Here is a 72,089-nt window from a genome sequence, read left to right as displayed (position 1 = left end):
ATAGAAACTTATAAATAAAAAATAAACAAAAAACAATTCTGATATGTAGGATACGAACTCATGATCATTAACGAGTTTATCTAAGCAGCCGATCAACTCAGCTATCAGCACATTACTGTTACGGGGATAAAATATCGATCATATCATAATAACTGTTTAACAGCGCCATCTAGTTCATTTCTTGTGAACACCTAACAAAATCGCCAACTCTCATGTTCAAGCGATTATAGAACGTAAGGTGTCCATCCACTTATGCAGGCCATTGTACATACAACAGGTGGTCTTCATAAGTGTTTAACCTTTACACTTTTAATTATTAAATTCATATAACGATCCAGTTGTTTTTAACCTCCGACGAAAAAGAGGGGTGTTATAAGTTTGACCGCTATGTGTGTCTGTGTGTCTGTATGTCTGTGTGTCTGTGTGTCTGTGTGTCTGTGTGTCTGTGTGTCTGTCTGTGGCACCGTAGCTCTTAAACGGGTGGACCGATTTGAATGCGGTTTTTTTTATTTGAAAGCTGGTTTTCTAGCAATGGATCTTAGACATGATTTATCAAAATCAGTTCAGCCGTTTCAAGATCATCAGCTCTTTTGTTCGCTGCGGTAGGAATCTTAGACGCATAATGGATTACTTTACTTTCAAACATATTTGGGACCTAAAATTTGAAACACCCATGTATGCTATATAGCTATGCAAGATTATGGAATTCTCGGCCTGATGCTGCAGCCAGGATATCCAGAACACTAGTAGGTACACTCTTAATAAAACTATAGCAGATATATCGTGTTTGGGTTCGTTTTGATCAGTATTTGATTCTACAAACAATGCAATGGTGGCAACAGGATGAGCTGATGCTGCAGCCAGGATATCTAGCACAATAGTACACTCTATAAAAAATAATAGCACATATGTCGTGTTTGGATTCGTTTTGATCAGTAATTGATTCTACATACAATGCAGTGGTGGCAACACGACGAGCTGATACTGCAGCCAGGATATTCAGCACACCAATATACTCTTGAAAAAATAATAGCAGATATGTCGTGTTTAATTCCTTTTGATCAGTATTTGATTTTACATACAATGCAATGGTGGCAACACGATGAGCTGATGCTGCAGCCAGGATATCCAGCACACTAGTACACTCTATGAAGAATAATAGCACATATGTCGTGTTTGGAATCGGTTTGATCAGTAATTGATTCTACATACAATGCAGTGGTGGCAACACGACGAGCTGATGCTACAGCCAGGATATCCAGCACACCAGTATACTCTTGAAAAAATAAAAGCAGATATGTCGTGTTTGATTCCTTTTGATCAGTATTTGATTCTACATACAATGCAATGGTGGCAATAAGATGAGCTGATGCTGCAGCCAGGATATCCGACACACTAGTACAGTTTAAAAAAATATATATCAAAGTTTAAAAAACATGAAATAAAACTTAAATTTAAAATTTAAAAAACCCCGACTTAAAAAACGCCAGCAAAAATAAAAATAAAAACGCCCGAAAAAAACGCTGCTTGAAAAGACAATTAAAAAGTAAAAAATAATTATGCGCTACCTAGCTGTTGCCCGCGACTTCATCTGCGAAGAATTCGTTTATCTCTATCCCGCGGGGACTATGCTGATTTCCCGCAAAATTAGCCTAAGTTAATTTAGTATAAAGTATCTAGTAATATTTTTTTATCTAAGCGTTGTCGGTGTCGGGGGACCGCTAAGGTTAATACTTTAAAAAATACAACATATTTAGTTTCATGTTAACCTTAGCGGTCCCCCGACACCGACGACGCTTAGATAAAAAAAATATTACTAGATACTTTATACTCAATTAACTTAGGCTAATTTTGCGGGAAATCAGCATAGTCCCCGCGGGATAGAGATAAACGAATTTTTCGCAGATGAAGTCGCCGGCAACAGCTAGGTAGCGCATAATTATTTTTTACTCTTTAATTGTGTTTTCAAGCAGCGTTTTTTTCGGGCGTTTTTATTTTTATTTTTACTTTTTAATTTTTTCATAAATAGAGATTCCCTTCACCAAAAAGAAAATGACAAAATACCAACCTGCGAATAACACAACACAGCACAAAACAATAAAAAAAAAACCAGCACAGAACTCTTTGGTCCGACGTCGTCGAGTAAAGTGGCGGCAAAATGAGAAGTGCGCAAAAATTACACATTCGTATGCTGGGTGCGTTCTCCGCGCACCAACTTGCGTTTAAAGCCGGTTGGAACCACAGACTATAATAGCCCTAATACAAAATCTAATTTATTATAACCAATGTAAAAAATATTTAAGTATTTTATTTAAAAATAAATAATCTTTCATATGCCATTAATTTTTATCGTTTTGGCGGCTGCATCGGGAAGTTTGTGTTAACACTGCAGCGCGATGTCGGTCATTAGTACCGTGAATTATAACATTTTTACTTCCATCCATACTAGCTAGATAGATAGATATAAAACTTTATTTCCACAACACATACACGGCTTAGCCAAACTATACTACTAATATTATAATTAGATAGAACCTAGAACTAAACGGGATCATTACAATTAACCCACTCAAAGCATGCTTACAGACACATACACACACATACACACATATTTAAAATAGATTGCACAGTGTCTCTTTTAATTACTATTCTCTTTAATATCTTAGTATTAGTTACGGCCACCCCTGCCAAAGGGTCCGGGCTGAAAACCAGCGCTGGAAATGAAAGCCAGCATTTGCTGAGACCGGCACCCATTGCCAAGGTGTAGACCTATTTTGTACCTAAGTAATTATAATATGCGTATTTTGTGTCCACTTATTTATCTATGGCAATAAAGAGTTTTGTTATTATTATTAATGCGAAAGTGTGATTGTATGTTTGTGTGTATGTTTGTCCGTCTTTCCCGTCGAAACGGAGCAACGGATCGACGTGATTTTTGGCATAGAGATAGTTTATGGGCCAAAAAATGACATAGGCTACTTTTTATCCCGGAAAAATGCATAGTTCCCTAGGGAACAGCGCGCGATAACTGGATTCCAAGCGGGCGAAGCCGCGGGCAAAAGCTAGTACTACATAATATTAAGTTTATTATCTGTTCATACTAATACTATAAATGGAAAGTAGCTCTGTCTGTCTGACTGTTATTTAGATAGAATTTGGTATGAAAATAGTAAAAATTTGAAACACAACGAAATGTAAAAATATTAGGTAATTATTGTCCGCGACTGCATCTGCGAAGAATTCATTTTCGCTATCCCGTGGGAACTATGCAATTTTCCGGGATAAAAACTATCCTACATCCTTCCCGGGTCTCAAACTATGTATATACCGAATACCATCTAAATCGGTTCAGCGGTTTAAACGTGATGAGGTACCAACAAAAAACCGGCCAAGAGCGTGTCGGACACGCCCATAATAGGGTTCCGTAGCCATTACGAATTAAGTAATATTTTTCTAAGGATGTCGTATTTTGTACAGAATATTCCAAGTTTAGGTATATTTTATACCTTAGGCTGCTATTAACTCTTAAACTACTAATAATTCTCAACTTAACCGTTATAGTTTTCCTTGTAAGTGTGATATACTTACTACCATCCTGAATCGTTTTAGCAACCCCCTAATGGTTTTGTGGATGGATGAGAAAAAAAACACCCCCACTTTAAGTCTATGGGAGGTACTCTAAGAAAAATATTTTTGAATTTTTTTATTCCACCATTTTGTCGGCATAGTTTACATTTATATAAGTGCAAAATTACAGCTTTCTAGCATTGACAGTCCCTGAGCAAAGCCGCGGACGGACGGACAGACATACAGACAGACAGACATGGCGAAACTATAAGGGTTCCGTTTTTGCCATTTTGGCTACGGAACCCTAAAAAACAGACTAACAAAATTTCGCATTTTTAATATTATTATTATGGGATTTATTATTGTTATTACGTGTCAATAAAAATCTACAGTTTTAACAACAATGCGTTGTAAAATTTAAATTATACACAAAAAATAACTCGAACTAACTCACAGCTCGACATAACCCGACCGCTCTGAAGCGATAAGGCCGCATTGCTTACCTTGGAAAATCTCTGTGTTTTCTGTACTGCTTACTATGTATTGGCGTTCAATAAAGAGTCATTGTATTGTATAACCCTAAAAAGACAAAAAAGACACAAATAATACATACAACAGGTTTTGCAGGTGGTAGCTTAGGTCCGCCCGGATTGCTACCACCATCAGTGCTTGCACTGTCGTGTTTCGGCGTGGAGAGTAAGACAGCCGGTGAAATTACTGGCACTTGAGGTATCCCATCTTAGGCCTCTAAGTTGGTAACGCATCTGCAATCCCCCTGTAGTTGCAGGTGTCTATGGGCAGTGGTAGTCATCCAGTCGAACAAAAAAAAACAAAAAGGGATTATTAAAAGGGATCTGTAAAAGTAATATGTTATAAGAATATTATTTTATTAGTGGGATAATTCACTGGGTACTTTTTACCCGACGGCCCGAGGAGGGTCATGTTTTTCTAGCGCATGTATATTTATCATATTTATAGACAATTTATCATAATCGAGACTTAGCATGTTTTACAAGCATCTTTTTGTTGGGATGTATGAAGCTTTTTTGTACCCGACTGCCGTAAGGAGAGGGGGGGGGTTATGTTTTTTGAGCTTATATCTATGTAGGTATATATTTTTTTGGCCTTCTCTGTAGTGTAAACGGCTGGACGGTTTTCAACTTATGAATTATCATTAAATTTGGCGAAACTTTCGGAGTCACATGGGTACATTAATAAAGGTACCTGGGCGACCGAACTTTGCTCTGGCTAGAACTCGATTATAAGCGTTTCTCCAGAGATACGACCAAGCTAGATCGATTTGTCATCCCTGAAAACCCCCACGCACCAAATTTCACCGAAATCGTTGGAGCCGTTTCGGAATGGAATTGAAAAAAAAGAATTGCTCATTTAAAGGTAGGTATTAGATTTCAAAATGGCATCTGCGAAAAAAAAATATGGAAGTGCTTTTTTACTGCAATAATAATGGGTATCAAATGAAGGTTTATTTATATAAAACCTTCATTTGAGCCGCGGGTAAATTCTAGTTATAATCAACTAGAACTTACCCGCGGTTTCACACGCGTAAACTGGATACTACGAAACTCGAAACTCGAAGTTCGTATCGTACCGTCTCTCTCGCTCTCGTATTAAATAGTATAAGTGTCAGAGGGACCGCACGACGCGAACTTCGAGTTTCGAGTTTCGTAGTAGCCCTGCTGGTACAATTACGGACTATTCTGGGATAATGAATTCAGTTGAAAATGAAAATGATAAAGTTTATTCGGGACACAGTAATATAAATAATAGATACAACAAAAAAAAGAATAGAGTAAAATAAAATAAAATGAGAATACAAAATACAAAAAAAAAAAATACTTTATTTTTATTCAGGAATGAGCATCCTGATAAGTTGAATTTTGCCAAACATTTGTTGGAACTAAATCATTCTTTATCGGACTCAGATTCGTATGAAGTGTTACATTATTGTGGCAAGGGGTTTCGTCTCGATGTTTTAGAATGCATGGAGATAATTAGATACAACAGTATGGGGTCTATTATTAATGAGCAGGTAAATTTAGTTTCATCTCCCTTGCTACGGCTTGGATCTAATTTCAGCAAAGGTAGTTAATAAAACATGCCTTGACAGTAAATAAATAAAAATCAAGGTAGTTTTGAAGGACGGTTTAAAAAAAATATTAATAATTTGTGGGTAGTTTTGTTTTGTTTCATAAAACGTATGTGGGTACTTGGGGAGTTACAGTGACAAGTTAAAACGGTGGTTGTGGTTCGTTAGTCTAACAACTGGTAGCATGGTGTACGGTTGTATCACTCTGAAGATGAGCTCTGGTTGAGTTCGAAACGCGTCAGTGTAGTGTGGTGGTGGTGATAAATGAGTTTGTGTGATTGTGTGTGTTCTTACAGTGTGGAGGTGGAGGAACTGCATGAACACGCATATTTTGCATAAGCTTAGCTATCGTAAGGTCGCGGGTGAGCAAGGAAATTATTTTAGTTCATTGATATGGACCTCCGCAAAGTAACACCTGATTCAATAAATGACCATTGAACTTGGCACCCATTTAGATCTCACTTCTTTTGTCGTTAAAGTCAACAAGCAAGGCATATATCATAATATTAAACTTGGCTCTCATTTCATATTTATGTTTTGATGATATAATCTGTTACTAATATTTTAATTTGCCCTAATGTGCAAAAAATGTTTCTCAATATTTTCCCTGTAGCGGTGAGTAGAATAATGCTTCTTTTACTCTACTCGTCAATAGATGTCAGTAAAACTTTACTACTGCTATTTATCACTAGATGGCAATGTAAAACAAGTACTACTACTTACCACACGATGGCGCTTTTAATCGTGTTACAACTAGTCTTCAACAGATGGCGCTATTTAACTAGTTCTGCTATTGAGCACTAGATGGGGCGTACTACGGCGTGGTTCGGTTATGCCACTATAAAAATAAATTCGTCTCCTCCAAAGAAGAATATTTTTAACCCTTGACGCAAAAAGAGTGGTGTTATAAGTTTGACCGCTATGTGTGTCTGTGTATCTGTATGTCTGTGTGTCCGTGTTAGTGTATGTGTTTTTGACATTATCGAATAAGTAGTTACGAGCATAATGTAAATAAAATACTAGTGCAGGATGTAGATATGTTAGTATGTAGGTTATACGTCTTTATACGTTAGTGGGTACAAGTCAAAGGCCAAGTCACACATCATTAACTATAAGAATAAAGAAATCGCAGTAAGGAACCTTAGACTTGGCACGGCTTTGACTAGATTTCATTACTTTTTATTAGAGATAAACAAGCAGCTCCATCGAGACTTGGCTAGTTTTTTTTACAGAATTTTTAAATAAAAAGTAGCCTATTTGTTATTCCAGTGGTCCAGCTACCTACATACCAAATTTCATGGCTCTAAGCTCAGCGGTTGTTATTTCGAGATTTTATTTCTAGGTAAGTATCCCGTGGGAATATTGGGTCAAAAAGTAGCCTATGTGTTATTCCAGACGTCCAGCTACCTACATGCTAAATGTCATGACTCTTAAGTCCAGCGGTTATTATTTCGAAATTTTATCCCTATCCCGTAAGAATATCGGGATAAAAAGTAGCCTATGTCCGTCTCCTGGTTCTAAGATACCTTCCCACCAATTTTCAGCCGAATTGGTAAAGCCGTTCTTGAGTTATAAGTAGTGTAACTAACATAAGACTTTCTTTTATATATATAGATATAGCTATGTGGTGTAGTGCTTACTTGAAGTGTAGGTCCGCGCGGATAAATATACTACTCAAAACGCCAGCAAAAATATAAAAAGACCACTAAAAGGTAAATAATAATTATGCACTACCTAGCTGTTGCCCGCGACTTCATCTGCGAAGAATTCGTTTATCTCTATCCCGCAGGGACTATGCTGATTTCCCGCTAAATCAGCCTAAGTTAATTTAGTATAAGTACCTAGTAATATTTTTTGATCTAAGCGTCGTCGGTGTCGGGGGACCGCTAAGGTTAACAGGAAACTAAAGTACATATGTTGTTTTTTTTAAAGTAAGTACCTAGTAATATTTTTTTCATCTCTCCTGTTCGGAAAGTGTAATTTTCATGGGTAGAAAGCCGGGTGGAAAATTGCGTTTTCATCTCTAGGGTGGAGAGTTTTTAAAAAAAAAAATCGATTAGCCGCGGAGTCGAAGATAATTGAGTTACGTCAATGACACTTTTTTCACGTTTCGTCATGGCCATCTAGATGCACTCGTGGCCAAGGAGCTTATATACAACACCGGAGGTTGGACGCCGAACATCCGTTTGTTTGAAACAAGAAATTTGATCTTTATTACGTCACGAACATATTCCATCTCTTTCTTTACTTAGGTTAAGACAGAGATGGAAGTCATTCGTGAAATGTGAAAGAAAGAGATGGAATATATAAATAAGAAATAATGGTCAAACTTCTTCGTTCGGCGTTTAACCTCCAGTTTTGTATATAAGCCGACCAAGGGGTCGTGACCAACTTGATTTTTTTTATAGTCGGCCGTGGCAAGTGGCCAGTCGAAAAGGTTGGATATAAGATAATTCAATTTATTATTTTTCTTTTTTTTGTAGTATTTTACTTTCCTCACAGTCGAAATGAAAAGTAGAGTGTCTAACTCGGGTGAAATTACCCATTTCCCTCGAACCATTGGCGCTCGAACGAACTCGGGTGAAATGGGTCACTTTCCACCCTTGTTTATCAATCTACTATTTTATCTAAGCGTCGTCGGTGTCGGGGGAACGCTAAGGTTAACAGGAAACTAAAGTACATATGTTGTGTTTTTTAAAGTATTAACCTTAGCGGTCCCCCGACACCGACGACGCTTAGATAAAAAAACCGGCCAAGACCGTGTCGGACACGCCCAAAATAGGGTTTCGTAGCCATTACAAAAAAAATAAGTAATATTTTTCTAAGGATTTCGTATTTTATACCGAATCTTCCAAGTTTAGGTATATTTTATACCTTAGGCTGCTTTTTACTCTTAAACTACTAATAATTCTCATGCAAACTTCATCATCATCACAGCCTATGTATGTCCCACTGCTGGGCACAGGCCTCCTCTCAGAACAAGAGGGCAAACTTAACCGTTATAAATTTCCTTGAAAGTTTGATATACTTACTACCATTCTGATTTTTTTCAAATTTTTTCACCCACCTGTTTAGATTTCAGAGGGGGGGGGACGCTCGATTTTAATGAAAATTTGCAGTTTAAAGTTGAATATTTTGCAAACAAATCACTGAATCGAAAAATCGTTTTAGCAACCCCTTTATGATTTTAAAATACCTATCCAACGATACCCCACACTATAGGGTTGGATGAGAAAAAAAATCACCCCCACATTACGTGTATGCGAGGTACACTAAATAATTTTTTTTTTGAAATTTTATTGTACCATTTTGTCGGCATAGTTTACATATATATTCGTGCAAAATAACACCTTTCTAGCATTGATAGTCCCTGAGCAAAGCCGCGGATGGATAGACAGACAGACAAACAGACATGGCGATACTATAAGGGTTCCGTTTTTGCCATTTTGGCTCCGGAACCCTAAAAATATTACTAGGTACTTATACTAAATTAACTTAGGCTAATTTTGCGGGAAATCACCATAGTCCCCGCGGGATAGGCATAGACGAATAAAATTCTTCGCAGATGAAGTCGTGGGCCACAGCTAGGTAGTGCATAATTATTTTTTACTTTTTAACCCCCGACGCAAAAAGAGGGGTGTTATAAGTTTGACCGCTATGTGTGTCTGTGTGTCTGTCTGTGGCACTGTAGCTCCCTAAACGGGTAGACCGATTTGAATGCGGTTTTTTTATTTGAAAGCAGGTTTTCCAGCGATGGATCTTAGACATGTTTTATCAAAATCAATTCAGCCGTTTCAAGATCATCAGCTCTTTTGTTCGCGGCGGTAGGAATTTTAGACGCATAATGGGTATTTACTTTACTTTCAAACATATTTGGGACCTAAAATTTGAAACACCCATGTATGCTATATAACTGTGCAAGATTATGGAATTCTCGGCCTGATGCTGCAGCCAGGATATCCAGCAAACTAGTACACTTTATAAAAAAAATAATAGCACATATGTCGTGTTTGGATTCGTTTTGCTCAGTAATTGATTCTACATACAATGCAGTGGTGGCAACAAGACGAGCTGATGCTGCAGCCAGGATATCCAGCACACCAGTATACTCTTGAAAAAATAATAGCAGATAATATGTCGTGTTTGATTTCTTTTGATCAGTATTTGATTCTACATACAATGCAGTGGTATTTACATTCAGAAAGTATCATTTGGTAACCTGGACCTGATGAGGAAGACCGTAGATGACCAATGGAACTCATCAAAGATGAGTAATGCGCGCTCGTCTATATACGATCATGATTAATATACCTAGATAAGTGACTAAGAAGAAGCTTTAGGAGGGATTGAAACCCATAGTATGTAGGTGAGGTAGACGACTATTGTTCCACTCCTGCTGGCTCGTGCTGAGGCACCGACTTCGAGCTAGTACGTACCTAGAAAAATGTTTTCAAGGGTTTTGTAGTCGGTTCCATATTTTGTTATTTTTTTTTTATTCAACTGGATGGCAAACGAGCAAGTGGGTCTCCTGATGGTAAGAGTATACCACCGCCCATAAACATCTGCAACACCAGGCGTATTGCAGATGCGTTGCCAACCTAGAGGCCGAAGATGGGATACCTCATACTTTTTTAAATACGAAATCTTCCAAGTTTAGATATATATACCTTAGGCTGCTATTTACTCTTAAACTACTAATAATTCTCAAACAAACTTAGCCGTTATAATTTCCTTGCAAGTTTGATGTAGGTACTTACTATCATCCTGAATTTTTTCAAATTTTTTCACCCACCGGTTTAGATTTTAGAGGGGGCGAGACGCTCGATTTTAATTAAAATTTGCACTTTAAAGTTGAATATTTTGCAAACACATCACTGAATCGAAAAATCGTGTTAGCAAACCCCTAATGATTTTAAAATACCTATCCAACGATATCCCACACTATAGGGTTGGATGAGAAAAAAAACACCCCCACTTTACGTCTATGGGAGGTATCCTAAAAAATTTTTTTTAGAATTTTTTATTGTACCATTTTGTCGGCATAGTTTACATATAAATATATCCGTGCTAAATTACAGCTTTCTAGCATTGATAGCCCCTGAGCAAAGCCGGGTTCCGTTTTTGCCATTTTGGCTCCGGAACCCTAATTAAATAACCTAACCTAACCAACAAAAAACCAGCCAAGAGCGTGTCGGACACGTCCGAAATAGGGTTCTGTAGCCACTACGAAAAAAAAGTTATATGTTTTTCAGGATTTCGTATTTTATACGGAATTTTCCATAGTTTAGGTATATAATTAGGCTGCTATTTACTCGTAAACTACTATAAGCTTGCAAGGAAAACTATAACGGTTAAGTTTTTTTGAGAATTATTAGTAGTTTAAGAGTAAATAGCAGCCTAAGGTATAAAATATACCTAAACTTGGAATATTCCGTACAAAATACGAAATCCTTAGAGAAAATATTACTTAATTTTTTTCGTAATGGCTACAGAACCCTATTTCGGGCGTGTCCGACACGCTCTTGGCCGGTTTTTTAACTTGAAATAGGGTTTTTTACATAGTACCTATTGTAGTAAAGCGTACCCGGAACACCATGAACTTCGGGCAAGCCCCACAACACAATACTTATGTGCAATGCACCATAAATAAAACGTTTAATTTTGAGATTTAACAACAAACATTTATTAACATTTATTAAAAACAAATGTATACAGTGATGCTACGGAGTACGTTAAGTAATTATACAGTAAAAAAAAATAGGTAGGGTCGTCGTACGTACGTTAAGCCAAAGATTACCCAAATTATAAGGTGGCCTACTGTGGGCTTTTAGAATTTTGAAAATCAATAAATGGAACAGGTAATATTAGAAAATCAAAAAGATACAATAAATTTGTAAACTATTTAAACAGCGAAAATAAGAGTTCGCACGAGCTGCGTTATATTCATCATCAGCCCGAAGACGTCCACTGCTGGACAAAGGCCTCCCCCTTAGAACGCCACAATGAACGACAACTCGCCACTTGCATCCACCGGTTTCCCGCTACTCTCACGATGTCTGCATCCACCGGTTTCCCGCTACTTTCACGATGTCATCCGTGTATCCGTGGGGTGGCCGGACAAGAATAACTCCCCCCCCATCTCATTCCGTTGGGTGTCGTAGAAGGCGACTAAGGGAAAAACGCAGAAGACGGGCAGCAGCGTCTTCTGCGTAAACCATCAGCATAACACTGCGATCCCCAAGCCGCCTGCCAAGCGTGGGGATTATGGCAACCCCCCCCCAAATTTAAAAAATATGATGCAGGGTGGGATATAAAGTTAAGTTAGATGTTATGCGCATAAAATCCACTAAAACTAAAAATAAAGTTCTGCCCGCGTTTGCTTATGTTTAAGAGCCGAAATTGTAGCAACTGATTAGAAAACATAAAAAAAATATCGACAATTGTTAAATTTTATAAAACACGCCGCAGAATAGGAAGCAAGTTATAATCCTGTTGTGAGTTAATACGGATTTCGAGTTTTAGTAATGGTTAGCCTAAAAAATAAAGTTTTAAGTAAGCACGGAAATAAAATTTGAAACACCCATGTATGCTATATAACTATGCAAGATTATGGAATTCTCGGCCTGATGCTGCAGCCAGGATATCCAGAACACTAATAGGTACACTCTTGATAAAACTATAGCAGATATATCGTGTTTGGATTTTTATTATTGGTCAAAAGACGAGGGATAGGGTCACTTTGGTGTAGTAATATAGGAAATACGCGCACAGCAAGTAGAACACAAGCTTCGTCACCAAATCCAAGTAGTAGAGTCTGCAAATAGAAATATTTTTACTTCAATAGAATAATGGCAAATTATGTATATACAGTGATTATTCGTCTTCATTCAAGAATATAGTTTTATAATGTAACAATACCGAAACCTTGAATTTTAACCCTCCCCCCCTCCATGCAAAAAGAGGAGTGTTATAAGTTAGACGCCAAATGTCTGTCTGTCTGGGGCATTGTAGTTCTCAAAGGGATGGACCGATTTTGACTTAATTTTCACGTGAAAGCTAGTTTTTTTGCGGTGGTTCTTAGCTATGTTTCATTAAAATCGGTTCAGCCGTTGTCGAGATATTGAACTTTGAAATGAGTTTACGTCCCTAGTTAGAGTTCAAATTGTTACTAAGTTTTTATATATGTTACACATTCGCATGTTCATGTTAGTTTTCTGCCTATATAGGTAACCATAGTCTTTTAAAGTAATGTCACATTTTTAAATTATTACTTTACTTTATTAGTTATTACTTTATTCCTATGGTTAGTAATATGTAATAATAACCTGTGGTAACTTTACTGGTTGGTGTATTAGCTAAGTTTTCATTAGTAATCAGCCGTAATTGTACCGTTTGTACCCAAATAAACATTAAAACAATGTCGGAGGCTTTCCAAGATTTCTATATTGGTTAGGTTAAATAACCTTTTCACCTCAGCACCTCAAACAGGCAGGTTTTGCTATGAGAAATCAGAGAGCAAAATCGCATTTTGCTCACTCCGTGAGACAAAGTAACTTTTTAATTATTTTTTTTAAATGCTGAGTACAGTGTTGGGTCTACTCACTGAATTCCAAATATTTGAACTTTACTTAGATCTGTCATTTCACTTCAACTCGAAAAAAGCAAGAGATAGGATCAAATTTGTCGATTACAAACTTAAATTAAATTTTTGGTATTAAAAATATATCGAAATATTTCCAAAATGTAAATTTTCCCGATCTTTTAATAAAGTATGCAACCTCGTTGCACGAAAGCCGCTTCTCTTGTTTTTTTTTATAAAAGAATTCCGTATACTGCCTCTACAGTATAATTATTATTTGTTAAATTGAATGATTTTTTAACAAATCTATTTATGTTTATGTAATGTAATGAAATGTTTATGGAAAAATGCACAGTTCCCGAGGGAACAGCGCGCGATAACCGAATACCACGCGGGTGGAGCCGCGGGCAAAAGCTAGTATATACATATATAAACATATTTCGGGCATCTCGAAAACGGCTCCAACGATTTCGATGAAATTTGATATGTAGGGGTGAAACCCCCGAAAGGGAATGAAAAATCTATCTAACTTGGTCTTATCTCTGGGAAAACGATTGTTACCGAGTTTTAGCCCGAGCTAAGCTCGGTCGCCCAGGTTCTCATATTATGTCTGTCGTGGTGGCCTAGTGGTTTAACTTATGACCTCTCAAGCAGATTATCGTGGGTTCAAACCTGGGCTTGCACCTCTCACACACACACAAACATCACGCCTGGTTTCCCAAACGGGGAAGGCAGAGCACACGAAACGTTACCGCTCCTTAGCCACTTTTAGCAATTTTAGGTTTTAAGTTTGACAAAAACGGTACAATAGTGACAGGTTGCTAGCCTGTCGCCTACGGTATACCTTATCCTATATCCTCAGTCGCCTCTTACGACATCCACGGAAGAAATGGAGGGGTGTAATTCTAACCCGACACCACACGGGTTTACGGGTTGGAAATTCACTTGCGAAAATTACATTTGAAATTTACCACGAGCTTTAAGGTGAAGAAACACATCTGAGAAGCAATGCAATGGTGTGTGTGAAGTTCCCAATCCCAAAGCCCAAGCTCATCTAGGCCTGTGCCCAGCGGCTTGTAGATAGGCTGGGATGATCATGATGATGGTAGATGCGTGTAGTACTCACTGCGTCTGCTGGCGGCGCGCCCGCGGCAGCGTGGCCGGGTCCTCCTTGCAACAATACTCTCGCGCGCCGCGCACGTAATCGCGTAAGTACGAACTCCAGTTCACCATCTGTACAATACAATAACAATCACAGTGGTAGTGGGAGACTGGGACAGTTGACGGCGTAAAACAACCTAACCAACAAAAAGTTGGAAAACACTTCAAAGTTCTATATCTCAAGAACGGCTGAACCGATTTTGATAAAACATATCTAAGAAACATCGCTAGAAAACCTGCATACATATCTCGGGTTGCTTATTTCTACTTTGCTACTTAAGCAGCAGCACTAGTGACATCTATGTGGCGTCGACAGACGTCACACTCTTTCGGAACCAACCGCTTACCCAGACAAGAGATGTCGCTACTAAGCAATCAAATTATGATTGGTTTTTAGGAGTCTTTTTGATTTATTAATTTCAACTCCAAATTTGTTACTTTTACGGGTATCCGGTGAAACCATATCGAAAATACAAACTGAGACATGGATGCACAGAAAAACAGAAAAGAGACCAGCACTGGGAATCGAACCCAGGTCCTCAGCGTTCCATGCTGCGTGCTCTAACCCCTACACCACTGCTGGACAGGAATCTAGACACGAATTTTCCTATGCATAAGTAGATATCTCAGGTTTATCTCAGGTTGGTTGGTTGGTTGTTGGTTGGTTGGTGTCTAGATTCCTGTCCAGCACGCAGCACGAAACGCTGAGGACCTGGGTTCGAAAGACAACTAAAAAGTAAATAATAATTACGCACTACCTAGCTGTTGCCCGCGACTTCATCTGCGAAGAATTCGTTTATCCCTATCCCGCGGGACTAAGCTGATTTCCCGCAAAATTAGCCTAAGTTAATTTAGTATTAATATTTTAAAAAATACAACATATTTACTTTACTTTCCTGTTAATCTTAGCGGTCCCCCGACACCGACGACGCTTAGAAAAAAAAAATTACTAGGTACTTATACTAAATTAACTTAGGCTAATTTTGCGGGAAATCATAGTGTAAATAATCTAAGATACAATCGATACAACAGTATAATGTCAACTGCTCGTCACCTTTTACAAAAGATTGCTTTTTCCGATGCAAAGACTTTCATTATTGAGGAGTCCTGGTGCTTCACCATACATTCCATTCCACTATATGCATTACGAGGAGCATAAGTTGCTTAGCAACTGTGTTAAAGTAATTGAAATTCAACCAATGAAATACTTGTTATTAAGTAGTAACTCCGATGGTCAACTGTTCTCTGTCACAGTCTGTCTCTTCATCATCAGTTCTACTTCACCAAATGATGATTTTCAAGAGCAAATGCACGAGTTACTACTAAATATATCAAAATTACCATAGGTGTCCCTACAACATTTGAAGAGTTCTCTCGATTTCCTAAGGATCCAATCATCAGATCCTGATTTGGTGCTTATGGGACCTAATTGAAAGCATTCCTAGACGAACGCAAAAAAAACAAATCGGTTCATAAATGACGGAGTTCTGAGGTAACAAACATTTAAAAAAATACAACCGAATTGATAACCTCCTTTTTTGAAGTCGGTTAAAAAAGAAGAAACTGACTGATTGATAGATCAAAGCACAGCCCAAACCGCTAAAAACAGTTTACAGGTTTTTTTTAAATTCCCACGAGATAGGGAATAAATGGGATTTGTACGAGTATTTTCCCTTCCAATTAATGACCCTATTTCCGTAACTATAATTATTAGAGACTTCAAATTTAGCATGCAAGTATGTAATACCACGTAAGACTAACAGCTAAAAAAAATTTTCAGGCTTTATCAAAATTCCCACGGGATAGGGAATAAATGGGATTAATATTTTCGCTTGAAAGTGGCCCTAACTACGTAATTATAAATATTAGAGACTTCAAATTTGGCATGCAGGTAGATAATACTAACAGGTAAACATTGTTTTAAAGGTTTTCCGAATATCGCATGAGATATAAAACGCCAGCAAAAATAAAAATAAAAACACCGAAAAAAACGCTGCTTGAAAAGACAATTAAAAAGTAAAAATAATTATGCGCTACCTAAGCTGTTGCCCGCGACTTCATCTGAGAAGATTCGTTTATCTCTATCCCGCGGGACTATGTTTGATTTCCCGCAAAATTAGCCTAAGTTAATTTAGTATAAAGTTCTAGTAATATTTTTTATCTAAGCGTCGTCGGTGTCGGGGACCGCTAAGATAACATGAAACTAATATGTTGTATTTTTTAAAGTATTAACCTTAGCGGTCCCCCGACACGACAACGCTTAGATAAAAAAAATATTACTAGATACTTTATACTAATTAACTTAGGCTAATTTTGCGGAAATCAACATAGTCCCCGCGGGATAGAGATAACGAATTCTTCTCAGATGAAGTCGCGGGCAACAGCTAGGTAGCGCATAATTATTTTTTTACTTTTTAATTGTCTTTTCAAGCAGCGTTTTTTCGGGTGTTTTATTTTTTATTTTTGCTGGCGTTTTTTAAGTCGGGGTTTTTAAATTTTAAATTAAAGTTTTTATTTCATGTTTTTTAACTTGATATATTTTTCTTTAGTGTACTAGTGTGTTGGATATCCTGGCTGCAGCATCAGCTCATCTTGTTGCCACCATTGCATTGTATGTAGAATCAAATACTGATCAAAAGGAATCAAACACGACATATCTGCTATTATTTTTTATAGAGTATACTGGTGTGCTGAATATCCTGGCTGCAGCATCAGCTCGTCGTGTTGCCACCACTGCATTGTATGTAGAATCAATTACTGATCAAAACGAATCCAAACACGACATATGTGCTATTATTTTTATAGAGTGTACTATTGTGCTGGATATCCTGGCTGAAGCATCAGCTCATGCTGTGCCACCATTGCATTGTATGTAGAATCAAATACTGATCAAAAGGAATTAAACACGTCATATCTGCTATTATTTTTTCAAGAGTATACTGGGTGCTGAATATCCTGGCTGCAGCATCAGCTCGTCGTGATGCCACCACTGCATTGTATGTAGAATCAATTACTGATCAAAACGAATCCAAACACGACATATGTGCTATTATTTTTTATAGAGTGTACTATTGTGCTGGATATCCTGGCTGCAGCATCAGCTCATCCTGTTGCCACCATTGCATTGTTTTGTAGAATCAAATACTGATCAAAACGAACCCAAACACGATATGTCTGCTATAGTTTTATTAAGAGTGTACCTACTAGTTTTCTGGATATCCTGGCTGCAGCATCAGGCCGAGAATTCCATAATCTTGCATAGCTATATAGCATACATGGGTGTTTCAAATTTTAGGTCCCAAATATGTTTGAAAGTAAAAGTAAATATCCATTATGCGTCTAAGATTCCTACCGCAGCGAACAAAAGAGCTGATGATCTTGAAACGGCTGAACCGATTTTGATAAATCATGTCTAAGATCCATCGCTAGAAAACCAGCTTTCAAATAAAAAAAACCGCATTCAAATCGGTCCACCCGTTTAAGAGCTGCGGTGCCACAGACAGACACACAGACACACAACACACAGACAACACAGACACACAGACACACATAGCGGTCAAACTTATAACACCCTCTTTTTCGTCGGGGGTAAAAAAAGAGGATTTTATATAATACCAACTGAATTAGAAAACGCACAAGCTAAACTAATAAACTGGGGACTGGAGATTTGGCAAACTGATGTAAATCTGGTAACAATACAATAATTTAGCAGTGACATCCTGTTCATCCTGGCCAGGATCGTTTCCGTAGAAGGGAACTCCTCAAAAGTTGATGGCACACACAAAAGAGTTTTCACCTCAGCAGCTCAAACAAGCAGGTATTTGCTATGAAAAATCAGTGAGCAAAATCGCATTTTGCTCACTCCGTGAGACAAAGTAGCTATTTAATTTTTTTTTAAATGCTGAGGACAGTGCTGGGGGGTCCACTCACTGAATGCCAAATATTTGAACTTGACTTTGATCTGTCACTTTCACTTCAATATGAAAAAAGCGACAGATAGGATCAAATCGATACTAAGTTCGATTTTCAAATTCTGTAGGCCTAAAAAGAAACGAACAAACGTTCGGATACACATATAACCGCAAAATTACAAAACGTCTGTTATATTAAGTAGGTATAAGTATAGAGCATTATTAGAGGGATTTAGTATAGCACTTATTGCTCGAAGCTTGTACGGTGCTTTTTCTCAAATATAAACTACAAAGATAAATAAGCAAACAAAACGAGCATAAATGAACGAATATCCCGCTCAATTTTACTTTTTTCTTAGTTTTTTTTTTTACTTTTTAATTAAGCAAGAAGCATTATACCAACCTAATAAAAATACTGTGTTGACCTTTAGCATTAAAAATATGTCAATAATTAATTAATTATAATAAGGACAAATTAAAGAAGAAAAAACACGAGGTGAAATTAAAAAAATACAGTGAATTATATGACAGTGAAATATTTACGAAATGTTACAATTTTCCCACTCTTTTAATAAAGTATGCAACCTCGTTGTACGAAAGCCGCTGCTCTTTTTTTTTATAATAAATTCGTTCCGTATACTGCCTAACTCTTAAAGTTGGATCAAATATTTGACAAATTGAATGAATTTAAAAGTAATCTATTTGTATTCATGTTTCAAACAATAGAAATCCTAATAAAATCATATTGAAAGGTTTATTTTTCAACTGGATACTTTTTCGTTCCATATTCAAAACCTGTCTACTTACTGGAGACTTTTGATCGTTGTCTGGCATTCTTAAGTGACTTTTTAAAGATGTAATGGCGACTGTATGAATCATTTTCGAGAAAAAGTTTTAAATATGATTAAGTAAGTAGGTACTATATTTATTTCTTAACAATCGGATTATATTTTAAAGTTTTTGATATTTTTTGTCTTCTAAATATATGTGGTTTTATTTTAACCTTTAATTTAAATGTTCTCGCTGCTCAGGTGAAAAGTTGTACGTGTCACACGAGACCAAAGTTTTTTTGCATCTCGTGTGTTAGAATCCCTCGCTGATCTCATGATTCTAACCTAGAATCACTCGCTGTCGCTCGTGATTCAATTGTAGAATCCTTCGCTTACTCGGGATTCAAAATCAACACTCGCACCAAAAAACGACTTTGCTCTCTTGGTTCAAAAGGTAACGAACGAACCTACTTATTATGAAATGAGTGTATTTTTGTTAAAGAATTCGAGCACTTCTAAATTCTTGCGGTATTCTGAATGTATGTAGCGCTCTCATTGGCGGGCCAGCCGGTCTCATTCCCGCGCAGCGCACCTCGAGATGTGTTGCTAATTTTCATTAAAAAAGAAGACAAATAATTAATTTTGTTGCTAACTCATTATTTACGATGCTCTTTATTGGAGGTTGATTTTGACTAAATTAGTAGACAGATATTTGAAGCTCAAAAATAAATAAAGAAGCTGACTTACAATATTAGTCGCCAAATCATCAATTTTGAAGATAATATATTTATCGGTAGCCGAGTTACATTATTTGTTGTTCGTAAATTGTCGCTCGATTTTGCATAATTTGCTGGTCTTGTAAAGATGGCATATTAGTTTAATAGAAGCTGTTCTATTAACCCGTTGCTTACATACAAAAACAGATGTTCCGTTGCGGATGCTAAATAAAACTTTAGTCGATGCACTTGTTGTTGTTTCTTTAAAAAAATATGGCTCTGTCCATTGGAGGACAATTTTGCCAGTGTCTAGTAGTTTTATTATTTCCCGTAAATAATTATGGTTTCTCTCTCAGATTAAATAAAAAAGTACTTTTTTATTTAATCTGAGGGTTTCTCTATAGAATGCTTATTGAATGACGTAAAATGTCACAATGACAAGGTTCTGTGGTGGCCTAGGAATCTAATGGGTTTACTGTAGGTACAGGTCGGTTACAAGAGCTGGCACGAATGAATAGAACGAGTGAATGTGTGCAAGTATTTTGGATGGCGAACAATTTTTTGATTTGCATCCTCTTTGCTATCGGTGGCTGATTGGCGCAAGTCCTTTGCCGCGCGACTTCGATCGTAAAAAAAAGGCGGCAGTCAGCCAGACTTCAAAAAAACTCTTGGCGGATATATATTATTGCGGTTGTGCTCGGTTTTGTAAAATAAATATTAATTGTGATTGTAGACATTGTAAATAGTTTTGTGTGTAAATAATAACAAACTTTATACGCCTAAAAATTAGCTAGTGAAGTGGCGGTGTGGACTATTGCGGCTTTACGGACTTTAGCGAGCGTCATACCTACATCGAAGTCGGTTTCATTGAGGTATGTTTTTCATGAATTGTTCTCTAGACATAATGCTGCACAGAAGAGCAAATAAGCCACGGCCTTGGTAGCAGTCACTATTCGAAGGTTTATTAAACAGAATGAAAGTACGTATTTATCTATATAAGTATGTTTATCCGTTGCCTAGTGTCCATAGTACAGGCTTTGCTTAGTTTGGGACTAGGTCAATCGGTGTCAAGTGTCCCATGATATTTATTTATTTATCTGTTTGAATAAATTCACACATATATGAAAATATCATACATCTGTCATTTTTACAAAATTATCTAAGTGACATAATTTTCGTTCAATCCATTCATGCCAGCTCTTGTGAATCGGTTGTTCCTACATACGCTCGAAGAACAAGCCCTCCTTCAGCAGTCGGGTAAAAATTAAGTTCTCACCTTAATATCAGTGTAGAAAGTGTCATCGTCCATTTGGGAGAGACTTTTTCTCAGCGCCACAAAGTTGTCGTTCTTGAAATGCCACTCCTTCGTGGTGTAGTACTGGAGAACTTCGAGCCCGTAGCTGATGCGTTTCTGTTTACGCACCATGCTGTAATAATAATACGTTTTTTGTTAAAAGTTTAATAAAACCATTCCTTTTGCGTCGGGGTTAAAAACTGTATAATCATGAGGAGACGTGGTCACTAGTATACAGAAACTCACAAGGTCTTCTTTCCCAGCAGCAGCAGCAGTAAGTCCAGCAGGTACGCGGGCAGTAGGTGCGTGAACAGTACAGCTAGCTCGTGCAGCAGCCGCGAGGACTTGGGCGAGCCGCCCGGGTACCACAGGCATACGGAGAAGGGGAACTCTTGCAGGTGGACCAGCCCTGGAACGAGGGGGTTAGACTGTTTAGTGGCGCGGAGGGGAGGTAATGCGGAACAGAGTTGCGGACTATGTCTGTTATTGGCCCGGAGCGAGATAGCGGACCGGAGCGACGAAGTAATGCGCCCCAAGTGAACGGGTTCCGGCAGGACTCGGTCAGGTTCACCACGGCGACCTGCCCTGGGCGGGTGCGGCCCGTGTTGTAGGCGACCAGGATACACCCGGTCACTACCAGGTCCATGCGCGTATGTACCTACATAATACTTCCAACGTGACACTCACACATATCGAGCGCGGCGCCCCAAGTGAGCGGGTTCCGGCCGGATTCGGTCAGGTTCACCACGGCGACCTGCCCTAGGCGGGTGCGGCCCGTGTTGTAGGCGACCAGTATGCACCCGTTCACCACTAGGTCCACGGGTACCACGTCTGCTTTCAATGACTCCTGAAAATTAAATTAATGAAGGAAGTTAGAAGAAAGAAAGAAAGGAAAGTTTATTTTGGCTCCAAAAAGTACCACCTAAAACCAAGACTAGAACTAGCACTAAAACTATGTTACTAGGTGACACGGCAGGATACCAAAAAGGGTCTCCACTCAGCATGTGTTGCCGCACATTATGTGCAGTAACGCTGGTTTTCTGTGGAGCCCAAACGTTAAATAAACATGTATGCATGAGCCAGTTCCTTTGCCCCAGTCAGACGGAGAAAAAAATAAAAATAAAAAATTAAAATCATAGACAAAGGGAGAAGTGACGTGGCTCAGTGTAAAAGATAATAATACAAATACTGCTGGATTCGATTTGTAGCATTCGAAGATGACGGATGTAGACAATATCTAATTTTGCTATTTCTGTTTCTTTGGCTAGTTGAAGTATAATTTTGATAGTGTTTTATGCGGCGATTAACCTTAACAGTGAACAGTGATCCCAAAATCCTATATTGCTCTCGTGTCTAACATTTTTTAATGCGCAAGTGGTCTCCACGTGGTTTCTGGAATTTTACTATCAAGTTGCAAAAACTACAATCACCGTACAACGTGCCTCTCAAAGAGAGTTTAACTTGACACTGGCCAAATTGTCCTATTTATTAGGACAGAAAAGCCATATTTTAAAAGAGAAGAAGAAAGATGATGATGATGGATATACAGGAATTTCTCGTTTAAAGGTATTAAGTAGATGATTTTTTAACCCCGACGCAAAAGGAGGAATGTTATAAGTTTGAATGCTATGTGTGTCTGTCTGTTTGTCTGTGGCACCGTAGCTCTTAAACGGGTGAACCGATTTGAATGCAGTTTTTTTATTTGAAAGCAGGTTTTCTAGCCAGGGTTCTTAGATATGTATCATCAAAATCGGTTCTGCCATTTTTGAGATATTGAACTTTGAAGTGACAATGTCGGGGGTTTTCCAACTTGTTGTTGGTATAGTTATTTGTGCAACAAGAGAGCAAAGTTGTTTTTTGTTGCGAGTGTTGATTTTGAATCCCGAGTAAGCGAAGGATTCTATAATTGAATCACGAGCGTTAGCGAGTGATTCTAGGTTAGAATCCTGAGATCAGGAAGGGATTGAAATACACGAGATGCAAAAAAACTTTGGTCTGTGCGTGACACATACAATTTTCACCTCAGCAGCGAGAACATAATTTAAATGTAACATAAGAATAAAACCACATATACCTACCTGTTTACAAAACAAACACATTTTTTTAAAATAGAATCCGATTATTATCAAATATAATAATTACATTTAAAACCATAAAAAGAGTCCAGTAGCTACAATACAAATCGCATACTCATAACATGCAATCTTAACTTCTTGTACAAATGTCACACTTATTTTTTAATACTGCAAAAAGCCTCATCTCGGGGTAATTGAAAAGGTTGAACAATTAAACCTTTAAATATGATTTTTATTAAGATTTCTATTACATAAACATAAATGGATTTGTTAAAAAATCATTCAATTTAACAAATAATAATTATACTGTAGAGGCAGTATACGGAATTCTTTTATAAAAAAAAACAAGAGAAGCGGCTTTCGTGCAACGAGGTTGCATACTTTATTAAAAGATCGGGAAAATTTACATTTTGGAAATATTTCGATATATTTTTAATACCAAAAATTTAATTTAAGTTTGTAATCGACAAATTTGATCCTATCTCTTGCTTTTTTCGAGTTGAAGTGAAATGACAGATCAAAGTAAAGTTCAAATATTTGGAATTCAGTGAGTAGACCCAACACTGTACTCAGCATTTAAAAAAAAAAAAAAAAAAGTTACTTTGTCTCACGGAGTGAGCAAAATCGCATTTTGCTCACTGATTTTTCATAGCAATACCTGCTTGTTTGAGCTGCTGAGGTGAAAACTCTTTTGTGTGTGCCATCAATTTTGAGGAGTTCCCTTCTACGGAAACGATCCTGGCCAGGATGAACAGGATGTATAATACATATTCCTATCTAAATGCTATAAAAAAGTCTGATCACAGTTTGTGATAAATGAGAATGAGACTGTGTTTGATTGATAAATAAAGTTTAAAACGAATTAATACACGTATTTTATTTTATTTCTAATCAAATTTATATATGCGAATCAAAGTGCCCCTGGTATGTATAAATGTACCCCGTATACGGGGCAGTTTGATATGAAACTCCTTTTTCAGAAAAAGAGTCATAAAAAAGTTTACGTGCCTTATTAAAGAGAAATATATATCTACGTTTGAACCCAGATAAATACTCGAACTGGCAAAATAGTTTTTGTTGCAGTTTATTTATGGCTGTGTTGTTTACCGGCGATACAAAAAAACCGTATCAAGCTGCCCCAACTCCCCCTACTGAGATGACAGCTATCAAAACGGGCCTATTACATAGTAATTAGTTTAATCGTACTATCTTACTCATATTATAAATACGAAAGTTTATGAGTATGTACCTGTTTGTTACTCCATCGCACTGTAACAGCTGGACGTATTTGGATGAAATTTTGCTTTTTTTACCCTCATATTCCCACAGGACTGGAATAAAATTCCAACCGCTAGTGTTAGTCATGAATGTAATTTTAGGGAATACTAACTAGAATGTTTAATTTACTCCTTCACGCTCAAACGGCTAGGACGTCTGGAATAATGCATACATCACTATATCTTTTCTACTGATGTGAAAATTGCGGAATTTTTCATATAGGAATTATGTATGGGGATTGAAACTTGCCGTTTCTTAAATTTTAATTTCCTATATTTCTTGTGAAAATTTCCAGAAACTTCCGAGAACTTTTCGAACTTTTTGGAAAAATTCCGCAACTTGCACATCTGTAATCTATTCCCACGGCATCATCCCAAAATTTCAACAAATTTTGTTTTATATGCCACGTAAAATCCGTGTTATGATCTTTGGAAATTCCCATACAGCCTTATTAATAAACGCGGAGTAGAGTAGGTTTAACTTTAATTCGAGGTTGAACTTGAGATTAGTAAAAGTCAGTATTAATAAACAAGAATAGAATAGAATAGAAATGACTTTATTCATCCACAACACAGAATGGCATAACAAGATTTAAAAATATACATATAATTATTAAAGTTACTAGCTTTACCCGCGGCTTCGCACGCGTAAACTATTCGGTGTGGTAGCTAAATTTTCGGGATTTTACAAAATTCCCCTGGAAATTTCCAAAATTTATATCGTGGTCTTCATTGAGGTTGTGATGTGAATAACTGTACAAAATTCAAGACTCTAAACCCAGTGCTGAAGTTTCAAAAATTTTCCCTATCCAAATTCAAATGCAAAATTCAAATTCAAATCATTTATTCAGTAAATAGGCCGCAATGGGCACTTTTACACGTAATTTTTTATACTACCAGCGCTTTCGGAAAGACCATCATTGCCAAGAAGAATGCGCCGCAAGAAACTTGGCATAAAGTAATTTTTTCAAAATAAAATAATTACAAATAAAATACTTAAAAACTACAGTATACAATTAAAGAAAAAATACAAAATAATAATAATACAGGGATGTATGGGGTCCCTTAGTTACAAAACTATACCGTGGGAATATCGGGATAAAAAGTAGCGTACTTATGTGTTATTCCAGGCATACGGCTACCTACATCCAAATTTCATGCCTCTAAGCCTAGCGTTGTTATTTCGACATTTTATTCCTAGGTATCCCGTGGTAATATCGGGTCAAAAAGTCGTCTATGTGTTTTTCTAGACATCCAGCTTCCTACATACCAAATTTCATGACTCTAAGCTCAGCGGTTAATATTTCAAGATTTTATCCCTATCCCGTGAGAATATCGGGGTAAAAAAGATTATGTGTTATTCCAGAGGTCCAGCTACCTACATACCAAATTTCATGGCTCTAAGCCCAGTGGTTGTTATTTCGAGATTTTATCCCTAGGTATCCCGTGGGAATATCGGGTCAAAAAGTCGCTTATGTGTTATTCCAGACGTCTAGCTACCTACATACCAAATTTCATGACTCTAAGCCCAGCGGTTATTATTTCAAGATTTTATCCCTATCCGTGGGAATATCGGGATAATAAATTATCCTGTGTTATTCCAGAGGTTCAGCTACCTACATACCAAATTTCATGGCTCTAAACCCAGTGGTTGTTATTTCGAGATTTATCCCTAGTTATCCCGTGGGAATATCGAGTCAAAAAGTCCCTTACGTGTTATTCAGACGTCCAGTTACCTACATACCAAATTTCAGGGCTCTAAGCCCAGCGGTTATTAGTTCAAGATTTCATCCCTATCCCGTGGGATAAAAAGTAGCCTATGTGTTATTTCAAACGTCCAGCTACCTACTTCTCAAATTTCATGACTCTAAGCCCAGCGGTTGATATTTCGAGATTTTATCCTATCCCGTGGGAATATCGGGATAAAAAGTAGCCTATGTTTTATTCCAGATGTTCAGCTATCTACATACCAAATTTCATCCAATCCGTCCAGCCGTTTCAGCGTGAAAGAGTAACAAACATACTCACTCACTCACTCACTCACTCACTCACACAACTTTCGCATTTATAATATTAGTAGGATTATGCCGAAGATTTGCATGTCGTGCAAGAGCTTGAAGAACTCGAGGAATTAGAACAGGAGGTGGTTAAGGCATGTAAAATTATACAAAGTTCGCAAAAATCCTTTCGAGCTTTCAGAACACGAATTTAAAAAACTAGTCCAAGTGTAAGTTCGGATTAAATTCGAATTAGATGTTTTTTATTAATAAGGCTGCCGGGATTTAGATCGATACGGCCAGTTAAATTGAACTATACTTGGATATGCTCCAACATATTATACTCCGCGTGGGAACTATGGCCCAAGCCCTCTTGTTCTGAGAGGAGGCCTATGCCCAGCAGTGGGACGTAGGCTGGGATGATGATGATGATGATGATACTTGGATATACAGTCAGTTGTGGTGCTCAAGATGATCTAAACACTATCTTAATATTACCTTGGCAATAGAATCGTGTGTGGATAATTTTTGTGCACTGTAACCACTCATCCACATCTGCAGCTGTATCTAACGGTGCCCCCACATGCAGTCGCTCGTCGCTCGATTGCAGCGATAATCTGGTCATTTTGAAGGTGATTTAGAATTTAGAATGTGACTCAAAAAAGTAGCGTCAAGTCGCCACGTCGAGCAGCAGCGACAAGATGGCTTCTTGCACGAATCTTGGAAGCTGATTTCTTCTCATTTAGTAGCAGTCGTGGCAGTGGTACAAATAAAAGAAATTGGAGTGAATGAAAAAAAAATAACACTGTTTTTGCCGAAATTGAAGAGGTTTTTTTTTTAGCGATAAAGCTCAACATTTTCAGCTTTATCGCTAAATGTCACGTGACCAGATTTGACGTTGGAAACGAGCGTTGAGCGACTGCATGTGGCCCCCTTAATAATTTTGTACGGAGCCCTCGGTTCGCGGGTTTAACTTGGCCTGTTGCTACGTGTCGGACAAGTACCAACCTTGAGGTGCATGGTCCTTATGACGCCCTTCCCAGCGCCAACCAACAGTCCCGTGGGCCCGTTCAAGTTGTCCACCCAGCCCGGCATGGGTTCCTTTAGGGCTGCCGTCACTGTCAACATATTTAGTGCCGAAACTTTAATTCAGGAATTCCCAACCAGGAGGGCACGCCCCGCCCCCTAGGGCAGTGGTTCTGAATCTAGTGGTAATTACCCCCACGGGGGTAAATCAGCTATTCTCTGGAGGTATTAAAGAACCTAATAAAATAATTAAGACCTAATATAATTTACCTAGCTAAATAGTAAAACTTAAAAATGATAGATCGTCGCTCAGTAAGTACCTACCGCAGGTGCCAGTGTTATTTTTACTTATTTGATTGTTTAAAAAAATTAAACATTGTAAGACTGGTTTTAAAAGTATTTTTGTGATTAATAAAGATATTTTTATTTGCTTGCGTTGTATTATTTATTATATTTTAAGGGGGGGTAAATTGAGTTTTCGCAGAAGGTCATATGGGTGACAATATTAAAAAGGCTAGGAACCACTGCCCTAGGGGGAAGTAATGAAGTGTCAGGGGGGGGGGCGTAATAGGTATTAGGACAGGTAAATTAACTGTTCAGAACTTAACTTAAGGGGGACATGAAAATATTATTTTTGGTGACCGGTGACTATGACTATGCCTCTCAAGCAGAGAATCGTGGGTTCAAACCCCGGCTCGCTCGGTTTCCAAGTTGGCCGAAAATAAATCTATTATTATATTATTATTATTTACGGTGAAGGAAAACATCGTGAGGAAAACTGCACAAACCTGCGAAGCAATTCAATGGTGTGTGAAGTTCCCAATCTGCACTAAGTATGGCCCAAGCCCTCTCATTCAGATAGGAGGCCTGTGCCCAGCAGTGGAATGTATACAGGCTGGGATGATGATGAGATAATTCAAGTTTGGGCCACTGCTGAGCACAAGACTCTCAGATTGAGAGAGTTGTCAAATACTGCATTGTTGTCACCACCATTACTCCTCCTGAACAGCTCGACCGATTCGGATAGTTTTTGTGTGTATTTCAATAAGTTCCTGGATGGTTCGATATCACGATTGGTCCCGGTAGGTGGCGCTGCTTTCTGTATGTTATCATATTTACCCCGGTTTCACCATCCATTGATTAAATGTATCCGTCAAATAATCCCGTCAAATAAATGGAAAATAATAGTCCATTTCCAGCCCGTACCTGGCCCCGCTCCCGCCCCCTGCACGCCCGCTAGACCAGAGGATCCTCTAGAAGTCGTATCGACGTCCGAGATCCAGAACTGGATGACCTCAAGCGAGCAGTGCTTGAATGCGCCATATCCTCGGAAGGGAAATTGAATTCTGAGCAGAAACTGAGGATGTGTGGCTTTTCCGGATCCGCTATTTGTCTTTCTTTCTTTCTGCTATTAAAGTCCTCTTGAATGAATGAATCGTTTATTTACAGAACATACTTGACATGGGCACTCACCGATAGAGGGCCTGACGATGGCGATTGGGAAGCGTCCCTCGTACTGGGCCACCAGGGCCTCTGATAAAGACTTGGTGTAGGCATACGTGTTGGGTTGCGGAGCGATGAGCCTGCGAACACAGTGTTTTTAACCCCCAACGCCAAAAGAGGGGTGTGTACAAGACGTACATCAAGCAAACTGTCAATCTGACAGTTGCACGCTATACCTATATTTGTATTATTCAGTGGAATACAGCCATTTAAAAATAATATTAACATATGTTTTATTGTGCCGAAACAGGGTGTTTATAAGTTTGACACCAATGTCTGTATGTGGTATAGTAGCTCTACGGATGGACCGACTTCGATGCGGTTTTTTGTGTGAAAGCGAGTTTCCCTACGGTGGTTCTTGGCTATGTTTGATAAAATCGGCTCAGCCGTTTCTGAGACTTTGAAATTACAATGTTAAAAAATTATCATATAACTAACTAGCCATTGCCCGCTGTCTCTTTTGTTTGCTTCCGAATTTTACGCAGACAGAGTCGCGGGCAACAGCTAGTGATAAAACACGCACACACACACACACACACACACACATGTGGCGTGCTGTACTCTACAGATGTACACTGCTCCAAAAAAGTTTATCATCTCGCCGTTACGCCACACTCCAGCAAACCAATACCAGTGGGACACTGTGCGTACTTGGGTTCCAAATGAGTTAGCAGTTCATCGTCCATCCAATCAACGCATTGCAACAGCTTTTGCGGGTTGTGCTCGGTTTCGTACACCCGCTCCTCCAAGACTGGCAGCTCGCAGCGGCAGTAAGCTGTGGATACTTGGATGTATACCTGTGGGGGGTTGTACTGGTGTTCAATTTGTGTTTCTTTATAACAGTCGTAAAAACTTCAGGTATTCAAAAACTTAATTCTACTGACTGAGGTACTTAAATTATGCGAACCCTTTTAGGAAGAAACTTATTTACAGGTCAAAATGAAAATCCGGTCGGTACTTCACGTATTGTAAAGTTTTTAGCGTACTTACCTCAATGTTGCGCATGCCTTCGACTAATTCCAGCACTCGCAGTGTCCCCCAAATGTTCAAGTTTGCAGCGTCTTTCAGTTTCATATCGAATCTGAAACGCAAAATTATAAAACTTATTATAGGTATAAGCTGTAATCTTTAGCAAGCGCGTCGGCCATTCGGCCATTATTTATTATTTATTTTGACAGTTGTCTTCCCGCGCAAATCGCGCAATACGCCGTAAAAAGTTTACTATATAGCAGGTGAACGAACCCTAGATGACAGCACTGCCAATGAGGGCTATCGCGAATGAATTCACCACTAGAGGCGCTAGTGTAGCGTGAGGTCTCCGAAATGTCAAATCTCATCGTTTTTGGGTGAGCTACGCGGGTTTATTTATAATTAGAATAATTTTGTGAATATTTTGCAATATCTAAAATTAATTATGGCAAATATGCGTTCCGGGGCAATGAATGTCTGTGTTTTGAGACAGTTTTGTCTTTCGGAAACCTTTGTCCTCCCTTTTTTCCGAACAAAACGGGGACTATGCAACACTGTGGCATGCTCGATATTTTTATGGTACGGTTTTAAGGTGTATTAAATATGATTTTAATCTAAACTTTGTTTTCACGCCCGTAATAACAGACTTTGAAAGCCATACTAAAAAACCTCACGCAACAGTGCGCCATCTAGTGAGACAAAAAACGATAGCCCTCATTCATTGAAAATATTATTTTTGTGAAGTTGGCTATTATGCTGAAAAACAGTACTGTTTTGATCAAAATGGAAATAATCTATTATCGAGTAGGAAACCTAAGGGTAGTTTTTACCGACTTCAAAAAGAAGGAGGTTCTATATTCCAATGTTTGTATTATTTTTTTATATATGTTCACCAATTACTCAGTCAATCGTGGGCCGATTTTCAATTTTTTTTTTTATTCGAGAGAATATTCTTCTGAAGTGGTCCCATTGTCACCAAGTCAAGATCTGATGATCCTAGGGAAATCGAGGACGAACCTCAAATTTTATAGGCACGCCTATGGCGATTTTGGCATTTTTAGCATTAAGACAAGCATTTACTTCAGAAATTATCACTTGGTAAACTTGAACTGATGCAGAAGACCGTAGATGGCCAATGGAACTCGTCAAAGCTAAGAAGAAGCTTTAAGTTCATGATTCTTTCGACTTAATATGATGCTGAAGCCGGAAGGTAGGCAACGGAACTCTGTTATAAAACAACGTAACTAAGTCGTGTTTGGTCTTAATGGAATCGTTGTGAGATGTACTTTGGCTACAAATCACTAAAAAGTGAGAAATAAAGAAAAAATTCAACAAAAAAGTAAAAACGACACCAAAAAAATAAAAAAAATAACATTAATGGAACCGAATACAAAACTCCTGAAAATATATTTCTAGGTAGGTACCTACTAGCCCGAAGTCGGTGACTCAGCACGACCCAGCAGGAGTAATTGAAACCCATAGTATGTAGGTGAGGTAGAAGACTATTGTTCCATTCCTGCTGGCTCGTGCTGAGTCACCTAGAAATATATTTTCAGCAGTTTTGAAGTCGGTTCCATTTTTTTATTTTTTTGGGAGTCGGTTTTCTTAAAAAAAAATAACTAATTAATTAATTAATTCAATTTTATTTTTAGTTTCTAACTTCTTTATAGATGGCGCGAAACTCATAAACATAAAATTACCGGACACAAGCTGCACAATGAAAAATAATCTGGCACTCCCTCCTTAGCTCCTCTCGATCCTCTTCTGATATACCCAAATTTTCAACTAGAATGTCTCCGGGCACGAGGCGAAGCTTTTCAAAACATTTCGGATTGTTTTCGTGTAGGTTACTAAATACCTGCGGAATAAATTAGCGCCATCTAGTAAACATGCTTAAAATCGTGGCTTAAAACTATTTATACAGGAAGCTGGTAAGTAAGGGTGTAGCAAGCAGCAGAAATACGTTTGTTATATTTCTGCTACTTACTCCTAGAGGGCGTTTCACATAATTTACCTGAGATTTGAGAAAATCTTCAAGTCTTTCAGTGATGCTAAGTCCTTTCTTCGATCTCATCAGCAGGTATATTCTCTTGATACCTGGGCAGCACCGCAGCAGCTTCTCAACGAGGACTTTGCCCATGAACCCGGTAGCGCCGGTTATGAAAATTGTTTTATTCGCGTAGTACTCCGCTACGCCCACAGATGGCTCCATGACTGATTAAGTTCTGAAAAAATATTTTATTAAGTACTTAATTGTCCGCTACTTTATCTACAAAGAATTCATTGTCGCTATATCGCGGGAACTGTGCAACTTCCCGGGAATATAACTATCCTATATCCTTCCCAGGGTCAGACCAAATTTCATTTAATTCGGTTCAGCGGTTTTTAAGCGTGAGTCTGTCTGCCAGACAGACAGACTGCCTGCGTGTAACAGACAGACTGGCAGAGTTACTTTCGCATTCATAATATTTGTAAGGAAGTAAGGATTGTGTGTAATATTAGTCCTACTAATATTTTTAATGTGGAAGTTTGTGAGTATGTTTGTATTACGGAGGATCTCAGGAGTAATTAAATAAAACTGAAAAATTAACAGATTATACAGTTCTTAATTCTAAAATATAGTAACCAATTTTAATGAAAATGTGCACTTTAAAGTTTAATATTTCGCAAACAGATCACTGAATAGAAAAATCGTCTTAGCAAACCCCCAGTGGTTTTAAAAGACCTATCCTACGATTCCCCGCACTATAGGGTTAGTCGGAAAAAAAAACACCCCCACTTTACGTATGTGGCGGTAATAGCACATTATGCCGTGTTTGGATTCGTTTTGATCAGTATTTGATTCTACATACAATGGAATGGTGGCAACACGACGAGCTGATACTGCAGCCAGGATATCCAATATACACTAGTACACTTTAAAAAAATAATATAACAAAGTTTAAAACACATGAAATAAAGTACTGAAATTAAAAAAATAAAAACCATCGACACAAAAAACGCCAGCAAAAATATAAAAAAACGCCCGAAAGAAAACCGCTCACAAAGAAACGCCGCCAAAAAAGACAACTAAAAAGCAAATAGTTATTTGTGCAACAAGAGAGCAAAGTTGTTTATTGTTGCGAGTGTTGATTTTGAATCCTGAGTGTTGATTTCGCTTACGAAGGATTCTATAATAGAATCACGAGCGTGAGCGAGTGATTCTTGGTTAGAATCCTGAGAGCAGCAAGGGATTCAAACACACGAGATGCAAAAAAAACATTGGTCTCGTGTGACATATACAATTTTTCACCTCAGCAGCGAGGACATAATTTAAATGTAACCGAACAACGGCTAACCGATTAGTGTCTTTTCCAACCTCGACACTGGCGGAATCATCGATAGTATCGATGTAGCTATATACTTTCAAGAATTGAATTTAATTAATTAAAACAAACACATTTTTTTTAAATATAATCCGAATAATAAGAAACAAATATAATAATCACATTTAAAACCATAAAAAAAGTCCGGTAGGTATAATACAAATCTCGTACTCATAACATGCATTGTAATTTGAGCTTAGAACTTCTTGTAAAATATGTCATACCTACTTATTTTTTAGTACTGCAAAAAGCCTCATTTTGGAGTCATTAAAAAGGTTGAACAATAAACGTATAATTTATTATAACTGTTATCAAACATTTAAATAATATGATTTTATTAATATTTTTATTACAGATTTGTTACAAATTCATTCAATTTAACAAATATTTATTCCAACTGTAGAGGCAGTATACAGAATTATTTTATAAAAAAAACCGACCAAGAGCGTGTCGCACACGCCCAAAATAGGGTTCCGTAGCCATTACGAAAAAATTAAGTATGATATTTTTCTGAGGATTTCGTATTTTATACGGAATCTTCCAAGTTTAGGTATATTTTATACCTTAGGCTGCTATTTACTCTTAAACTACTAATAATTCTCAAGCAAACTTAGCCGTTATAGTTTTCCTTGTAAGTTTGATATACTTACTACCATTGTGAATTTTTTCAAATTTTTCCACCCACCGGTTTAGAATTTAGACTAGCATTGATAGTCCCTGAGCAAAGCCGTGGACGGACAGACAGACAGACAGACAGACATGGCGAAACTATAAGGGTTCCGTTTTTGCCATTTTGGCTCCGGAACCCTAAAAAACAAGAGAAGCGGCTTTCGTGCAACGAGGTTGCATACTTTATTAAAAGATCGGGAAAATTTGCATTTTGGAAATATTTCGTTTTCATGTAATTTATTAGGTATCGATATATCTTTAATACCATAAATTTAATTTAAGATTGTAATCAACACATTTGATCCTATCTCTCGCTTTTTTCGTGTTGAAGTGAAATGACAGATCAAAGTAAATTTCAAATACTTATTTGGAATTTAGTGAGTAGACCCAACACTGTACTCAGCATTTAATTTTTTTTATTAAAAAGTTACTTTGTCTCACGGAGTGAGCAAAATGCGATTTTGCTCACTGATTTCTCATAGCAAAACCTGCCTGTTTGAGGTGCTGAGGTGAAAAAATAATTATGCACTCCCTAGCTGTTGGCAGCGACTTCATCTGCGAAGAATTCCCGCAACTCGTCAAAGCTAAGTAACGCTCGCTCGTCTATAAACGATCATGATTAATATCCTAGATAATAGACTAAGAAGGAGCTTTAAGTTAATGATTCTTTCGAACTGATCTGATGCTGAAGCCAGAAGGTAGGCAACGGAACTCTGTTATAAAACAACGTAACTAAGTCGTGTTTGGGCTTCATGGAATCGTTGTGAGATGTACTTTGGCTACGAATCACTAAAAAGTGAGACCAGCACTAAGCAATAAGCAACCTGAGATATGTATGCATAGGAAAAATTCGTGTCTAGATTCCTGTCCAGCAGTGGTGTAGGGGTTATAGCACGCAGCACGGAATGCTGAGGACCTGGATTCGATTCCCAGTGCTGGTCTCCTTTTCTGGTTTTTCTGTGCATCCATGTCTCAGTTTGTATTTTCGATCCAGTTGTTTTTTTTTTCGTAAATAGAATCAAATTCCCTTCACCAAAAAGAAAATTAGAAAATACTAACCTGCCAATAACACAACACAGCACAAAACAATGAAAAAAAAACCAGCACAGAACTCTTTGGTCCGACGTCGTCGAGTAAAGTGGCGGCAAAATGAGAAGTGCGCAAAAATAATACCCACAGTCGTATGCTGGATGCGTTCTCCGCGCACCAAATTGCATTTATAGTTTGTAAACACAGAATTCATTAACCCTGGTACAAATACTAATTTATTAAAAAAGCATTCCTAAACGAACAAAAATAAAAAAAAACAAATCGGTTCATTAATAACGAAGTTCAGAGGTAACAAACATAAAAAAACCGGGCAAGTGCGAGCCGGACTCGCGCACCGAGGGTTCCGTACACATTTATAGGTATGTAAGTAAACGGGAATCGTGTCTTGAAGATATTTCTCGCTTTATCCAAGTGATTTAAAACATCCAGTGTATGCAGAGCACTACTCTTAAGCAAAATGTACGCAGTGTGGGGTCATATTCAAAGTCAAATTCAAAATATCTTTATTCAATTTAGGCTGTAACAAGCACTTATGAATGTCAAAAAAAATCTACCACCGGTTCGGAAAAACCTCTGTTGAGAAGAATCCGGCAAGAAACTCAATATTATACTTAATATATTATTACTAGCTTTTGCCCGCGGCTTCGCACGCGTTAAATTTGGAGTAACATACATTTACTTTCTGCGATCCTTTTTTCGTGTTTTGATTAATTTTTCGGAGGATTATATGGAAATACAAATACAGACCGATTTTCTTTTAGACAGATGGTGGAAATTTTGTAATACAAAAATTGACCTACATACGTAATTAATTATGATTCTTACCAACTTTGAAACCCTGCTTCGCTGATTCAGGGTTGGAATTTTAGAAAACGTTATGTACCTACATACCTACTACTCGTTTCTTTTGCCCGCGACTTCATACACGATATAGGATTATATCCCGAGCAATTGTAAAGGTCCCGCGGGACATGAATTACTGTTATGATCTATTTTAATATTCTTCATTGTCGATTAGAGACACATTGTAGCTTTCTATTATTGAAATAATTTTGAAAATCTGCCTCAAAATTTAAACTTATTTTTATTCTGCGGAAAGTTTGATTTTTTTTAAAGTAAGTAGTCTAATGTCAATCAGGGATAGGATAGTATCTTTATATTGATAAAAGAGTTATTTAAATCATCTCAATAGTTTCAGAGATGACCCCCAACAAACAAAGAAACAAACAAAGTTGAGATATTTTCCTATTCTTTCTATTTCTCTAATCTTTGCTCTAGTGCACCTCTGCATTACATTAGGTCCATCTATGCCAAATTTCACACCGTAGCATGCTGAACGGTTGTGTTGCTCTGAAGATGAGCTCTGGTTGAGTTCGAAACGCGTCAGTGTAAAGTGGGAACCCTGCCACAGGCAGATCTTTTAGACGGGTTATTATTTTTATAATTTTCATTGTTACAGTTAGTTAAGCTATCATAGGTTAGTTCTTTTTTATGTATGTAAACTCATAATTGTACATAATTGTGCACTACTACATACAACAGGTGGTCTTCTTAAGTGTTTTGAATTTACTCTTTTACTTATTAAATTCATTTAACGATCCAGTTGTTTTTTTTTTTCATAAATAGAGATTCCCTTCACCAAACAGAAAATTACAAAATACCAACCTGCGAATAACACAACACAGCACAAAACAATAAAAAAAAACCAGCACAGAACTCTTTGGTCCGACGTCGTCGAGTAAAGTGGCGGCAAAATGAGAAGTGCGCGAAAAAAAACCCCCGACAAAGAAACGTCAGCAAAAATAAAAATAAAAACGCCCGTAAAAAAACCCCGTTAAAAAAGACAACTAAAAAGTAAAAAATTATTATGCACTACCTAGCTGTTACCCGCGACTTCATCTGCGAAGAATTCGTTCGTTTATTACTATGCTGATTTCCCGCAAAATTAGCCTAAGTTAATTTAGTATAAGTACCTAGTAATATTTTTTTATCTAAGCGTCATCGGTGTCGGGGGACCGCTAAGGTTAACAGGAAACTAAAGTACATATGTTGTTTTTTTAAAAGTATGAACCTTAGCGGTCCCCCGACACCGACGACGCTTAGATAAAAAAATATTACTAGGTACTTATACTAAATTAACTTAGGCTAATTTTGCGGGACATCAGCATCGTTCTCGTGTGATAGGAATAAACGAATTCTTCGCAGATGAAGTCGCGGGCAACAGCTAGGTAGTGCATAATTATTTTTTACTTTTTAGTTGTCTTTTTTTAGGGGCGTTTTTTTGTTTTTATTTTTATTTTTGCTGACGTTTTCTTGTAGGGGTTTTTTTTAAATTTTAAAGTTTTTTTTAATTCATGTTTTTTAAACTTTGATATTTTTTTTTAAAGCGTTTGCATTGTATGTAGAATCAAATACTGATCAAAAGGAATCAAACACGACATATCTGCTATTATTTTTTCAAGGGTATACTGGTGTGCTGGATATCCTGGCAGCAGCATCAGCTCGTCGTGTTGCCACCACTGCATTGTATGTAGAATCAATTACTGATCAAAACGAATCCAAACACGACATATGTGCTATTATTTTTTATTGAGTATACTAGTGTGCTGGATATCCTGGCTGCAGCATTAGCTCGTCTTTTTGCCACCATTGTATTGTATGTAGAATCAAATACTGATCAAAACGAATCCGAAAACGATATATCTGCTATGGTTTTATCAAGAGTTTACCTACTAGTGTTCTGCATATCCTGGCTGCAGCATCAGGCCGAGAATTCCATAATCTTGCATAGTTATATATAGCATATATGGGTGTTTTAAATTTTAGGTCCCAAATATGTTTGGAAGTAAAGTAAATACCCGTTATGCGTCTAAGATTCCTACCGCAGCGAACAAAAGAGCTGATGATCTTGAAACGGCTGAACCGATTTCGATAAAACATGTCTAAGAACCGTCGCTAGAAAACCTGCTTTAAAATAAAATAAACCGCATTCAAATCGGTCCACCCGTTTAAGAGCTACGGTGCCACAGACAAACACACAAACAGACACACATAGCGGTCAAACTTATAACACCCCTCTTTCTGCGTCGGGGGTTAAAAATTACACATTCGTATGCTGGGTGCGTTCTCCGCGCACCATCTTGCGTTTGAAGCCGGTTGGAACCACAGACCATAATAACCCTAATACAAAATCTAATTTATGAAAATAAATGTAAACAATATTAAATAAACTTTCATATGGCATTCGTTTTAAATTTTATTATATAGATAAATGTCACGTGAATACTGATGATTTTCTTGAATGGACTCGTTTTGGCGGCCGCGTTGGGAAGTTTGCGTAAACACTGCAGCGCGATGTAGGTCATTAGTACCGTGAATCATTACTTCCATCCATACTAAGAGATTGCACAGTGTTTTGTTTTTGTTTTTTGTATTTTTTTTTCTTTTTTAATTACTATTCTCTTTAATATCTTAGTATTAGTTACGGCCACCGCTGCCAAAGGGTCCGGGCTGAAAACCAGCGCTGGAAATGAAAGCCAGCATTTGCTGAGACCGGCACCCATTGCCAAGGTCTAGACCTATTTTGTACCTAAGTAATTATAATATGCGTATTTTGTATCCACTTATTTATACTGTGGCAATAAAGAATATTGTTATTATTATTAATGCGAAAGTGTGATTGTATGTATGTGTGTATTTCTCGTCGAAACGGAGCGACGGATCGACGTGATTTTTGGCATAGAGATAGTTCATGAGCCAGAAAATGACATAGGCTACTTTTTATCCCGGAAAAATGCACAGTTCCCAAAGGAATCAGAATCAGAATATTTTTATTGTATAACTGTGTAACTAAGATGGTAGTACATATATAAGGTAGTTTCAACAGTTACCCATTTCGGGCGTACAATATTGTTAAAAATATAATTAAAATATAAAAGAATATAATTTAAAAACTTAATGGCTAATTAGGTAGTTCTATAATACTCCTTTAAGTTATAAAATACTTTATCCAAAAGCCAGTTTTTGAGCCTCCGCTTAAATATATCCCCCTCCAACATCTTTAAATCAACTGGGAGGTTGTTAAACACTCACATAGGTACTCCTTTTATAAATTGAACTATTTATTTTCGGCAGTTGAATATACTTATATTGCGTCCGTAAATTTAACTTAAGCGATTTGTTTTTTGTAAAATAATGTGTTTGATTTTTAACAAATAAGCATAATTCCAATATGTAGATGCCGCATAGCGTCATGAAGCGCCTTTAACTAAAAACTTTTCGAAGAGATTGTTCAGAATGCATCCGGTAAATGGTTCTCAAACATCTCTTCTGGAGCAAAAACGTTTTATGTATATCAACTGAATTCCCCCAGTAAATAACGCCATATGTTAGCAGAGGATAGACGCTTCCATAATAATGAATACTTAACCTTTTTGTTTGTGCCCCAAATGGCCCCGCCTCAGCATAAAATGCGGAGTCCTTGGGTGGAGCCAGCGCTGGTCCTTTACTAGGGAGGAGTCCCGCTGATACTATTTAAAACGACAGTGAGAGGGATGGTACGACACGAATGACGACACGATGGTACTTCCGGCGAGACCTTTTTAGACGGTCACAGTGTCGTGCAACACAGTGTTCAGTTGGGCAAACAAATACCGCAATGTAGTGAAGCTCGCATGCAAGCCCTCGCACTCGCACCATAATGTATTAAAGGGGCTTTAGCTTCTTAGGGTCACCAATCTCCGAAGATGCATTTCCAGAGCTAAGCGCCAAAAATATATCAAAAATTCAAGTTGTGCTGACCGGTTACTTGAAATCAGTGGTCTATTTTAAAATTTTGTCTGTTTAACCCCCGACGCAAATGGAGGGGTGTTAGAAGTTTGATCGCTCTGTGTGTGTGTGTGTGTGTCTGTCCGTGGCACCATAGCTCTGAAACGGGTGACCCGGTTTTTTCTCTCATTAAAAATTCTTTAGAATCTATTGTTAATATACAACTCAGCGAGCATTCTTGGATCCAGACATCCCTTCCTATCAGATATCCTAGCGGCTTGGGATCCGCAAAAAATCTAGTGTTGCACTGCCAGCTTTCCTATCATCAGTCCACAGCACGTCCAACCTCGCAGGTAAAATTCTAAAGGATTGTCCTTCAAACTACGAGACATTGAATTTGGTCGATGCTAGGAATGCTTCGCTCAATGGCCTGTCCGGGTCAAAATCTTCCCACCCGTCTAAACTTTCAACGGAGCTGGGACGACGTACTTTCTAAATTGACTTTTTCAGAAATTTTACGTTCCAGCTCAAGTTCAGACCATGCAAGGCTTGGTTGTAGGAAGGAAAGAATCTGGCGAGTAGCTTCACGCCTATTTAAATACTGGAACCTTTCTGGAGCCCCAAATCTTGCGAATTGCAGTTGGCCTGAGGTGGGGCGCTGCTTTGTGTTCTCCACAACGTTGCCCCCTGTGGTGCCAATGTCTACCAAAAAATACCTCAGGCTTCAATATATTATCCTAAGCTATAAGAAGAAATGATATTTAAGGTTGCTATAAAATATTTTATATTAATAAATTTCAGGACTGACCATTGAACTTGGCACCCATTTAGATCTCACTTCTTTTGTCGTTAAAGTCAACAAGCAAGGCATATATCATAATATTGAACTTGGCTCTCATTTCATATTTATGTTTTGATGATATAATCTGTTACGAATATTTTAATTTGCCCTAATGTGCTAAAAATGTTCTTCAAGATTGTCCCTCTAGCGGTGAGTAGAATAATCCATTTTTTACTCTACTCGTCAATAGATGTCAGTAAAACTTTACTACTGCTATTTATCACTAGATGGCGATGTAAAACAAGTACTACTACTTAACACACGATGGCGCTTTTAATCGTGTTACAACTAGTCTTCAACAGATGGCGCTATATAACTACTTCTGCTATTGAGCACTAGATGGGGCTAACTACGGCGTGGTTCGGTTATGCCACTATAAAAATAAATTCGTCTCCTCCAAAGAAGAATATTTTTAACCCTTGACGCAAAAAGAGTGGTGTTATATAAGTTTGACCGCTATGTGTGTCTATGTATCTGTATGTCTGTGTGTCTGTGTGTGTGTCTGTCTGTCTGTGTGTGGCACCGTAGCTCTTAAACGGGGGACCGAATTGAATGCGTTTTTTTTATTGAAAGCAGATTTTCTAGCGATGGTTTTTGGCATGTTTTATCAAAATCGGTTTAGCCGTTTTTAAGTTATTGAGGTTTGAAGTGACAGTCAGGGGTTTTCCAACTTTATGTTGGTTAGGTTATCTTATTACTAATATGGCTATACTGTGGTGTAGTGCTTACTTGAAGTGTAGGTCCGCGCGGATAAATAAATAAAAAAATGCACTTAATTTATAATCAGTCAGTACACGGAAGAAACAATTAGCACAGGCACAAGCAACAGATCAGAAGGATTGTTCTCATTCAATTATTATATTTCGTTTTTTTTTTATTATTACATAATAATTATTATGATTATTATTATTTCACAATTATTATTTTCATTCTGTTTAACAGGATAAGTTTAATAATTGCCACACTAATTTTATGTCCAGAGCACTATGTTTTGATTTTTTTTAACCCCCGACGCAAAAAGGGGTGTTATAAGTTTGACGTAGTGTACCTACCCATAGACGTAAAGTGGGGGTGATTTTTTTCTCATCCAACCCTATAGTGTGTGGTATCGTTGGATAGGTCTTTTAAAACCATTGAGGGGTTTTTAGAACGATTTTTCGATTCAGTGATTTGTTTGCGAAATATTCAACTTTAGTGAAAATTTTCATTAAAATCGAGCGTCCCCCCCTCTAAAATCTAAACCGGTGGTAGAAAAATTTGAAAAAATCCTGGATGGTAGTAAATTTATTTTTATTTATTTATTTGGCAAAAACACTTAATAAGTACATAATTAAAATTTTCCGTCAGACTCCAAACTAGGCTGAGCCTGTAACTTGGTAGTCTGCGAGCGTGAATACAGATTAACAATAGTTTAATTATGATTATGATTATGTTACCGTTATGTCTAAATTTATACAATGAAATAAATTATGTTAAAACCTACAACTTAGAATTTCAGAATTAATAATTAAAACACTAAAATAAGTAAAAAATAAAATTAGAATGTCCATTATTATTAAATATTTGATAATTGCATTTAAAGCTCACAATTTAAAGTTCAGCTTTAAATTAAAGTCAAAAGTTAAAAATTTCAATACATCAGAATAATTAAAAGAAAAGAAAAATGTCAGCTCGAGAAATAAAATTCATTCAACAATAAAACAATTGATTTCAGTATGTGTGTGTGAGTATTTGTGTGTGAAAGTGTTGTATGTGTGTGTGTGTGTGTGTGTGTGTGTGTGTGTGTGTGTGTGTGTGTGTGTGTGTGTGTGTGTGTGTGTGTGTGCGTGCGTGCGTGCGTGCGTGTGTGTGGTGTGTGTGTGTGTGTGTGTGTGTAATTTTTTCTGGTGCTTGATGGGACTTTCAGTTTCGCTATACGTCAAAGTCCTCAGCCAATCCCTCACCCGAGACAAAGCCCTAGCCAGGGGAAGCTCTTTAATGTTCTGATTTCTGCATTATGTTGTTATAGATGTACGGATGAGAGTAAGCGGGGGATCTTCTGGCTAAAGCCGATCTAAACGGTGGCAGAGACACTCTGAAAATTCGCCTACCTAGTACCTCTTTATAATTTGTGGACGAAAGTAAACAAGTATGAGTCAGGGAGACAGCTCTCATAATATAAAGCTGTCGCACCCTCAGCAGCCCCGAGACGCGATAAAGTTCATCAGTAGGGAATCGAAAACGTTTCCCCAGCATAACCTTCATCACAGCTCTCTGCGCACGCTCTACCTCCAGCATGTGACTTTTGGCTGCACTTCCCCAAACGGCCACTCCGTATAGTAGGATAGAGTGGCATAGTGCATGGTATACCAGGTGAAGCACCTCAAGAGACGCACAGCCGCAGAGTCTCCTCATCACATAAATCATTTTTCTGACTCTTGCAGCAAGACTGGAAATATGGTGTTCAAAGGAGAGGTGCTGATCAAAAAGAATCCCTAGATACTTAACACAGCTGCGTCTCTCAATTTCTTGGCAGGAACAATCATGAATGGGACTATAAGGTGACGAGGAGACGTAACGGACACAGGTGTGAAACTTGATCGTCCTATCTGGAGGGGGGGAGGAAACGACGGTCTTTGAGAACGCTACATAGTTGGTTTTATAAATTAAACATTTAAATATATCAAACTTTCATGGAAAACTATAACGGCTAAGTTTGCTTGAGAATTATTAGTAGTTTATGAGTAAATAGCAGCCTAAGGTATAAAATATACCTTAACTTGGAAGATTCCGTATAAAATATGAAATCCTTAGAAAAAAACTATCCTTAGAAAAATAATAACTGTTAAAGTTAAATCGACATGGTCCTATGGCGCCCTAGGAATCAATTTGAAACGAATCTACTAATTTACTTGACTGTACAAAGGCGAACTAATTCTTCAAATAAATTTTCACCAGTTGAAATTCATGACTTGTACTATTAATAACCCCCGACGCAAAAAGAGGGGTGTTATAAGTTTGACCGCTATGTGTGTCTGTCTGTGGCACCGTAGCTCTTAAACGGGTGGATCGATTTGAATGCGGTTTTTTCATTTGAAAGCAGGTTATCTAGCGATGGTTCTTAAACATGTTTCATCAAAATCAATTCAGTCGTTTTTGAGATATTGAACTTTCAAGTGACAAAGTCATGGTAAATTTTAAAATTAAATGAATTTTTATTCCGGTAAACAGACTAATATCATGCACTGATTCTCAAATTGAGTGTATTTGCAATATCGCGAATGCGGACTTAATGCGTGTTGGCAATGTCTGCCAGTGGACCGGAACCCCCCCCCCGGGTCATCAGCTGACCCGCGTGTGCTGATGTAACGTTACCTACATAGTTTTTCATAACCACTAACCGGTCTAGCCAGTGCGGGGAAAGCGATGTCGATAGAGTCTATGATTTGTGATAATTAGTTGTAGAACTTGTACAGTCACCAGAATTAATATCTGCCACAGCGGAGCGTGCAAAAATATCTGACACGTCCTTCCGGCCCTAGAAATAGAGTCGTGTCTTGTTGTGTCAGATATTAATGCTGGTGACTGTACACGGAGTGGAGCGGCTTAACCATGTTCAATTTTTTAACCCCCGACGCAAAAAGAGGGGTGTTATAAGTTTGACCTCTTTGTGTGTCTGTCTGTGTGTCTGTGACACTGTAGCTATTAAACGGGTGAACCTATTTGAATGCGGTTATTTTTTATTTGAAGGCAGGGTTTCTAGCGATGGTTCTTAGACATGTTTTTTTGTTGGTTATGGTGATAACCTAACCAACATAAAGTTGAGAAACCCCCGACTTTGTCACTTCAAAGTTCAATATCTCAAAACGGCTGAACCGATTTTGATAAAACATGTCTAAGAACCAAGGACCATATATATGAACCTTGCTAAGAACCATCGCTACAAAAATTTATCCCAAATCAAGTTATACAGAATCTTCCAAGTTTAGGAATATTTTATACCTGATACTCTTAAACATAATTATTTATTCTCAAGCAATCTCAGCCGTTATAATAATAAACTTGTAAATTTTATATATTACTACCATCCTGAATTGCGTCGATTTTAGAGAAAATTTCCGGTTTAAAGTTGAATATTTCGGAAACAAATCACTAAATCGTAAATTCGTGGTTTTAAAAAACCTATCCAACGATACCCCCCACTGTAGGGTCAGTCGAGAAAAAAAAGACCCCAATTTTAATACTACTTGTTTTTTTTCGTAATGGCAGTCACATAACGGGAGAAATTTTTGCCAGCTCTACTGTGGCAGATATGAATGAGCCTACCATGATCTTTTCATAAACGATCCAAACGCAGAGCAGTTCAATTTAGGCACCTAAACTGAATCGTAGAAATTGGTACCACGACGTTTATTTCTCAGAGCTGAGTCTCAACGGTTTACAAGTGAATGAAAGGCCGATATTGTCTCTGGTCCGAAACTGAAACGCTAAGTCGCGAAAGGGAAGCCGCTATAGTGCAAACCAAAAATTGTATACTAAAACCACTTTATTTTGGAAAACCATAACTCTATGTCATTCCGTGTTCTGAGCAACTGTTGTGTTGATTATTGGTTGATTACAAATAAAATGTTTACGCTGACACTAATCCACGAGTCTCTTTTCTCACTGAAAAATTAGTTTTATCAATGAGGAGTTAAGAAGCACAATGTCGTGAGTACCTTTAAAGAGTTATAAAAATTGAATAAAAGTTTAAAAGTTCTTGAAATTTAAAAATATTCCAAGTAAAACACTTAAAATTCCAAAAGAATTGACAGAATGAGTAACTTATACTGAATCGCTAAATTTGACACTGAAGCGATTCAATTCTCACTCAAGTTAAGCGTCATGGTACGAAAACCGCTTGAAGTGAGTGAATGAAAATGTCTGTATCGCTGTCGCTGAACCGTGCTTTGACTGAATCGCAAAAGTAACGTCATGGTACGAAATAGCGATGCAGTTCAGTTTAGAGCCTAAACTGAATCGTATTAAGAGAGCGTGGTAGGCCCCCAAGGTGTCTAGACTGTATGTTGTAATGTGTATGTACATCGAACATACATCTAATCGCATCATATAAATACCTTTATACTACTCTTTGATAAATACTAGATCTGTCGATAGATCGATCGCGCGCTCTGTCCGCCGACACCAGCGCCGCCCCGCACTACGGCCGATGGAGCGAAACTACTTTCACTGTCCGCTCTTTGTTTACCTCGTCTATTTACTGTTTCATTACACTCACTTCCCTACTCGGCCTGGGCTAGTTTGTGGGTCACGCTTCTAGGTATATCTATACTAGTCCATATTTTTAGGGTTCCGTATCTCGAAAGGAAAAAACGGAACCCTTATAGGATCACTTTGTAGTCCGTCCGTCCGTCTGTCAAGACCCTTTTTCTCAGGAACGCGTGAACGTATCAAGCTGAAATTGATATTGAATACTCAAATCTGCGATCCCATGACGCCAAGAAAAAATCAAACTTCTAAGTCAACGAAATCAAAAGTTACAATCATTATTTAATGATTGTAAGCAGTGCACTGAAAACCTATAGGGCAATTCCAGTTGTCCTAGAAACTTGAAATTTTGTATGTAGGTGCTATTATAACACAACCAACTAGAAAATTCTGGAAATCTTGATTTTTTTATGTCTGTCTGTAAATATCAATGACCAATATAATCTGACCCCACACTGCGTAATCTTTGCTTAAGATTAGGGCTCTGCATACACTGGATACATTGAAATCACTCGGAAAAATCGAGAAATATCTTCAAGACACGATTCCCGTTTACATACCTATAAATGTGCACGGAACCCTCGGTGCGCGAGTCCGACTCGCACGTGCCCGGTTTTTTTACACAAACAGTCTTGCGTATTACTCTAGATTTGAAGAAGGCCAGATTGTAGTGATCAGGGAACTGGCACAAAGCTGGCATAGCGTTCCACTCCTTGGCCCCTATTTTTGTGTCTGCCTGTCTGTGGCACGTAGCTCTTTAACGGGTGGACCGATTTGAATGCGGTTTATTTAACTTGAAATCAGGTTTTTTTACATAGTACCTATATATATAAATGTTATTTTAGTCTTCAAATACTTACATAAATTATTTTTAATAAATAATAATGAATACACCTAAAACTAAAACGAATTGCTTAAAGTACCCCCCTTAGGCAAGGTCCCGAAGATGCTGGCAGCTGGAAGATGATATTTCATGTTATTTTTAACCCCCGACTCAAAAAGAGGGGTGTTATAAGTTTGACCGCTATGTGTGTCTGTCTGTGGCACTGTAGCTCTTAAATGGGTGAACCGATTTGAACGCAGTTTTGTTAATTGAAAGCAAATTTTCTAGCGATGGTTCTAAGACATGTTTTATCAAAATCGGTTCGGCCGTTCTTGATATTTTGAACTTTGAAGTGACAAAGTCGGGGGTTTTCCAACTTGTTGTTGGTCAGGTTATGTTCGTAATAAACTGTTATTTTTACTAATAACAAATTGAATAACTAAATTAAGACTAAAATAAAACTGGTTGCTTAAAACTAAATAAAAATCTAGAAATGGCCCCGTGTCATTGTGCCCATAAGGCTGCCACGGCAGCGTTTCCTATTTGAATAGCTTATGCTAATTCTTCGAGAGAGCTAGCTGCCGGCCGTTGGTCTCCAGTGCTTTGGCAAATCTTTTTAACCCCCGACTCAAAAAGAGGGGTGTTATAAGTTTGACCGCTATGTGTAGCTGTGTGTCTGTCTGTGGCACCGTAGCTCTTAAACGGGTGGACCGATTTAAATGCGGTTATTTTTATTTCAAAGCAGGTTTTCTAGCGATGGTTCTTGGACATGTTTTATCAAAATCGGTTCAGCCGTTTCAAGATCATCAGCTGTTTTGTTCGCTGTGGTAGGAACCTTAGACGCGTAATGGGTATTTACTATTTACTTTACTTTCAAACATATTTGGGACCTAAAATTTGAAACACCCATATCTACGAGTATTATATATACAAAAGAAGAAACTGACTGACTGACTTATAGATCAACGCACAGCCCAAACCGCTGGGCCTAGAAACTTGAAATTTGGTACAGGGGTTTTTTTATGATCTAAGTGAGCAGTGAGCACTAAGAAAGGATTTTTAGAAATTCATCCCCTAAGGGGGTGAAGTTTATATGGAATTTTCTCATTTCTGGACTTAGAAGTATGAAAAAAATAGGTGTATTAGTTCTCAATTACAAATAAAAATTATCTGTGTAAGTGAAATGGATAAAATTCCCCCCTAAAGGGGTAAAAGGGGGGGGTAAAGTTTTTATGGAATTTTTCTCATCTCTGGACTTAGAAGTATGAAAATAGGTGTATAAGTTCTCGATTACAATTAAAATTATCTGTGTAAGTGAAATAGATAAAATTCCCCCTAAAGGGGTAAAATGGGTGGGGGGTAAAGTTTACATTACAGCAACCAGTATGTCAGAAGAGTGGTGCTGCTCTATATCATCTTGTTAACATACGCCACTTTTCATCCTGGGAATGTGAAAAGTTCCCGCGGGTCGCGGGCAATGTTGCGGGCAAATTTGCAGGCAAAGTTGCGGGTAACCGTCAGTTGTGCAATACAGTTAATTTATTAGATGGTTATATAGTTATGTTGTGTTACTATAACCGGACACGGATTCGTTGCGTCTACTGACGAGGAAAAGATGCGTAACAGTTAGTGGGGTGCCTCACATCCGTATTTGTAATCGTAAATACTATACACTACAATACAAATTTTCTTCATGACAGGCAGACAGACAAACAGCCAGAGCGACCACCCTTCAGATACAGAACTGCAATAACCTTAAGCAACTTAGAAAACTTGCAAAAAACCTCCAACATTGTCATTTCAAAGCTTACCTCAAAAATGCCTTAACTGATTCTAATGAAACACAGCTAAGATCCACTGCAAGGAAACTAGATTTCCCGTAAAGAAAGCCTCGTCAAAACCTGTCCATCCGTTTGAGAGCTATGATACTATGCTGACATACAGACATACAGACATTGGCTCCAAACTTAACACCCCTCTTCTGGTGTCAGAATCATCATCATCATCCCTATATACGTGCCACTGCTGGGCACAGACCTCCTCTCGGAATGAGAGGGTTTGGGCCGTAGTTCCCACGCGGGAACTCACCATTGAATTGCTTCGCAGGTTTCTGCAGGTCCCCTCACAATGTTTTCCTTCACCATAAAGCTCGTGGTAAATTTCAAATGTAATTTCGCACACGAATTCCGAAAAACTTAGAGGTGCGAGCCGGGATTTGAACCCACGATCCTCTGCTTGAGAGGCCATAGGTCAAACCGCTCGGCCACCACGGCATCGGCTCTCACGTCCCCAAAAACTATTCCTAACTCGGTCAAAATGCATCCATGCACTTGACCGATCTGCCGGAACGCAACGCTCGCTGCGGCGCTGTTGCGTTACCATGCGTAACTATTAATTGGTTGTGGAAAATACGGGCTGATTTAACGCGCGCGGCCGTGGCGTTTGAAAGGTAGATCATCCGAGCCTATATACGTCCCATTGCTTGACGACATTGCCAAGTGGTTAGCACCTGACTATGAAGCTTGAGGTCCCGGGTTCGATTCCCGGCCGGGGCAGATATTTGTATGAATCACACAAACACAACCTCAAAGAAGACCTCGATAAAAAATTTGGGAATTCTCAAGGGAATTTCGTATAAAATCCCGGAATTTCAATTGTAACTACCAGGTCGAATAGTTTACGCGTGCGAAGCCGCGGATAAACTCTAGTCATTTAAGAGAAGTTTCCCTGCCGGCCGCGCGGCCGCGTTAGGTATTCGTTTGGGATATTGCTGTCTTTATCGCTCGTGACATAAGCGCTCGCAGCCGTCCCCCCCATGCCTTCCGCAACGACGTCCGTAATTTATATCGAGGTAGCTGTAGGCTTTTCAAGATTTGGTCGGTTGAATTTTGGGTTTCGTTGTCCTCATATTATACGAAAAGTATAGCACAGAAATCAATGATATTTTACAATTAAAATATTAATTATATTTTCTATGCCTGTGGTTTTTTAGATTTTTGTAAAAATGCTTTAGTAGTCTGTGATTCTCGTTCAAAGTTGACATCTTTTTTTGACGACTTTTGAGCTCCTGTAATTCTGATATGAAAAACCACAGGCATAGATAATTACGTCTAGTCCATACTTACAAAATTTCATATTTCTGCTGCCTAGTTTTCAAATGAGACCGGGACTACGTTTGTATGGAGAATGGAACGAAGAGCCTTCTCTTAATATTTATTACTTAGTATATGTATGTTAGACGCGGCGTGCCCGCACGGCCGGCGCGTGCCGCGTGGCCGCCGCCCTCTCTTCTGTTGCGCGACGCCGAGGCAGTGAGCACCGCGCCGCCGCGCCCGCCGCCCGTCCCGGAAAATGGTGTGACCGACGCACGCGCCGCCGACCGAGCTTTCCTTTGTTTTTGGTGAGCCCATACAAACTAAGCTTCAAAAAAAATCTTAAGCTTTCCTTTTCATATCAGGTTAGATTTGAGCCTTTTAGGGATAAGTTCGCTTTTGTACTCTTTTAAACCCCCGACGCAAAAAGGGGTGTTATATTATAAGTTTGACCGCTAAGTGTGTCTGTGTGTATGTGTGTCTATCTGTGCCACCGTAGCTCTTAAACAGGTGGACTGATTTGAATGTGTTTTTTATTTTCATTTGAAATAAGTAACATTTTCTAGCGATGATTCTCAGACATGTTTCATCAAAATCGGTTTAGCCGTTTTAAGGATGAAGTGACAAAGTCGGGGGTTTTCCAACTTAATGTTTGTTATGTTATTATTAGCTTCACCTGTTTGTGTGTTTTGTAACAGACTCCTTTGAACTCTATTTTGACCTACTTTATACCGGTCAGATTTAATTTAAAATTTGTAGACTTATGAAGAACCGATGTTATTTTTTCTTTAATTGTATAATATAGTTTTTAAGTATTTTATTTGTAATTATATTATTATGAAAAAATGACTTTCTGCCAAGTTTCTTGCGGCGCATTCTTCTTGGAAATGATGGTCTTTCCGAAAGCGCTGGTAGTTTAAAAAATAACGTGTAAAAGTGCCCATTGCGGCCTATTTACTGAATAAATCATTTGAATTTGAATTTGAATTTGATGACAAATAATAATTGATAGGAACTTAAAAAAAACTATATTTAAATTGATATTAAATATAATGACCCGGATAACTCACGTCTTAAATCGAGTTTAGCTCGACATGTTTCGGGCTAATCCGTAGCCCTTCGTCTTCGGAGCAACGCGACTCATGTCGAGCTAAACTCGATTTAAGACGTGAGTTATCCGGGTCATTATATATATTTAAATTGAACTACAAAGCGGCCAAAAGCGTGTCGGATAGGCTCAAGGTAGGGTTCCGTAGCTGTTACGAGGAAATCAACATTTTTTTCGAACGATTTTGTATTTTGTTGGAAATCTTCCAAGTTCAGGCACTCGTATATTTTATACCTTAGGCTGCTATTTACTCTAAAACTACTAATAATTCACAAGCAAACTTAGCCGTTATAGTTTTCCTTGTAAATTTTATATACTAGTTTACTACTTACCATCATGATTTTTTTCAAAATTTGTAATCCAATAATTTAGCTTTTAGAGCTTAGGGAGGGCACAGTCAATTTTAATGGAAACTAGTACTTTTAAGTTGAATATTTCGCAAACAGATGACTGAATCGAAAAGTCGTCTTCAGAACCGCAATGCAATGATTTTGAATGACTTATCCAACGATACCCCACACTATAAGATGAGAAGAGAAAAAAAAACACCCCCACTTTACGTCCATAGGAGGAACCCCAAAAAAAATTTTTTTTTTACCGTTTTGAAAGAAAGATAGAAAGAAAACATTAATTCCTGTCAACATGAGAAGAATAGGTAAAAAAGAAAAAAAAGATATAGTTATGTATGTCACGAAATGGTCTCAAATAAGCAATCTGCCGGTCTTGGGAACGGCCCTGGTCTTCCTTTGGGACCATATTTTTCGCGGCATAGTTGCTACATAATATATATCCGTGCAAAATTACAGCTTTCTAGTTTTCTAGCACTTAAAGTCTCTGAGCACTCTGACCAAAGCCGCGGACGGACAGACAGACAGACATTGCGAAACTGTTAGGGTTCCATTTTACCATTTTGGCAAAACAGCTTAACATGTTCACTGCGGTTTCGGGTCGAATAGATCATATGCACATCTAGCCTGCGGTGCGGGGAAAAAATTACTTGACATACCGCTGGTGCGGGATAAGTTTAAATAGGTTATCAGCTGAGTACGAGTGAGACAGTTACTGTTTTGGAATTGCCTCTTTCAAAGTAATCAGTCCCTATAAAAAAACGCCATCGGATCGGATCCTTTATTCCCTATACCGACTGAAAGGAAAAAAATAACGTCTGGTGCGGTATAGGATTTTAGTGACCCGATGCCCAATGACCCGATAACCGCACTAGATTATTGGCTATTTTATCTAGTGCAGTGCTCGTGATAAGAACAAAAGATAGGTTTCTCCGTGAGTGTTTGCAAAATTAACCGAAAACAAACACTGTGTCTTTTACAATTAATACAGATTTGGCTACAGGTCATTGCTTAAAAATGGGAACAAAGAAACGAAATTGTTCTGGGTGCTATGACAAGTTACGTTAAACTTTGAGCAGCAAAAACGCCGCAAATAGAGTGAAAAAGTCAAAACTTTATGTGAATATTGTAAAAAATATCTTTGCCGCGAATGCTACAATGTAACACATACATCTGAAATTAAAAAATAATTTTTTTGCTCGATATTCATGTTTTTTGTTACCCTGCAACCCTAAAATGCTATCGACAGTTTTTTCTGTCAGTGCGTATATCGGGCATAAAAGATCCGTCAGTTTTACACATATTTTCAAATAGTATTAAGTGATTGCATCTACTTACGAACTTAACTGTACCAAGAGCAACTCTATGACTACCTATTACCTACCATTCAAATATTACCAACATTTATCATAACTATGCAGATAATGACCTTTTTAGGCGAGCATGTCAAACAGGTCCTCTCGACCCGCAAACGCTCTAACAAAAAGTCGAATGTCGGATCTTACATACCCTATGACGCACCGATTTAAAGTCTTCGAAATTGTTTCCCTCAGTGAACGTGTTAAAAATAAAAATGTTTTATGGGGAAAAAAAATATTATAATATTATTAGTTTTTTGGAATCTTTTTGTATTTTTTTATTTCGATTCCTTATTTTTACTTTTACGGTCATCCCGTAAAACCTAAATTGAAAATACAAACTGAAATATAGATGCACAGAAAAACCAGAAAAATAAGACCAGCACTGGGAATCGAACCCAAGTCCTCGGCATTCCGTGCCGCGTGCTATACCGCTACACCACTGCTGGACAACGGCACAGACACGAATTTCCCCTATGCACCGCATATCTCAGCTTGTTTGTTTCTTTTTAGCCACTTAAGCAGTGACGCTAGCGACATCTATGCCGTAGCCCTCAACGAGAAACTTTCGGCATTCCATTGGAACTAACCGCTCACCCATAAAAATTGTTACAGATTGAATAAAGAGGAAGCCTTTACAACACAGAACTATGGACGCTGGCGTCATCGCAATTGACAAGATGGACGATGTGTAAGTACTCATGTGCCCTATAGAGATTCCCAACCAGTAGGGCGCGCCCCACATTTTGGGGGCGTAGAGTTAACTAAGGGGGGGGGGGCGGTTTTAGCTTCAAATTTATTTATTAATCCATTTATTTATTTATGCATTACCACCTGCAATAATTTAGTCCTTACTTCTTTCTCTAGAAAGGTTTCCTCGAAGGGATCGCTTTAAGCGATAAGGCCGCCTATTGCTATCCTTGTGATTTTCTCTCTATGTACCTATTTTTAACCCCCGACACAAAAAGAGGGGTGTTATAAGTTTGACCGCTGTGTGTGTCTGTCTGCCTGTCTGTGGCACCATAACTCTTAAACGAGTGGACCGATTTGAACGCGGTTTTTTTAATTGAAAGCAGGTTTTCTAGCGATGGTTTATACACGTGTTTTATCAAAATCGGTTCAGCCGTTTTTGAGATATTGAACTTTGAAGTGACAAAGTGGGTTTTCCAACTTTTTGCTGGTTAGGTTATTATGTATCGTGGTGTACAATAAAGAGTATGTATGTATGTATTGTATTGTATTGTATTGTATTTTTGTATTGTAAATTGTTCATATTCTCTACATGTTGAAAATGATCTCCGCTGTGCACTGACTGTATGAAGCTACGCCCACCCACTAATATTATAAATGCGAAAGTTAGTAAGTCTGTTTGTTTGTTTGTTAGTTACCTCTTCACGTCTTAACCGCTAAACTTATTTCTATGAATTTAACGAAATCACATTTTGAAATTTACCACGAGTTTCACGGCAAAGGAAAACATCGTGAGGTAACCTGTACAAAATCTGCTGTAATCAATGGTGTGAGTGAAGTTCTCAATCCGCACTCTACCCGCGTGGGAACTACAGCCCAGCTCTCTCATTCTGAGAGGAGGTCTGTAATATAGCGGGGCGTCTATAGGCGGAGACGACAAGCTCCCTGCACAAGGATGACACGCAAAATCGTGAAGATTTTCCTCTGGAATCAAAATACAATAAGGGAAAAATAATAATTAAATAATTAGGGATAAGCTCGCCTTTGTTCCCCTCTCTGTGTATTTTTATTTTTATGTGCAATAAAGAGTTTACATACATATACATACATACAATTTGCTCATAGAGAGAGTCCAGCGAAAGTTTTCTCGGCACCTGTATAAGAGGATATATGGTTATTACCGGTTCTTGTTTCCGTCGCTGTTTGTATCAGGCATGGTCGGGTTGGATTCCCTAGGGCCTAAGCCATAGGCGAAAGTTGCAGTTGCTCGTACATTACTGTTCTTTGCAAAATAGAGTCAATAATCCTCTGGTACTGCGGCAAATTACTCTATTCGTCCCGCAACAGTACATTTTTATTACAAACATATTTCGCAGCGTTGGCAGGGCTGAGGACTCGTTGAGCTAGAAACTGTCCAACGGCTAGAGCAATTGCGCTGCTAAATGAATTTCTGTCTAAAATCCAGGATGCTGACGTGTTAGCCGATGGTTATTTTCAGCATAGTATTAAGTATTAACGAGCTAGGCGTTTTGGTGCAAACTGTAAGCCTGACTTTGTATTGAAATAAATAAATAAAAATAAATGTGATGTGATATTCAAGTTCCTCTTGCAGAAAGGGCGAGCAGAACGGGAATGACCCGGCGGCTCCCGACCTCAACCGTGCGTCGGCGGAGTCCATCGCAGACTACTTCGACGGCGCTGTACTCCTGGTCACAGGGGGCACCGGCTTCCTTGGCAAGGTACATCCATAGCTTACAGCATAACCCAAACGCAGCCAGAGCAAGGACAAAGTGTATATCATAAACTACTTTGAATGCGCTGTACTCCTGGTCACAGAAGGCACCGGCTTCCTTGGCAAGGTACAAACATCCATAGCTTACAGCATAACCCAAACGCAGCCAGAGCAAGGACGAAGCGTATATTATAAACTACTTTGAATGTGCTGTACTCCTGGTCACAGGGGGCACCGGCTTTCTTGGCAAGGTAATCAAGTCTATGAAAGCAAGAGCAAGGACAAAGAGTTGTATCATAAACCACTTCGTTAGCGCTGTACTCCTGCTCACAGGAGGCACCGGTTTCCTTGGCAAGGTACAGCATCCATAGCTTAAAGCATAACTCAAAGAAAGAGATAGGCGAAGGAGTGTATCACAAACTACTTCGATAGCGCTGCTCTTCTGGTAACAGAGGGCACCGGCTTTCTTGGCAAGGATTTTCTCTACGGGAGTTTCTCTTCAGAAATGAGGAGATACGTAGAAGAATTAGGGTCATCGACATAGCCAAGCGAATTAGCTCGTTAATCGAATGGAGAATGCGGATTGGTAAGCGCAATATAAGGACGTCCACCAAAGAGACGAACAGAGCTAATTATACAGATGAGCAGTGTTTAGTGATAGAAAAATTGTTTATACTGATGGAAAAGCATTCGTACTTGCAGTAATTAGCTCACACATCGCTTACTCCCCAGGCTTTACTGGAGAAGCTCCTGCGCAGCTGCCCCGGCATCGACACCATATACCTGCTGCTGCGTCCGAAGCGCGGCCTCACCGTGGAGCAGCGGTACAAAGAGCTGCTCAAGAATCAGGTAATAAGCCCGTCTTCTGTTTTGTTAAGAGAGAGGGGGGAGACACACAAAGAGAGAGAGAGAGAGATAGAGATTTACACACATTTGACACACAGAGAAAAAATACAATCAGAGGGAAAACAGTTTCAAAGAACCTCGAATAGTATAAATTGGGCTGTACTCTGCATAGTGGTTGCGGTGAAAGCCGCAATTTGCTGTTTTTCAGTGGGAGCCATCCACAAAAACATACAATACAATACAAAGACTCTTTATTGTACACCAGACATAGTAAGCGATACAGAAAACAGATACACAGAGAAAAAAAAATTACAAGGTGAGCAATAGGCGGCCTTATCGCTTAAGTAAGAGCGATCTCTTCCAGGCAACCTTTTTTACAGAAAGAAGGAAGGACTAGTTTACAACAGGTGGTGCATCAAGAGTAGATCAGAAAATACCTAGTGTATAGTCACGACGAACACTAGCGAAAAGTGTTTCACAGTGAACAGTGAAGCTTAGATACTAACCGGAAGCATGTATAGCAACGGTTCTCTATCGTTTGCCCGAATTTCATATGCCATAGTGTGTCGTTTTCCATTTTTTTTATTTGCCATAAAGTAAGTTACCTTCAGAGTTGATATTAAACTAAACTAACCTAACCTACTGCATTCTATAAGATGGCATTTAAAAAAAACCTGAAAACAGCACAGAACTATATATTTTATGGCAAACGTTGGTATGGCAAGTGAAATTCGGGCAAGTAAAGGTATACGATATAGCAACACATGATCAGCTTAATCGTCTTTAAGCACACAATTAAAATTCAAACCTTAACAAATTAGGCCAAAACCGGGGACAGGGATCTTAGTGTTCAAATTGTCATATCCAAACACCCTGACTCCCCTCAGGTGTTCGACCGCGTCCGCGCCCGCTGGCCAGAGCGGCTCAGCAAGCTCTCCCCCATAGCCGGCGACGTCAGCGCCCCAGGGGTGGGCGTCAGCGTCGACCAGAAGGAGCTGCTAGCACGGGTGACTGTGCTCTTCCACTCCGCGGCCACTGTGCGCTTCACGGAGCCTCTGCATACAGCAGCTGCTCTTAACGTGCAGGGAACTGCCGCTGTACTGGAGTTGGCTAAAGACATGCCGCTGTTACAGGTAGGTTAAATGGGAGCGCCAAAGTTCGCATACTCTTACCGTAATGTTTGTCCGAATCATCGTTTGTCATAATTTTTTTCCCACTGAGACTTTGAATTTTTTAGAAATTTTTAAATGGTCATCCTATAGAAAATTATGTATAGGTTACGTTAGGTTAGGTTTGTTTTATAACAATACTGAACAATTATTGGATTCACAGAAAAAAGAGTTATGGCAAACGATCATTCTGACAAACCAGTCCTCTCTTCATTTAAGTTTAATTACTAATATAAGATTATTTTATAACTAACAAAACAATGTTATGGGCAATAACGATCCATATCCTATATGTGGTCTGAAATAAATCATTTTTTTTATTACATTCGGACTTTCAACAATTATGTCAAAGTCAAAGTCAAAATATCTTTATTTAATTCAGACTATAGCAAGCACTTATGAATGTCAAAAAAATCTACCACCGGTTCGGAAAAACCTCTATTGAGAAGAATTCGGCAACGAGGTATATATTGTTTTAAACCGATTTAAGGGCTGTTTCACCATCCATTGATTAGTGTTAACTGGCGGTTAGGTGTGATGCCGTCTCTATTTGTTTTGTTCGAATAGACGGAGACGGCATCACATTTAACGTTAACGCTAATCAATGGATGGTGAAACAGCCCCTTAGAATATTATTAAATTAACACAACTTTATTTTTAACACAGTAGGTTCGCTATTTGAAGGGATCGCTAATGCATATCGGAATTATTTCCAAATATGCGAGTCGATATGAACCCCTATCCCGTGGAAATATCGGGATAAAAAGTAGCCTGTCTGTTATTCTAGACGTCCAGCTAGTTAGTGTCGTTCGGTCCGTTTGATGGTACAATCTTTACGCTCTCTACACTATAATATACCGTATCTTGGCATGACCGTAATAGAATTCTGTTTTATGTTTTTGCCAAATAAATGAATACTGAATACTGAATACTGAATACTGAATACTGAATAATGAATACTGAATACTGAATACTGAATAAAGAAACGTGTCAGGAACGGAATGTTAAACGCACACACGACACGCGATGGCAACGGTTGGTTAACACGTTCGCGTGACTGTCGGACTTTTACAATTAAAATCTTGATATAAAGAAATGTCTTTATTATTTATTTCCTGTTTACAAACTTAGATTCAATTCGATTAATTCTATTATTTTATTTATTCCTCTTAATGGCGGCCATAAGGCTTGGGCCAATGTCAGTTAAATTAAAGATAAATATATTCTTCTTATGCATGTTGTACGGTGATTGTAGTTTTTGCAACTTGATAGCAAAATTCCAGAAACCACGCGGAGACCACTTGCGCATTAAAAAATGTCAGACACGAGAGCAATATAGAATTTTGTGATCACTGTTCACTGTTAAGGTTAATCGCCGCATAAAACACTATCAAAATTATACTTCAACTAGCCAAAGAAGCAGAAATACCAAAATTAGATATCGTCTACATCCGCCATGTTTGAATGCTACAAATCGAATCCAATTCTATTATTAGCACACCTTGCTTTCTATCTATTTCGCTTCTGTCAAACATGACATTTTGATTTAGGGATGTCCTATCAAAGTAGTGATGGACCTCTACAGTGACCACCGTCCATATCCGACAAATAGGGAGGGTACTATGCGTCGTGACACATAGTCTAATCACGTCAGACTTTATAAAAATGTTAAAGGAACTACGTGGGTGGACGTTCGGTGTTCTTAAATTTCAGTAGTTCCATCCTTGCGCCGTATCACATTAAATTACCAAAAATCGTGCGCCACATAGTATAACATTTTTTGACTCTAAAAGAGGCGACGCACACGCTCTTAAATGTGACTACTCACAGACGCACAACGTCGGTAGACGCTGTATTTTGTTCCCGCGCCTATAAGTACATTCAGTCATCCTGTTACGTGACGGAGGACGCGCTCGCGCCGGTCGCGGCAGGATGATTTAGCAACGAATTTGTCCACGCAGATTTAGTATTATTTCAATATTTTTGTATGAACAATAGTATATTTTTGTTATATGTTACATTCTTAGTGATGTAAACTTTTACTCGGATGGGTTTTTTATTGTGTTTAGTGAGTTTTTAGGGAATTTAGATGCTACGGTTCTAACTCAATTATCGCTAGTGGGCATGGTCTCATACTTTTCGATATATTAGTACATTACTGTAGTGGCCGGGAAGTAGGGGGTTGCCGGCCTAGCAGATATAGACGGGAAAGCGGGATAGGGATGCGATGCCCGCAACCCCAAATGTCAAACGGACCTCACGGTAGTTGTGCCAACTTAGTCTGCCACAAAAACCTACACTGCATCGAGTGTACCATGTCACATCATCTCATCATCATGTCCATCTCTCCTCCACAGGCTCTGGTGCACGTATCAACAGCATACAGCAACGCGCCTCAACAGAACATTGAAGAGCGCGTGTACCCGCCGCCTTACGACCCCGAGAGTCTCGTGCGCTGCGCCAAGATGCTGCCGCCACAGACTGACACTCTGCTAGCAGACTCGCTGCAGGTATGACGCCGCTAGCTGCCAGCTGTCTACTCTCTACGACCCTGAGAGTCTCGTGCGCTGCGCCTGCTGCCACTGCAGACTGACACTGTGCTAGCTGACTCGCTGCAGGTAAGACGCCGCTAGCTGCCAGCTGTCTACTCCCTACGACCCTGAGAGTCTCGTGCGCTGCGCCAAGATGCTGCTGCCACAGACTGACACTGTGCTAGCTGACTCGCTGCAAGTAAGACTTTCCGCTAGCTGCCAGTTGTCTCCTCCCTACGACCCCGAGTCTCGTGCGCTCCGCCAAGATCTGTGCCACGGCAGACTGACACTGCTAACTGACTCGCTGCAGGTAAGACTTGCCCCTAGCTGCCAGCTTTCTACTCCATAAGACCCTGAGAGTCTCGTACGCTCTGCACTTTACAAAAACCATTGAATTGCTTCGCAGTTTTGAGCAATATAATCTTCACAATAATCGCAATATTAAGCCGTACCGGCTCGGGTGCTAGAACGTCTCGGGTAAAATGGCTTGTTTTATGCTCTCGTTGTACAGTACAATCTACTATTACAGTCAGGAGCCTCAACGTCTCATTTTGTATTGTCCGGAGATGTGACGGTATTACAAGTTGGGTTGTTGTCAGGGGGAGCACCCGAACACCTACACCCTGACGAAGGCGTTGGCCGAGTCCATCGTGCACAGCCAGGTGGACTTGCCCGTGTGCATCGTGAGACCCTCCATAGGTGAGTAGCGAGTTTGTTTATTTGTTAGTTTGTCTAAGGGGCTGTTTCACCATCCATTGATTAGTGTTAACTGGCGGTTAGGTGTGATGCCGTCTCTATTTGTTTTGTTCGAATAGACGGAGGCGGCATCACATTTAACCGTCGGTTAACGCTAATCAGGGGATGGTGAAACAGCCCCTTAATCTAACAGTCTCTTAATCTAAACTATTGGGTGGAAGAATTTGAAAAAAATCAGAATGTTAGTAAATATATAAAATTTACAAGGAAAATTATAGCGGCTAAGATTGCTTGAGAATTATTAGTAGTTTACGTAGATTAAGAGTAAATAGAACCCTATCCTGGGCGTGTACGACACGCTCTTGGCCGGTTTGTTTTATTTGAAATCAGGTTTTGTAGCGGTGGTTCTTAGACAAGTGACAAAGTCGGGGGTTTTCCAACTTTTTACCCGACTGCCCGAAGGAGGGTTATTATTGGTTAGGTTATTGTTGGTTCTAGGTTATCCAGTTGTATCGTTAAAACATATTACGGGATTTTAGGTATATAGATAAAAGTAGAGGTGTGTTATAAGTTTAACGCCAATGTCTGTCTGTCTATGGCATCGTAGCTCTCAAGCAGCAGGTGCAGGTGCAGGTGTTTTGCAGGTGGTAGGACCTTGTGCAAGATCCGCCCGGATTGCTACCACCATCTTGCTCGCTAATCCTGCCGTGAAGCAGCAGTGCTTGCACTGTTGTGTTTCGGCGTGGAGAGTAAGACAGCCGGTGAAATAACTGGCACTTGAGGTATTCCATCTTAGGCCTCTAGGATGGCAACGCATCTGCAATACCCTGGTGTTGCAGTTGTCTATGGGCGGTGGTGATCTCTTACCATCAGGAGACCCATGTGCTCGTTTGCCATCCAGTCGAATAAAAAAAAAAAGCGGATGGACATTTCGATGCGGTTTTTTTACGTGGAAGCAAGTTTCCTTGCGGTTCTTTTTAGCTGTGTATGTTTCATCAAAGTCGGCTCAGCAGTTTTAGAAATATTGAACTTGAAATAGCAATGTCTGAGATTTTTCGACTTTTCGAAGTTCCTTGTTTAAGTTATGTTCTGGATATTACCTCTGCTACCACCATTAATAGATACCTACAAATTAGTGTGGGATTCTCGGTGCGCGAGTCCCATTCGCACTTAGCCCGTTTTTCAATGATGTCTCCAAGATAAGGGTCGCCGTACACTCGTCGTTTTCCCATGGCATTCATCAAAGAGTCATGTGGACAGCTAGCTATCGATCAATGGCGAAACACATGGCGTAATTCCCATGGCTTCAATTCATTTTAAATGCAAGAGCAAACTGATTAACCTATTTAAATCTTATCAGGTCAATGTTATGTGAGGTCACAATTATGGTGCATTTCTTTTGCGTTCACATTGTTTAGTTATAAAATCTTCTAAATATAACCTAACCGACATAAAACATAGTTTTCCTTGTAAGTCTGATATACTTACTACCATCCTGATTTTTTTTATATTTTGCCACCCACCGGTTCAGATTTTAGAGGGGGGGGACGCTCGATTTTAATGAAAATTTGCACTTTAAAGTTGAATATTTCGCAAACACATCACTAAATCGTCTTAGCAACCCCTTAATGGTTTTAAAAGACCTATCCAACGGTACCCCACACTATAGGGTTGGATGAGAAAAAAAATAACCCCAATTTTACTTCTATGGGAGGTACCCTAAAAAATGTATTTTTTAATTTTTTATTGTACCATTTCGTCGGCATAGTTTTCATATATATCCGTGACATCCTTTACAGCTTTCTAGCATTGATAATCCCTGAGCAAAGCCGCGGACGGACGGACAGACAGACACAGACATGGCGAAACTATAAGGGTTCCGTTTATGCCATTTTGGCTCCGGAACCCGAAAAAATTGTTTTTTTGACATTGCACATCAACGAAACTAACTGCCCGCTTGATAACGGGGTCGACTTATAACACCCCTTTTTGCGACGGGGGGTAAAAACCAGACAGTTCTGTTTCTCAAAACAACTTGAAAGTGTAGTGAAGTTATCGTTGGCTTATTGATTGAGCCTTGAAATAGATTTTAATGACAGTTCTGAGGGTTTTAACAAACATACTTATTACGGGCATAAGTACAAGAGACTGCTAACCATTAATTCAAACATGAAGACAACATGTAACTTGTGTGTTTGATTTAACCCCCAACGCGAAAAGAGGGGTGTTATAAGTTTGACCGCTATGTGTGTCTGTGTCTGTCTGTGTATCTGTCTGTGGCACCGTAGCTCTTAAACGGGTAAACCGATTTGAATGCGGTTTTTTATTTGAAAGCAGGTTTTCTAGCAATGGTTCTTAGACATGTTTTATCAAAATCGGTTCAGCCGTTTTTGAGATATTGAAATTTAAAGTGACAAAGTCAGGGGTTTTGCCAACTTTTTAACCGACTGCCCGAAGGAGGGTTATGTTTTTTGTTGGTTAGGTTAGTTAATTTGTTTACTTTAGATTTATTAACTATACATATATAACCTAACTTAACCAACAAAAGGTTGGAAACCCCCGACTTTGTCACTTTAAAGTTCAATATCTCAAAAACGGAAAAACCGATTTTGATAAAAACATGTCTAAGAACCATCGCTAGAAAACCTGCTTTCAATTAAAAAAAACCGCAATCAAATCGGTCCACCCGTTTGAAAGCTACGGTGCCACAGACAGACAGACACACATAGCGGTCAAGCTTATAACACCCCTCTTTTTGCGTCGGGGGTTAAAAATATGTTCTATTCTGCAGTGACGGCTGCCCTGCAGGAGCCTTTCCCTGGATGGATCGACAACGTGTACGGCGTCACTGGTGAGTACCCAGTTTGGTGGTAACGGGAATCGGGAGCGGGCGTATCTGAATATCGAAAATTAATATATCATCTAATGTTAATCAATATCTCAAACTCCACCCGTTTAAGAGCTACGGTGCCACAGGCAGACACACATAGCGGTTAAATTTATTACACCCCTCTTTTCGCGTTGGGGGTTAAACAAAGTCGGGGGGTTTTCCAATTTTTTTAACCCTCGACGCAAAAAGAAGGGTGTTATGAGTTTGACCGCTATGTGTGTCTGTCTGTGGCACCGTAGCTCTTAAACGGGTGGACCGATTTGAATGCTTTTTTTTATTTGAAATCAGGTTTTCTAGCGATGGCTCTTATACAGTCATGTTTTATCAAAATCGGTTTTGCCGTTTTTGAGATATTGAACTTTGAAGTGACTAAGTCTTGGCGGGTATTAACTTTGTTCGTCGGGGGTTAAAAATAAAGGCTCGAATAATGAATGACCCTATTAAAGATTGGGTTGGATCAAGTAGAAGTAGGAATTTCTTTTGTTATCAGCAACAGAATTGCAAGTATTTTAATGACCTCAACATCTGTTAGTGATGCATCAATTCCAACTATAGGCAATAACAGTAAAGGGCGCCTATATATTTCACTTATGAGAGTCTGTTTGAGACAGAAACATTGAAATACTTGCAATCATGTCTTACTTAATTGAAGATGCGAAACGTTTATTAAAATGTAAGGATTTGCTGAAGTCATTCCGTTAGCACGATACAAAAGCCGTACAGCGCCATCTACCGGCAAATAGCGGAGTTAAATTTACCATAGAACTTTTGCTATCAAACCAACGAATCATCAACCAACCCACTGTGGAACCTTTTCGCAGAAATCGGATTGTTTGACAAGGGAACTCATTGTGACACTTACAGTGAGAACGTTCTACGGCGGTTCAGGAATCAAATTTAATGGCTCGACTGTACATAGCGATACTGTTATAAGAAAACCGAATTAACATTTTCCATATCAATATTTCCCAGTTTCGTTAGAATTTCAAGCAAGCAAGCAATTCAAATAAAATAACAAATAAAAATAAGTTTTTGGTAAAAAAATCATTTTTAACACAAGCTTTTTTGCTGAACGTACTTTTTAGGGTTCTGTAGCCAAAATGGCAAAAACGGAATAGATGGATGAATGTTTGAGAGGCCATCGGCGAAACCGCTAGGCGGTCACGGCTTATTGTTTGCTATCTGACAGACAGCTGTAGAAAGGGTAATGGCGGTGACAGTTCGCTACCAAACTCTTCTTCCCTCTTATTGTTAAAAATGTTTTAATACAAGCTTTTTTGCTGACTGTACTTGAATTGTCATCCAATCGACATTAACCATTGAGGAGTTCCATTCTGCAGCGACGATCCTAGCCGGACCACCAGGATGTCACTACTAAATTATTGTATTGTCACCAGATTTACATAAGTATGCCAAATTTCAAGTCAATCTGACTACTGGAAGTTGGTCAAATTTAACTTGGAAGATTTGATTAGAGACAGACAACGGGACAGGAATAAAAAAGCTTGTAATAATTGTAAAATTATGCCAATTAATGTCTGCTAATAAGGGCCTCTCCTCAGGTATAATAATGGAGGTGTCCCGCGGCACGTACCGCTCGGGGTTCTGCCGCGAGCGCTGCGTGGTGGACCTGGTACCGGTCGACCTGGTGGTCAACTGCTGCATCCTGGCGGCCTGGCGGCAAGGCAGCGGCAAGTAAGTAATGGAGGTGTCCCGCGGCACGTACCGCTCGGGGTTCTGCCGCGAGCGCTGCGTGGTGGACCTGGTACCGGTCGACCTGGTGGTCAACTGCTGCATCCTGGCGGCCTGGCGGCAAGGCAGCGGCAAGTAAGTAATGGAGGTGTTCCGTGGCACGTGCCGCTCGGGGTTCTGCCGCGAGCGCTACGTCGTGGACCTGGTACCGGTCGACCTGGTGGTCAACTGCTGCATCCTGGCGGCCTGGCGGCAAGGCAGCGGCAAGTAAGTAATGGAGGTGTTCTGTGGCACGTGCCGCTCGGGGTTCTGCCGCGAGTGCTGCGTCGTGGACCTGGTACCGGTCGCCCTGGTGGGCTGCATCCTGGTGGCCTGGCGGTAAGGCAGCGGCAAGTTAGTATTACCTGAACACTTATACTAAGTGAAATTAATGCGAATAGCTCACGTCCTAAACCAGGTTTAGCTCGACATGTTTCGAACTGATTCGTGGGAGCGCCCTAGTTTGCATACTCTTCGCTCTACGAAAAATAAATTATTATTCGTAGTTTTCGCTAGTCACACCGTTATGTTTGTCCGAATCATCGCTTGACATAATTTTTTTCCCAACTTAAATTTTTCTGAAAATTTTTTTTTTTTTTTTTTTTTTTATTTGACTGGATGGCAAACGAGCAAGTGGGTCTCCTGATGGTAAGAGATCACCACCGCCCATAAACATCTGCAACACCAGGGGTATTGCAGATGCGTTGCCAACCTAGAGGCCTAAGATGGGATACCTCAAGTGCCAGTAATTTCACCGGCTGTCTTACTCTCCACGCCGAAACACAACAGTGCAAGCACTGCTGTTTCACGGCAGGATTAGCGAGCAAGATGGTGGTAGCAATCCGGGCGGACCTTGCACAAGGTCCTACCACCTGCAAAATGGTCATCCTATCGAAAACTATAGGTTAGGTTAGGTTTATAACAATTAGAATAGTATAGAATAGAATTGATTTATTTGGAGTAAAAAAAATTGTACATGAAATCTTAATCTAAATATAACAGTAGTTAACAAAGCACCAAAATGGATCCCGCTCAGCAAATGCGCTCGCGCACTCATGGCGCTTAATTAATTTAATAAAGTAAATGAAGCCGTGGTGGCCTAGTGGTTTGACCTATCGCCTCTCAAACAGAGGGTCGTGGGTTCAAACCCCGGCTCGCACCTCTGAGTTTTTCGAAATTCATGTGCGGAATTACATTTGAAATTTATCACGAGCTTTGCGGTGAAGGAAAACATCGTGAGGAAACCTGCACAAACCTGCGAAGCAATTCAATGGTGCGTGTGAAGTTCCCAATCCGCACTGGGCCCGCGTGGGAACTGTGGCCCAAGCCCTCTTGTTCTGAGAGGAGGCCTGTGCCCAGCAGTGGGACGTATATAGGCTGGGATGGATGATGACTCATGGCGCTGGTTTTCAGGGCAACCAAGAATACAACAACATAATTATAAATTCAATTTTGAACAGTTCTTGGATTCAGAGAAAAAAGGGTTATGATATGACAAGTGGTCATTCTGACAAACATTACATTCGGATTTTCAATAATCATGGTAGCCAATATGAACCCCTAATTCGTAGCTCTTCCTCTCGAGCCAACGAGAGCCAATGGACTATTTGCTAAGCAAGTTTGTGTGTTGTAGGGCAGCCCGCTGTCCCGTGTACAACGTGACGTCGGGCTCCATCAGCCCGCTGCAGTGGGGCGCCTTCTCGCGGCTCTTCGTCAAGTACGCCCGAGAGAACCCCACCAAGTAAGCGCGCCCTTTTCACCGACTTCAAAAAAAATGGAACTGTTATAAAACAATGTAACTAACCCCAGTTTGGGCTTAATGGAATCGTTGTGAGCTGTAAAAATCACTAAAAAGTAAGAAATTAAGAATATGTAATAAAAACGTAAAACCGACTCCAAAAAAATTTTCACCATCCATTGATTATAGTGTTAACTGACGTTTAAATGTGATGCCGTCTCCGTCTATTCGAACAAAACAAATAGAGACGGCATCACATTTAACCGTCAGTTAACACTAATCAATGGATGGAGAAACAGCCCCTTAGTATATAGTATGTATGAAGGTGAGGTATAGCTATAGTTCCACTCCTGCTGGCTCGTGCTGAGGCACCGACTTCAAACTAGTAGACAATTATTTTCAGGTTTTTTGTAATCAGTTCAATTTTTCTTTTTAAAATATTTGATTTTTGTTTTGGAACGTCCCCGCAGGTACGTGATGTGGTACCCGAACTTCTCGTTCACGGAGTCCCGCGCAGTGAACACCTTCTGGGAGGTGACGTGCCACTTTCTGCCCGCCTTCCTCTATGACCTGCTGCTGCGCGCACAGGGACGGAAGGCTATGTAAGTATACAATACAAAACAAAACAAAACAATGACTCTTTATTGAACACCAACACAATAGTACGAGTGAGCAGTACAGAAAACACAGGTTTTCCAAGGTAAACAATAGGCGGCCTTATTGCTTCACAGCGAGCTCTTCCAGGCAATCTTTATAATAAACAATATAATGACGAGGTTAAAGATATCTTTACACTTTAGTATCTTGTCGCTGTCACGTCATGTTTGAACCTTTATATAAAATTGTCAGAAGGCATACAGTGATAAGGTACAGTCACCTGCATTAATATCTGCCACAGCGGAGCGTGCGAAAATATCTGACACGTGCTACCAACCCTAGAAATAGAATCGTATCAGATACTTATGCACGCTTTATTGACGTCAGATATTGGTGCTGGTGACTGTACTAAAGTGAAAAGATACCTTTGACCTCGACTGTATCATATCTCTTATTATAAACTCCGATTGCTTGCATAACTCTCCCTTAGAGTCCAAAGTCGGAGGTCGGCTCAATAGGAGCAGCCTTTGGCATGCTAAATTAAAATAAGGTTTTGTTAAGTTGTGTTGTGTAAGTCGAGGCCACATACCACTGAGGAGTTCCGTCCTGCGGAGACGATCCTGGAACAAAAACATCGTGAGGAAAACTGTATATTCTGTGAAGCAATGTAATGGTGTGTGTGAAGTTCAATCTTCACTGGGCCCGCGTGGGAACTACGGCCCAAGTCATCTTATTCTTAGAGGAGATCTGTGCCCAGCAGTGGGACGTATATAGGGCTGTGAGATGTACAATAACCTCTTAAATCTCCGATTCCGATTGAGTAAATTACTGCAATCCGAAATTTATTACGTTACCCTCAATTAACCCTAACCTTAAACTGCCTGTTTTATTTCTTCTATTCGTCGCTAGATGGCGTAAAGAGTATTTTTTTTAATTAAACATTTTTACTTCTGACTTCACAGCATGATGAAGCTCGCCCGCAGATTCAAAATGGCCGCCGCCACCGGAGAATACTTCGCCAACAATGAATGGACGTTTGGAGTGCAACAACTGACAGCACTCCATAAGGACGCCTGTGCCGCTTCTGACGGAGTAGTGTTCCCCCACTGGCCCGACATAGACTGGGAGGAATATATCGGCACTTACATGCTCGGGATTAGGAAATATGTGTTGAAAGATGGCGCTGACTCGCTCACACAGGCGCGGACTAAGCTTAACAGGTGAAATACCTTAACTCTTATTTTAAGATTTAACGACTTATCAAGCAGCGGCGCTACCGTCGTAAAATGTACACATAGTCATAGTAGCTTGCCTATCGTAGTACGAATTCTCTTGTAAAATTTGAGTACTAATTAGTCTAGCTACTCGACGCTAGTGAGCGCTGTTTATAATCTTTTTCTTTTGCTGTGCGGATGAAAAATTTTAACAATAACTAGTCTGGCTACTCGGCGCTAGATAGCGCTTTTTTCAATCTTTTCTTCTCGTAGCTCGGTGCGTCACCTGAGCTAAAACTTTAGTACTGATTGGTCATGCTACTCGACGCTAGATGGCAAAATGTAAGCTGAAATAGAGAAATTGTATAGTCTTTTTAATTTATTAATGTTTTACCTTTTTTGCAGGTTGTATTGGGTGCATAAATTAGTACTAGCAGCTACTGGTTACTACTTCTTCAGATTGCTGGCCGGAAGACTGCGATAGAGGAATCACGTACTATGTAGTATTAAAATGTATCTCTCCCAAAATGGAGAATCACCTATAATTAATATGGGGCCAGCTCAAAATACTTTTTTTATCATTCCAATCTTGCATTTCGAGATATTTCTATTTTTTTAGGACTCCATACGTCCTTTTAAATCGTTATGACAATTATTTGAATTTTTTATACATTGTTTTACTATGAAGACTGTAAAAACAAATAATAGAAGTGAAATTAATTTAAAAAATTAAGCGTGGACACCCGGAAAAGAAATTTGTTTTTCCAAGTCTTTTGTTTGATGTTATATTGACAATTGCTCGCTGCATAATCCTTTGTCTGCGAGTCCGGCCAAGTGCTTGGCCGGTATTCTTAACACATTGTAAAGTAAGTATATCGTAAGAATTTTAGTTACGTGGACCAACGAAATTAGTTAGCTGGTTATTTGTAATAACTAGTAAGTACTACTAAAATTAAATAATTATAGGTACCAATGTATTATTTGCTTTGAGTTTCTAAGGGTTATACGGTTGAATAGTAGAGTGTTTTGACAGCTCTTTTAAACCCCATTACCATCCCATAAGGGTACGTTCAAACCAGAGATGTGCGAGGATGAACCAATAGGAATAGGAACAGTTCATTTACCTCGCCTTGCTCCGCTGAGCTGTTTCCACCAGAGCGTTGCTGTGCGAGGTAAATAAAGCGTTTCTATTGGTTCATGAAAACACATTTCTCGCAACACATCCTCGCACATCTCTGGTGGAAACGCTGCCTTTGCTTCTTAGCGGTGACATATTGGTCATTGTTTTCTCGTAGTACCTACTGATGTGTAGTAGTAGTAGTGTTGTATAAGGAGGTCAAGGAAGCAGCTTTGAGTAGAGAAGTGGAGAGCCATTCATCGGCTGCACCGACAGTGTAACTCTCAAATAAGAAGAAGACGTGCTGTACATTTTTTTACTAGCGTAAAATTTCAGTCATTTTTCTCAGACATTTTGTTGATGTGACTTTGAATTCCGTACGACACCATGTCAAGAAAATATGACATGTTTATTAAGGCGCGGCCACAAGCAGTCGCTCGTCGCTCGTTTGCAGCGATAAATCTGGTCACGTGACCCCATTTTGCATGTGATTTTCAATTTCCCGCGACTCAAAAAAAGTAGCATCAAGTCGCGGAGTCCAGCAGCAGCAACAAGATGGCTGCTTGCAGGAATGGTCTTGGTCTTGGAAGCTGATTTCTTAATCTCATTTAGTAGCAGTCGTGGCAGTGGTACAAATAAAAGAAATTGGAGTGAATGAAAAAAAAATAACAGTTTTTCTCCCAAATTGAAGAGGTTTTTTTTTTCAGCGACAAAGCTCAACATTTTTAGCTTTATCGCTATGTCGCTTGACCAGATTTATCGCTGGAAAAATGGCCGCTGGCCGTGCCATATTTCACGAACATGTTACAATTTACAAGCGGTAGTCTCTTTTCAATGCATACTGTTAAACAAAGACTACCGCTTGTAAATTGAAAATTGTAGCTTTGTGAAATAGGGCATAGTCGCAAGAATTTTGATCACGCTATAGCTCTATATAGCATCGGTAGTGTCTTTAGTTTCATGAAAATGTAACCCTGAGTATCATCTCTTTTAATAATACTTGCCCAAACGGTAATGAAGAGGAAAAACCCCTCAAAAACCGCTGGATACTTACCCGAAATTTGTTGTTCTAAATGGTTCGTGTTATATGCCACACAACTGTTTAGTTACTTTTTCATTAAACTTAAGTAAATATATTATGTCAAACCGTCTATTTTGGACGGCAATTTTGGTCGTCTATCTGTAAACTTTTCTAGCTTAATTCGAAAATAATCGCAGCTCGAGCTAAGAGTAAGAATACTTGATGCTAGTGAAGTATGTGAAACATTTTGTTTTACTGTGGCCTGTATATAACGACATTTTAAGCAAAATAAAGATAGGTATCGATTGAGCGATTGAGGTCGGAGGTCAATGCCTTAGTTAAAATTAGTATTTATTAAGTTAACTTTTCGTTCCCTGTTGTAGCGTTACAATCGAACATGGTATGTACTTTCGTGTCGAGACACAGCGGAACTTTTTCCAGTCGGTCGTTTAGTATTCCAAAAAACGATACAAAATGACCAAGTTAGTATAATAACTTTTTCAATTGACAGTTAAGTTGGTAACTTTGGTCAGTCTGTACCCAGAAGTTTAGTTTTTACACAAGCATGTGTTTTAGTACCGCTATTCGACACTCGAAGCGCTGTGGTCGCCAATTCATTCCCTTTTAGTTCTGATGCTAATATAACTGCTATTTAATAGAAATGTATGAAATTCTGCGTCTGACGTATTACTAGCAATAATTATGTTTAGGCCATAACTGTGAACGTAGCTTTAAGAGCATCTGAGTTATTAATATACGTTTTTTAATCAGATCACATTTTTGTTGTCATTTTTTATTTTTATTAAATTCCTTAAAATTCTAATTCGACTGACGATCACTTTATAAATTATTTATTGAATCAGGCATTACTTCACGCACTGAGGTCCATATCAATGACTATTACTTTGCTCACCCGCGACCTTATTAAAGCTACAAAAACGTGTGATCATGTAGTTCCTCCACCTCTAGACTGTAAGAACATACACAAATCCCACAAACCCAATTATCACCACCACCACACTACACTGACGCGAGTCGAATTTAACCAGAGTCCATCCTCAGGGTAACACGACCATTTATCATGCCATCACATCATATTACCATGATTTCATTTGAGTCCAGCATCTGTCAGCATGGTGAACGGTAAAAAAAATAAAAAACTACTTTTAATACAAGCTTCTTTTTGCTGACGGTACTTTTTGTTGACTGTACTTGCATTGTCAACCAACTTGCATATGTATACCAAATGTCAAGTCAATCCGACCGCTGGAAGTGGGTCAAAATGAACTTGCAAGATTTTACCCATTGTTGATACGGCTAATATTATTATTACGAGCGAGGTATCTGAACTTCGTCTATTTTTTTGTGGCAATAAATTATTTCTTTCATTTATACAGCGGAAGCTTTTGACTTTAAATAATTTACGAATTTTGAAATTGGCTAAATTTGTCCGTAATGCGGACTTATTCAACGCAAGCTACGTGGATTTGCACTATCC

General features: G+C 38.9%; 3 protein-coding genes across 5 annotated transcripts in view; 1 reads left to right on the top strand and 2 right to left on the bottom strand.

Moving 5' to 3' along the window:
- The window catches only part of LOC141443778 (putative fatty acyl-CoA reductase CG5065), a 32,298-nt gene extending 30,125 nt beyond the window's left edge, over positions 1–2,173 (bottom strand). The window contains exon 1 of the mRNA XM_074109138.1: positions 2,069–2,173. The gene's annotated coding sequence lies outside the window, so the exon portion shown is untranslated. The remainder of the gene's footprint in view (positions 1–2,068) is intronic.
- A 9,949-nt stretch (positions 2,174–12,122) lies between these two features.
- Positions 12,123–36,805, bottom strand: LOC141443662 (putative fatty acyl-CoA reductase CG5065). 3 transcript variants are annotated; one of them, XM_074108999.1, is made up of 12 exons: positions 36,702–36,805; positions 31,967–32,177; positions 31,653–31,810; positions 29,974–30,064; positions 29,635–29,780; positions 28,954–29,063; positions 27,463–27,572; positions 21,793–21,952; positions 21,352–21,514; positions 21,088–21,238; positions 14,380–14,486; positions 12,123–12,488 (listed from the first exon to the last, which is right to left on the bottom strand). In XM_074108999.1, exons 2-12 carry the CDS (start codon positions 32,162–32,164, stop codon positions 12,389–12,391), a joined length of 1,494 nt encoding a protein of 497 aa, XP_073965100.1. In that variant the 5' UTR covers positions 32,165–32,177; positions 36,702–36,805; the 3' UTR covers positions 12,123–12,388. The 3 variants fall into 3 exon arrangements, with proteins under 3 accessions (XP_073965100.1, XP_073965099.1, XP_073965102.1); XM_074108998.1 differs by lacking the exon at positions 36,702–36,805 and adding an exon at positions 35,046–35,178; XM_074109001.1 differs by lacking the exons at positions 12,123–12,488; positions 14,380–14,486; positions 36,702–36,805 and adding an exon at positions 35,046–35,178 and having other exon boundaries at positions 20,796–21,238.
- Positions 36,806–50,030: 13,225 nt separating this feature from the next.
- On the top strand, positions 50,031–71,368 carry LOC141443818 (putative fatty acyl-CoA reductase CG5065). Its single transcript, XM_074109180.1, has 13 exons — positions 50,031–50,114; positions 53,235–53,310; positions 54,922–55,048; positions 55,774–55,890; positions 56,775–57,020; positions 59,414–59,566; positions 60,187–60,286; positions 63,075–63,134; positions 64,736–64,868; positions 66,538–66,645; positions 67,113–67,244; positions 68,202–68,459; positions 68,859–71,368. The coding sequence occupies exons 2-13, from the start codon at positions 53,270–53,272 to the stop codon at positions 68,935–68,937; spliced, it is 1,554 nt and encodes a 517-aa protein (XP_073965281.1). The 5' UTR covers positions 50,031–50,114; positions 53,235–53,269; the 3' UTR covers positions 68,938–71,368.
- The last annotated feature ends 721 nt before the right edge of the window (positions 71,369–72,089 follow it).

This window comes from Choristoneura fumiferana, chromosome 28 (genome assembly GCF_025370935.1).
Source record: "Choristoneura fumiferana chromosome 28, NRCan_CFum_1, whole genome shotgun sequence".
Taxonomy (NCBI): Eukaryota; Metazoa; Arthropoda; class Insecta; order Lepidoptera; family Tortricidae; genus Choristoneura; species Choristoneura fumiferana.
The sequence above is the reverse complement of the archived record's forward strand: the minus strand, read 5'-3'. Positions and strand labels throughout refer to the sequence as shown.

Excerpts from the sequence above, each read along its gene's own strand:
- LOC141443818 (XM_074109180.1), top strand. The coding sequence starts at position 53,270 with ATGGACGCTGGCGTCATCGCAATTGACAAGATGGACGATGT. Across the intron at positions 60,287-63,074 it reads CATCGTGAGACCCTCCATAG|TGACGGCTGCCCTGCAGGAG; the intron begins GTGAGTAGCGAG and ends TCTATTCTGCAG. Across the intron at positions 64,869-66,537 it reads TGGCGGCAAGGCAGCGGCAA|GGCAGCCCGCTGTCCCGTGT; the intron begins GTAAGTAATGGA and ends TGTGTGTTGTAG.
- LOC141443662 (XM_074108999.1), bottom strand. The coding sequence starts at position 32,164 with ATGGAGCCATCTGTGGGCGTAGCGGAGTACTACGCGAATAAAACAATT. Across the intron at positions 21,953-27,462 it reads TAAGGACCATGCACCTCAAG|GAGTCATTGAAAGCAGACGT; the intron begins GTTGGTACTTGT and ends TTTAATTTTCAG. Across the intron at positions 12,489-14,379 it reads GCGCGCCGCCAGCAGACGCA|ACTCTACTACTTGGATTTGG; the intron begins GTGAGTACTACA and ends TTCTATTTGCAG.